The sequence below is a fragment of the Erythrolamprus reginae genome, chromosome 1 (genome assembly GCF_031021105.1).
Source record: "Erythrolamprus reginae isolate rEryReg1 chromosome 1, rEryReg1.hap1, whole genome shotgun sequence".
NCBI lineage: Eukaryota > Metazoa > Chordata > Lepidosauria > Squamata > Dipsadidae > Erythrolamprus > Erythrolamprus reginae.
Window position 1 is genome coordinate 157,288,283 of NC_091950.1, and position 60,948 is coordinate 157,349,230.

General features: G+C 39.4%; 2 protein-coding genes across 7 annotated transcripts; one reads left to right on the forward strand and one right to left on the reverse strand.

Annotated features, from left to right (window-relative positions):
• Positions 1 to 7,100: 7,100 nt before the first annotated feature.
• IQCB1 (IQ motif containing B1) lies at positions 7,101 to 36,016 on the reverse strand. 6 transcript variants are annotated; one of them, XM_070730203.1, is made up of 16 exons: positions 35,669 to 35,747; positions 35,011 to 35,224; positions 33,374 to 33,488; positions 31,013 to 31,175; positions 30,769 to 30,898; positions 29,216 to 29,309; positions 28,946 to 29,045; positions 27,606 to 27,778; positions 22,386 to 22,495; positions 21,559 to 21,668; positions 17,709 to 17,851; positions 15,797 to 15,945; positions 12,390 to 12,515; positions 11,406 to 11,562; positions 7,993 to 8,244; positions 7,101 to 7,306 (listed from the first exon to the last, which is right to left on the reverse strand). In XM_070730203.1, exons 3-15 carry the CDS (start codon positions 33,483 to 33,485, stop codon positions 8,018 to 8,020), a joined length of 1,794 nt encoding a protein of 597 aa, XP_070586304.1. In that variant the 5' UTR covers positions 33,486 to 33,488; positions 35,011 to 35,224; positions 35,669 to 35,747; the 3' UTR covers positions 7,101 to 7,306; positions 7,993 to 8,017. The 6 variants fall into 6 exon arrangements, with proteins under 6 accessions (XP_070586304.1, XP_070586297.1, XP_070586289.1 ...); XM_070730196.1 differs by lacking the exons at positions 35,011 to 35,224; positions 35,669 to 35,747 and adding an exon at positions 35,789 to 36,014; XM_070730188.1 differs by lacking the exon at positions 35,011 to 35,224 and having other exon boundaries at positions 35,669 to 35,746.
• Positions 36,017 to 36,109: 93 nt separating this feature from the next.
• Positions 36,110 to 60,653, forward strand: EAF2 (ELL associated factor 2). Its single transcript, XM_070730206.1, has 6 exons — positions 36,110 to 36,358; positions 40,912 to 41,006; positions 44,297 to 44,433; positions 46,736 to 46,884; positions 57,435 to 57,698; positions 59,940 to 60,653. Exons 1-6 carry the CDS (start codon positions 36,256 to 36,258, stop codon positions 59,984 to 59,986), a joined length of 795 nt encoding a protein of 264 aa, XP_070586307.1. The 5' UTR covers positions 36,110 to 36,255; the 3' UTR covers positions 59,987 to 60,653.
• Positions 60,654 to 60,948: the final 295 nt, after the last annotated feature.

A 60,948-nucleotide genomic window follows, 5' to 3' on the forward strand; every position in this document is an offset into this window, starting at 1 on the left:
TAAATAAATAAAAGTGAGAAAATACTGAAAATACCAGTCTAATTTTTTTTTTTTTGAGAATCACAGCTGTGTGTCATCAGTTAATTGATTATTCTGTTTGTCTTCTCACCTAGTAGTGTCCTGTGTGTGTTATATTGGCAGAAAGACAAAATGGCAATTGTAAAATATCCATCTTGCCACCTGGAATTTTCACATTTCAAATGTTCAGATATAGATTCTCACATCTTTGCACAGATATTTTAACAGTCCTGTACGATCAGCCGAGAGTGAATTCGTCCTGATTTGAACCGGTAGCAAACTGCTGGTGATGTCATGATGATGTCACAGAACCAGATCAGTTGGCGCCATCTCTTTTTTTGATTCCCCCCCTCTAATTTTCTTTTGGGGGGGGGCTTATGGGTTTTTTTTCCTCCTGTGCATGCACAAAAGCCAAGTTTCCAGCATTGTGCATGCATCACCATCTTGTTTTTGGCTTTTTTGGGGTGGGATCTTTTCAGATTTTTTTTTGCATTGTGCATGTGTACATGCACACCCACACAACAGAGGAGGAAGTGAATCGGCAGTGAGGTAAATTAGAACCTATCCCTAGATCAGCCATACCAAAAAAAGGTGGAAAATGATCTCATACAAAACATGGTTTCGTTAACACTCCCCTTTCCTCATCCTCACTTAAGAACTACCTGGCTGGAAGTTATTACTTAAGATAACAAAGAAGAATTGAGCATCTTCAAGCAGATCTGAAAGTTAGAAACCTGATATGTAATTATTTGATTAAACCATTGTGCAGAGATTTATTTATTTATTTATTTATTTATTTATTTATTTTGTCCAATACATAATACACATTGAAGAGAAAGATATGTAATAATATAAGTAAAGAAAAGAATAGAAGAAAAGATATAAAAGTACAGGTGAACATATTTGAAAGGAAGCAAAGATAAATGAGATAAGGAGAGACAATTGGACAGGGGACGGAAGGCACACTGGTGCACTTATGCACGCCCCTTAGCATTAAAAAACTATTATATATCCCTGCAAGTATTTTATCTGAGAAACCAAGATCTTCAATATGCTTACATACCACTATATGCTCACTGGTTCAGGTTTTCCAAGCAAAACTCCATGTACTGTGCTGGAGGCTACACTTAAAATTCTCCAAGTGTTAAGACTAAAAAGTCAAGGTGATTTGGGGCATTGTCATCTGAAGTTAATAGATTCTTCTGTTCCTCCCTCCATGCAAGGTCACTCTATAGTCATGAAATTTGGGGTCATCAGGTTATATCTGAAATTCTATCTTTGTCCTTTTTAATGAAAATTATACTTAAAAACAGATGGTGTTATCTTTCAAGCTAACATTGGCCAGCCTCAAACATTCTTCTGCTACTACTAAGAAGACATTTTTATTTAGATGTGTATCCCATCCTACTGCCAGCACACTATATATGATACATAAATCTTGAAACTAGAAAACTAGAATACTCCCCCCAGAATGCAGTATATATTAAAATGGAAGCAATGTGCAAAATAGCACATCAATTTTCACAATCCCTAATTTATTTCCATATCATTTCAAATTTATAAATACTACTGCCCCAAATGCCTTTTGTTGTTCTGTGTGGCACTCTAACCCCTTTGGTATATTTTGCTAGAATTCATTGCCTATTCATGCTAAAATGGTAGCAACCACTCATTTCACAACCACTTAAATCCTAAAAGCATCAGATATTCAGCTAGCCCTTAATGTAGCCTGTAAGGTCCCAATTCCCAAGGAATCTTCAATTAGATGTGATCATTAGGGTAATTAAATTGACTGGAATCATTTTTTATTTCCCCCCCCCAATATATTTTATTAATTTTCTTAAAATAGACAAAACTGACAAACATACATTTAACATAGAAATGGGGTTGTATCTTCCCCGCTTATTCTAGAAGTAAAATTTCAATACAGAAAAAAGAATACATAAAAAAAATACTTAAGATCAACTTATTACTTTAAACAAAAAGAAATTTGTTTTACCTTATGTAATAAATCTTCATACATAAACTAATTCTAACATAACTCTTAAATCATATCCCTGCTAATTCTAACATAACTCTTAAATCATATCTCTACTAATACAATTCTCTTATTTTTTTTACTTTTAATATTTCTTCTTGTTTATCCATATTTACACTTTGTTCCATATCTCATAAAATTCTGTTTCTTCTTGATCTTTTAACCGTCTTGTCATCATATCCATTTCAGCGTAGTCTAATATTTTCTTTGGAATCATTTTTTTAAACTTCAGCATTCTTTATTATCTTATTTTTCAATTCAGTGCCTCATCTTTTTCTGCGATCAAAGGATCATTTGGATTTATCATGAGCCATCCACTCTTTAGTTCTTGTCATAAAACAATAAACTTATTTCATTAAAAAATGAATTATATTAATAATTTCTTTCCATCCCTCGGGAAGAGATCAAATATACCTCCTCCTGTTTGTTTCCTGAGGAAAATATTTATTCTAAGCTTTATTCTTATTCATACAGTAGCCAAAGAAGGTCATGGAACACGTCAGCTTGATGAAGCTATTGAAATACTTTAATATAATTGTTTTCAGTGCCTAATTCGTCTTAGTCCTTTAGCCTCCTGAATAAGAGTCTAAACAATTTATTTTAGATATGGAACTGCATTGTAGAAACCAGTGATACAAAGGAACCTTTTCCTACTTATACTTAATGATGTTAATGTTCCAGAGGTGTTTTATGACTATTTTGTTGCTTGAACCACTGTGTGCAGAGGGCTCATTTGTATCCTTTGGGAGAGCTCATCACTTTCATTGCAACAAATATAACTCAGCAGTGTTTCCAATGTGAGGGTGTGCATAGATGACAAATTATATCAGTTGATAAAACAGTGAATACTTGCCATTTCACTAAAATGCCCCCACAAGCAATTTGGATAAAGCAAGTCTATCTTCTTTTGTTTCAAAAAATATTGTAGCACATCTTTTAGTATCCAATAGAAAAGATGAAGACAGTCTTGATCTTTGATCTTAGGAAAACTTGGCCTTGCTTTAGTGAGATTTTTGTGTGATTGGCTCAATAGCTCAAACTGAATATAAAGCATTTGCTTTGGTGGACCACCTGGTGTAAAAATAATACTACGTACATAGGATTTCAGCAGGCTGAATTGCATACTCTCTACCTATGAATTCCTTAAAAAGCACTTTTTTTTGGCAGTATTTTGAATGTATCTCTTCTAACTTTTGCCTCCTACATGATAATAATTGTAGAATCTGATGATTGACCAAAGTAATTGCAAAAGTAACAAAAGATTGAGCATCTCTTCCTAGTTTATATTCCAGAAAGTAGGGATGTGGGATATGAAGAGGTTGAGGAGGCTCAGATTCTTCAGTGGGTAGGTGTAAAAGTGTAAACAAGTGGACATACAACACCTATATGACATAGTAAAATAAAGTAGGACTGAATTGCACAGTCCTATTTGTCATCTTGATTTTTTTTTAACCCCTAAGGATGTCCAAGTTCCTTTTTGGCAGGTTGGTTGTTCCACACTTGCCTATATAGTCCTGATATTTCCTGTGGTCTTGCATTCAAATACTAACCAGGTCTTTATGAGCTTTGATGAACTAAGCTGAGCCAGGTTTGAAGGAGTCACAAGAAAACATGTATTTATTATTACATTATAATACTGTACATTAGTATTTATTTATTAAAATGTACATTATCTTGTATTTAGAGACCACATTCAATTTTTAAGACAATGCTATTTCCTACTGATGAAAATTTCAATGCTGTCCATGCTGATAGCTGCCATGTTTACTCACTTGTTATCTAAGCTCCAGAATGTCTTATAGAATGTACCATATAAGGTATTTAACGCACACAATAAGCGTCCTGATGAAAATATCAATATAGCTGTAGTTGCTCAGATAGCCATAAGTGAGGCTTCAGAGAATTTATGGAGGGGTATTACGCTTCTATCACCTCAATGTCTCTGTGTGTCTTCATCATTTCATTAACAGCAGCTCCAGATCAGAGTTGCTACAGTACTGTGGCATCTGCAGAGGAAATATTACAGTGCCTAAACAAACCATGGAAGAGTTTAATGCTTGACCCTATAGGGCAAGCTTTTTTATTTGTCCCTGAAGGCAGAGTTCTATGCATGTGATCAGAATTAAATTGAAATTCTCTTGAGAAGAAAAATAGTCTGAGAATCTGAAGCCATAGGATAGAATTTTAGTTGGATCTAATAAAGGGGAGACTAGGTGAATGTGATTCACAACACAAGAGATTTGAATGTATTAGCTTCTTAAACATTTTCGCCTCCATAACCTTCCAATACTAGAAGCTATCTGAGTTAAGGTACAGCCCTGTTCACCCATGCCTATTTTAATTCATATCTTGTATTTTAAATTCTATCCTTCCTTTATTACTTGCATTCTAAACATTAGAAACATCAATTTCTGCCTAATGTTCCAAGAAAAGTTAATGAACCTAAGAACCTCACTGAATTAAAGACAAACACATTGCTAAATATTATTGCATTATTTCTTTCTGATATCATGATTATACAGTTATGGCCCATTAAAAATCCAGGGCATTGTTTTTCTTTTCTTTTAGCCATTGCATCTCCTGAATTGTGGCTTTTTTTTGTCCCTGAAGTATCACAAGAAATGGAATACTATTTATTTTGAGGGTGCACTCAATATGTTTCCTTTAGGTTTTATCATACTCGAAACTCTAAGTAACTGATGTTAGTATTCGAAGATTTTTCTTATACCAAGTTTTCTATAGGCTGAATTTATTGAGCGCTTTATTCAAAGGAGAAGAAATTGTTTGGCTAGAATCTGAAGCTGCTAATGATTCAATAAATGCACAACACTGATTTATTTCCCTCTCCTATAACTGCTCTTCCTGGGCCATCAAATTATGCTCTGTAGGATTTGCATTCTGCAATTATGTTGCAGCAAAAAGACTTTGTATCACCTTCAATAGAATGAAACAAATACAAATCAGTTAATTTCATGATATTGTACTGATACATATTTAAAAACAACAACAAATGGAGAAAAAATCAGACGCCTGACTGTTTAGCAAACTGGTATAGAATAAAGAGCAAGGAGTTTGGTCTTGAAAAGTAGATTTTGGCTGAAACAAGACTGCCACGGGGATTGATGGGTTGATAGTTTTTAATAGAAATATGAAGCCTTGTAACCTTGTAATAGGATGATGGGTAATTTAGCAGGTTTGTTTTGCCAAATTACAGGTAAACCTGGATTTTATCATCAAGCTTGGAGATTATTTATAACCTCAATTCAAAATGTAAGGGAAATCTAATTTTTCAATAGCCCATCTTTATTACGAAGAACCATTACTTCAATTTACTTTGGGTTTGGCTGGAACAAACATAATGCAGTTATGGCTGTATGGATCATATGGTTGCTGAGAACAGAAAATGATTAATTACATAATGTGGTTCTTCACAGATTAAATGGCCTTTCTAACACTTCAGAATAGCAAATATGTTGATGAAAAATAGTTCTTATAAAGAGACCTCTACTGACACTATGGAACCTTTAATTAAGCACTGAAAGGAGGATTAAAAGGAATTTCCATTATCCTACTGTGCATTGTCAAAAGGGAATTCAAAATCTACTTTAGTGGTAATAATTGATAAAGGCCCATAGCATGACCATAGCTGGATTTTTGATCAGACAGTTCTATCATTTGCTTTTATTTAACACAGCAACATTTTACACAGAGGCTTTTTCTTTTGAAGAAAATGAGATGAGTAGCACAGCTTAGAAAAGTTATGAAAAAGGGATGCTATAATGAGGGCAATACATACCATTAAACCTCAAGTACGGTATATAAAAGTATATAAAGTATATAAAACAAAGGAGGTTATGGGTGGAGTATCAAAAGGAAAAAAGCACTGCACTATTTTATAGCACCAGGAAGTGAAGAGTCAATCTGAGATAAACTTGTTTTATTCAACTCTCAAAATGTTTTTACAAAATATAAGCAGTAATTAAAGTAAGTGTTGTTTTAATTAGTCATAGGAATTTACTCTGTTTCTGGAATACAAAATTGCGTGCTTTATTATTTATCTATTACCTATTAATTTATGTAACCACCCACCTTGACTCTGGCGGCAAACATTGGACTAAAATCAACAGAAAATAAATATTATATAAAAATTGGAGTAAACTGTCACGCTGGGGTTGACAGCCTCCAAAGACATTAAGAAAACATCCAGTAGTTAGATAGTTAACTCTGTCTATTAATGTAGCTCCTCCCTCTCTATGATGTAACAGTGCTTCGTCACTTCCTCCTCCTTGCAGGAAGAGAAAAAGAAGACATTTTATATTCTGTCTTTGTCTCTAGAGATGTAGACGTGATTTTCAGCCTCTGAAGGCTAACTTTATTTTTCTACTTTTTATAATAAAAGTTTGGTTCATTTTGATATGTATGCTTGTGCTTTAATATCCATCTGCCTCCGGAAGGTCTTACTTCAGTTCTAGCGAACTGAGTACTCTGCTTGGTAAGATTTTCTGATCCAACATAAACTTCATATAAATAAAATTTGGAGTGGCTGCTATCCTGGTTTTCTGTAGATAAAATCAACTCCCTCTTTTTTGATGTGGGAGTAGAAAATTAGAAAAATTATTTGTATTTAGCATGAGACTGCAATCTTTTGGTTTGGCCTGTTTGAGCATCTTTTATGGAGGAACCAAAGGCCAGAATCTATGTCTATATAGTCATTCAAAATCCAATTATTGTCAGAATCCCACCAAATTCCAATCCAGAAAACAAAATATTGAATTCAACCTATTCAATTAATCTGGTCTTTACATTGAAAACATTTAAGGGGCGTACATAAGTGCACTAGAGTGCCTTCCGTCCTGTCTTCCCCCTAAACTCAATTTTATGAAAATGACAGGGGCTTTTCTGCTTGTACTGCCTTTCCAATAATTAAGAGACAAGATGGAAAAAAGTTAAATAATTTCTATAATACACCGTCTAATACAAGTCAGTGTAACTATTGGCTCCAACCTTTCTCTCTCCTTTTAGGAGAGAAATCAATCACAACAAATTTTTTAAAAAATATGTTTATTTAAGTTACTCAAAAGATATATGAATTTGGACTACAAAAACACATTCAATACTTTGAACAAACACAATATGGTCCCAGGCGACTATAATTAGAGATATTGGGAAAGAGATGGTTTTGAAAATTTGTCTTCATCCTAGACATTAATAAGTAAATCTTGAATTCAGTCTGAAATTACTCAGAATGTTCTAAATGTAGGAAGGAAGAAAGAGAACAAGGCTTTTAAAATCATGTAATGACTAAATGTTATGACTAACTAGAGCAATTACTGATTTCTGTAACAAAGGGTTTAAAATAATCTGAATCCTGCTGGGGAGATTCAGTACACTCTATTTATTTTTCCAGTTTATATACGGAAATCTCTTGCTTCACAAGTCTGGAATTCTGTTTTTGTCTTTTAAAATAATAGAGCTTTTCTGTATGTATGAGAGGAGTTGTGGAATCACCAAGCACATGTGGTACAGCGCACACAGCCAAAAAGCTTATATTCAAATTCAGATGCTATCTTAACATTTAAACAGGCAGAAAGGCTCTATAAAGACAGGTTGATTATTCACAAGAAAAGCTATTCCCCAAACACATATGCATACATCTATGATAATTTGGGATCTCCCTCGTTTATTCTGTGTACCCATAGTTCTCAACCTACAGCATCTAGTTTTAAATGTCATTAAAAAAAATCAAAATCATATAATTTTTAGTGTATAAAACTGCATACAATACACTTCTACAGATAATCTGAAATTACCTGACCAGTCAGATTCAGACTTCCTACAGAGTGCAACCTCTGGAATGTGGGATTCTATTATGAATTCAGGAGATAATAGCTAATACATTTTGGGGGGAAATGATGGGAGAAAAAGTACACAATTACTTTGTTAGAATATGTTCCATAATAATCATGCTCTGCTTCCACCAATGAACAAAGTCTCCAATTCAGCAGTAGTAGAATCCACTGAATCACTATCTTCTTTAATGAAGTCTTCTTCAAGTTTCTTCCACCAGGGCCACTGCATGTATTTTAACATTGTATTATGGGTTTGTTTGGCTTTAGCTACCACAGGAACTGATCTGCTCATAAAGACATTCAGCTCTTTCATGGTACATTCTGAGAGACTTGGAGCACCTACGGCAAAAATACATGTCATTGTTTAACCTTATCTATATTTCCAGTTTTTATCATCTTGATTTCAAAGTAGCATCCTACAATGATGCAATAGGAAATACATATAGGAGCAATGCAGTTAAAGTACACAAATGTAAGTTCTAACAAGTAAAGTGCATACTATATACCACTTGTGAAAGGGAAAAAAAACAAATACAACAGAGGGAAATATGTAAGGATGAGAAATTAGTGATTGTCCAGATAAAAATAAAAATCATAATGGTTTCCTTCTTGGCAGTTTGAAGTAAGGTTGTATATAAATAAGGTTGAATGCATAATAGTTTATGTCTAACTTATGTAATTTGCTATCATAAGATTAATTTATGATCACAACTGGGATTGCTTTAAAAGACTAGAACAAACTACATTTCACCTGAAGCTAATTTTTCAGATTTTAGAGTCCAATTGAATTTTAACAGCAAATCCTTTAAAAGTATACATTTTACTACTGTATTTTCCCGAAAATAAGACTTTGTCTTATATTTTTTTGAACCCTAAAATAAGCACTTGGCCTTATTGGCATGCACTCAAAAGCCCGATTGGGGCTTATTATCAGGGGATGTCTTATTTTGGGGAAAACAGGATACAGTGGAACCCTGACATAAGAGCTGCTCTACTTAAGAGCAACTCGAGATAAGAGCTGGGAGGGGAGAGATATTTTTGTTCTACTTACAAGCCCAAATTCGAGATACAAGCGCCAAGGAGCTGTCTCCTGAAGCCAAACGCTAACTTCCGCGTTCGGCTTCAGGAGACAGCTGCGAAGCGGTGCGCGTGTTTTAAAAGGTTGCAGCCGGCCTGGGGGGCTCGGGGGGGTGCTTGCAGCTTTCTTTCTTGCTCTTTTTCTTTCTCTCTTTTACCTTCCCTTCCTCTATTTCTTCTTTTCTTTCTCCTTCCCACCTTCTTCCCTCCCTCCCTCCCTTCACTCATTCCTCTCTTACTCTCCCCTTTCATAAGTTTCCTTGCTTCCTTCCTCTGTTCCTGTCCCTTCCCCCTTTCTTTCTTTCTTTCTTGCTCTTTTTCTTTCTCTCTTTTACCTTCCCTTCCTCTATTTCTTCTTTTCTTTCTCCTTCCCACCTTCTTCCCTCCCTCCCTCCCTTCACTCATTCCTCTCTTACTCTCCCCTTTCATAAGTTTCCTTGCTTCCTTCCTCTGTTCCTGTCCCTTCCCTCTTTCCTTCCTTCCTTCCCACCCTCCGTCCATTCATTCACCCATTCCTCTCTTGATCGCTTAAAGCCGGTCCCTGGTGCAAAAAGGGTTGGGGACCTCTGTCCTACAGGATTGGGTGGCAGAGAAGTTGAACATATATAAATTTAAAAGTTTAAGAAAGTTTACAAGTTAAGTGAAAGAAACTTCATTATTCATTTATATGTACATGTACATTTCTTCATTAAAAACATGTCTTTCTGCATAATTTAGACTAACTTTGTGAGTTTTTTGAGGGCTGGAACCAATTAAAATTATTTACATTAATTCCTATGGGGAAAAGTCGTTCGAGATAAGAGCTGCTCGACTTAAGAGCCCAGGTCCGGAACGAATTAAACTCGTATCTCGAGGTACCACTGTACTTATTTTGTGGTAGAAAACAATAAAAAGGTACTCAAGCTCTCCACCTGCCCCAATTATTTATTATGTCTTATCTTAGATGAAAATATGCAAATACAGTGGTATCTCTACTTAAGAATTTAATTCGGTCCGTGACCAGGTTCTTAAGTAGAAAAGTTTTTAAATAGAAGCAATTTTTCCTATAGGAATCAATGTAAAAGCAAATAATGCGTGCAAACCCGTTAGGAAAGAAACAAAAGCTTGGAATTTGGGTGGGAGGAGGAGGAAGAAGAAGAGGAGGACAGTTGTTGCCCAGAGCGAAAGGAGCATTTCTTTTCTCTGGGCGCTGGCAGAGGTTTATTCCCTCTCCAAGCTTCCAGAGAAAGGAAAATGCTTCATTCGGGCTGATCTGCCAAAGCCTCCATAAGCGTCACTGAAAGGCTCCTCTGGCAGTCCAGAAAAGCCCGAGATGGACGGTATTAAAGGGGGAATGGCAGGAAACTGGCCGGACCTTTGTGCCGCTTTCAAATTTCCTGGGAAATTTTTCCAGGCTCGGGTTCTCAAGTAGAAAATGGTTCTTAAGAAGAGGCGGTTCTTATCTAGAAAAGTTCTTAAGTAGAGGTGTTCTTAGGTAGAGGTACCACTGTATATGGTTTGCAAGTAGAGATCAAACTTAGGGAAGTCTAAAAATAATAAAAAAGAAAACTATAATGAAAACTATAATGAAAAATTTAAAAGACATCTATTCACTCTTAAAGAACTAAACAACATTGGTTATGTTACAGGCTGAAATCTCTACATGGAAGCAATAGTGAAGATGGAACTAATAACAGAGAGCATGTGTTCACAGGTAATATAATAACAGAGTCGGCCAGAACTAACCATAAATTATTCTCATGGAGAAAGTATGTAACTTGAATTTTCTAACACAGATAGCCTCTAGTGTTGTTTCTGAAGAATATTGCAGAAAATATTAGACATACTGAACTAGCAGAAATTGCAAATATTATTTGTTTGATTAGAGAAAGACCAACAACTGCATTTATTAATAACTGGAAAATTACCGCAAACTTCTTGCTAAAAAAAGAAAAGAATTTGTAATTTATTGGTTTGAACTTAGAAAGCATATCTTTTTGCCTTGGGTGCTATCATGCTTGCATGAGTTCCCACACCCATAATTGAATGCCTGGGGAAGGTAAAACAGCTTCCCCCACCCCACAGAGATCATATGTGCTAAGATCATATGTGTGTATGAAAACATGAGAACAGATGAAACTGCAAACTGAAAGTACGTGTTATATTTGCCAAAATGTTCATAGTAATTCTTTCAACACCTACAAATACATGGGTAGGGTTAGGATAATGGTCAATGTGAAAAATAGAATTTTAGAACCCTAATACATAAGCATTAAGAGGCTGTGTTAATTCATAATTTACATAGCAGTGATGATCTCTGAAGAAAATTCAAGCTAGTAGTAATGTCTACTTGGATAATTCAGGTGTAGTATTAATTAGCATTCACCATATCAGAGCTAACCTGGAAGGCAATCTATGCAAGACCAAAATAAGATAGGACATACTTAACAATTGATCTACATCTGTGTGAACTTGGGCTAGCAAAGCCTCTTGATGTTGTTTTGCTTTCTGATCTTTTCTTTTTCTCAGCATGTAGTGGGCTAGTTTTTCCTGGGCTTGATGATGAAGTTCTTTGCTCATTTCTTCTGACATTGCAGAAGCCTGGAGAAAAATTACAGTCTCTGTCACCATTCACGGTTATCAGCTTCAAGTTCAAACCTTTGTAAGGGTCTGCAGCACATCATTTGCCTTCCTTGAGAACTGGTAAATCTAATCACCGTGCTTCATTCTATGTTTTCTCTCTGAAGCCATTGATCCATCACTGAATTAATTTAGTTTCTTAATTAACATTCAGGAAGAAGCAACTTCCTATTATTACATTAAAGAAAAGACCCAAACAACCCTAACAAATATTTATGTTTCCCATATCAAATAAAAGCAAAGCAGGTTATCCCTGGCATAGTTTCAATTTATATGGCTATAAAAATTTATGGACTATTGGCATGTTTTATGCGGAAAGGGAATAGAATTAAAGAAAATATGTACGTGGATTGTAACTTTTCAAAATTTGAAGACAATGCTGTAAAACTGCTACAGGTAGTCTTCAAATTATGACTGTAATGGAGCCTGCCTATCATGGTAGTAACTCTTGATAGTTGTAAAATGGGTCAATCACATGACCAATCTGATTTTACAAAGTTTTTTGTAAAGGTCATTAAACAAATTACAGTGATCATCAAATGAATCTGTGGCTCTTAAGTGAATCAATGGTCTACTATGGGCATGGAAACCAGAAGTAAATGCCAGTTTTCAGCAAAACCAATGTAAAATGTAGTCATATGACTGTGGGATGCTTCAAAGGCCCAAAGCTTCTTGGATGAGAAACAAAGCAATTTCTTCTTCCTCAAGGAAAAAAACAGTCCAGTTGCCTTTTGAAGAAAAAAGCACTTTTGGGGCCATCCAGGGGATGGGGTGTAATGATGACTTACTGGGTGCACTTTGATGTAGTTTTCCACTTTTTGCTGCAACAATATCCTCTGTTCATCTGAAAGAGATTCAGGCTGCTTCCAGAGAGAATGTGCCTTTATTCTTTTCCTCTCCAGGAATTTAAGCACCTTATTGAAACAAAATATTAATACAAAGTATCAACTTTTTACAGAATATTAATATTTACATAGGTCAGGTTCATAGAGTACCTATCATAGAGTAATCTGTCATTGCTACCCCCCTGGCTGAGTTGTTTAACCAATCCTTGTTAACAGGAGATGTTCCTGAGGATTGGAGAATGGCCAGTGTTGTGCCTATCCACAAGAAGGGCAATAGAGAAGAAGCTGGTAACTACAGGCCAGTTAGCTTGACATCAGTTGTAGTTAAAATGATGGAGACTCTACTCAAAAAGAGGATAAATCAGCACCTAAAAAACAATAACTTATTGGACCCAAATCAGCATGGCTTTACTGAAGGCAAATCATGTCAGACTAATCTCATTGATTTCTTTGACTATGTCACAAAGGTGTTGGATGAAGGTGGTGCCGTGGATATTGCCTACCTGGACTTCAGCAAAGCCTTTGATACGGTTCCACATAAAGAGCTGATAGATAAATTAGTGAAGATTGGACTTAATCCCTGGATAGTTCAATGGATTTGCAGCTGGCTGAAGCGTAGACATCAGAGAGTTATTGTTAACGGCGAGTATTCTGAGCAGAGTCAGGTTACAAGTGGTGTGCCACAAGGGTCTGTTCTGGGTCCTATTCTTTTTAATATGTTTGTGAGTGACATAGGGGAAGGTTTGGTAGGGAAGGTTTGCCTATTTGCCGATGATTCTAAAGTGTGCAATAGGGTTGATAATATGGTAAATGATTTAGCTTTACTAGATAAATGGTCAAAGCAATGGAAACTGCAGTTTAATGTTTCCAAATGTAAAATAATACACTTGGGGAAAAGGAATCCTCAATCTGAGTATTGTATTGGCAGTTCTGTATTAGCAAATACTTCAGAAGAAAAGGATTTAGGGGTAGTGATTTCTGACAGTCTCAAAATGGGTGAACAGTGCAGTCAGGCGGTAGGGAAAGCAAGTAGGATGCTTGGCTGCAAAGCTAGAGGTATAACAAGCAGGAAGAGGGAGATTATGATCCCGCTATATAGAATGCTGGTGAGACCACATTTGGAATACTGAGTTCAGTTCTGGAGACCTCACCTACAAAAAGATATTGACAAAATTGAACAGGTCCAAAGACGGGCTACAAGAATGGTGGAAGGTCTTAAGCATAAAACGTATCAGGAAAGACTTAATGAACTCAATCTGTATAGTCTGGAGGACAGAAGGAAAAGGGGGGACATGATCGAAACATTTAAATATATTAAAGGGTTAAATAAGGTCCAGGAGGGAAGTGTTTTTAATAGGAAAGTGAACACAAGAACAAGGGGACACAATCTGAAGTTAGTTGGGGGAAAGATCAAAAGCAACATGAGAAAATATTATTTTACTGAAAGAGTAGTAGATCCTTGGAACAAACTTCCAGCAGACGTGGTAGATAAATCCACAGTAACTGAATTTAAACATGCCTGGGATAAACATATATCCATCCTAAGATAAAATACAGCATGGAAATTTTAGAAGAAATAATACGGCAATGCTATTTTCAATGCAAGACCAATCCTCAATGGATCACATTTAAACGGCTACATATGGTATTTTAGAACATTTTAAAGTGTATCTTCCTAAAACAACTGCCATATCCTGGACCCAGCAGTTTTCTCCATACTCCCTTTACGCGTGGCAAAGGAGATGACTCCTGCAATGCTGGCCATGGAGCCCTAATTCTTCATGAATGACACATTCTTTAGAACTCCACCCAGGGTTGTTAGGTTATCATCTTGATTTGGTCATGAATAATTGAAAGACATGTATGGCTTATTAAGAGTTAATAAATGTATTTTTAAATTATTTTAATTGCTGTTTTTATTATAAGCTGCTCAGAGTCCAATGTGGAGTTGGGCGGCATATAAATTTTACTACTATTGCTACAAATAATAATGATGATGATGATAATAATAAAAATAAATAACTCACTCACTCTAGTAAGGCCTGAAATTGAAATGGTGGGAAAACATTACAGTTGTAAATGCAACTAAAATTTATTTATTTATTTATTTGTTTATTTGTTTGTTTGTTTGATTTTTATGCCGCCCTTCTCTTTAGACTCAGGGCGGCTTACAACATGTTAGCAATAGCACTTTTTTTTTTAAACAGAGCTAAGCTATTGCCCCCACAATCCGGGTTCTCATTTTACCCACCTCGGAAGGATGGAAGGCTGAGTCAACCTTGAGCCGGTGATGAGATTTGAACCACTGACCTTCAGATCTACAAGTCAGCTTCAGTGGCCTGCAGTACAGCACTCTACCTGCTGCGCCACCCCAGCTCAATATTGAACTTTCACATGTTTTAAAAAAGACATCAAGAAGGGACTTATTTGAACCATGAAACAATTACAGAGATTAGATTTAGAAACGCATTTTTGCTGCTAAAAGTTGTGACAAAATCACAGGAGGTTTTCTTTCTCTTGAACCTTTTTTTCAGGCAGATAATGCTAGAACAAGACTTACTTCAACACTGACAGGCTGGTCCAAGCAACTTAGTTTAGACCAGTGGTGGTTAATCTTTTTGGCACCAAGTGCTGAAAAGGTCATGCGGAAAACGACACACGTACACACTTATCAGGGCCGTGGTCCAGAAAAGCCGAAATTCCGGGTTCTAGCGTGCATGCATGCCCAACCATCAGCTGGCCAGGGCGCATTCACAGGCCGTTTTTTGGCACTGCTGGGTGCACAAAGGGATGATGCTCCGTAAAAGCTGAACATGCATAGCACATGTGTACCCAACAATCAGCTGGCTAGGGAGCATGTGCACACCAGTTTATGGCACTGCCCCATGCGTGAAGGACAGCTGATTGTCGCGTGCACATACATGCCAGAAACCTGAAAGATACACAGCCAAGGCCGCGCATGCCAGGTGACATGGCTTTGTCTGTCATTTTGGGCATGCATGCCATAGGTTCACCATCACAGGTTTAGTCATGCCATAGGTTCGCCATCACAGGTTTAGTCCATCACTAAAATAAGGAATGGTAGCAAGATTATAAAAACAAGAATAGTTTTATATGTGCTATTTAAATACTATTCCAATGTAAGCCTTGCAGACCAGACCTTCTGAAACATTGCTTTTAATGAAGTACTTAGGTTTTTGTAGACAGCATGAACATCTTAATTTACAAATTTATTAGAAGATGCATTGGAGGTCCTGAAGATGCATTGGAGGTCCTGAATTTGAATTTTTAAAAAAATACACTGATACAAAAGGTTTTGTATCATACCAACAGTTGGTTAGCATACTGACCGCTCTCTGAATGAGGACAGCTGCTTTATATTCCTTGAGATTTCTTTTTTGCTGATGAAAATTTCTCCTTGCTGTAAATGCTCTCCAGTATCTTTGGATAGTTAGGGCTGCCTTCTCTTTCATTTCATGCATATGCTTATCTATTTGACCTGGGAGATAAAGAGAGTATATTCATTATTAGAAAATCAGAATTCATACAAGCAGCTGTTGTGAGTGCTGCTTGTCCACCTCTGGTCATGTCAAATTCTAAGGAGGATGAGCCAGGCCCCTCTGAGTACCCTGGGCCAGGGGGGTTGCCAGAGGGAGCAGAGAGCGAGAGTGAGGCAGAAAGTGACTTGAGTGAACCTGAGGAACCACTAGAGGGGGCTGATGTGACATTGGGGGAGTGATCCCAGTCAGACAGTGATGAAGACATGAGAGTGGAAAGCCAGTGGATCAACCCTCGCTATAGAACAGTGGTTCTTGACCTGGGGGTTGGGACCCTTTTGGGGGTCGAATGACCGTTTCACAGGGGTTGCTTAAGACCATGGGAAAAGACAAATTTCCCATGGTGTTGGGAACTAAAGCTTCTATTCTGGCATCTTGGAATATATTTTTACAATCCGACCAATCAGGCATTTACTGTGGGGGTGTCCCTCTAACCTTCCTGCCAATCAGCTTAAAGCTCTATTGGGAGAATTGGCACTAGACTTATGGTTGGGGGTCACCACAACATGAGAAACATGTATTAAGCGGTCACGGCATTAGAAAGGTTGAGAACCACTGCTATAGAAGAATGCTTAGGAGGCAAGAAGAGTTACAGAGTAAAAGGTATTAATTTACAGCCTTAGCTCTCTGAGGTGTGATGTCACTTCCAGGCAATATAAAAGAATGGGATTGTGGGAAATGGGGCGTGAAGACGCTGTTCTTTGGAAGAGACATGAAACTAAGCGTGTGCTTGAATGTAGCTTTAAAACCATGATTTCTGCTTCAGAAATGCAATCCTTGTTGGGTGCTGTGCTAAGGAAGACTTTGGTGAGCAGACCTATGTTTAAGTAAATGAATTGGGATTTATCTCAGGAATGCAAATAAAGAATGGGTTTCTGGTGCTCTTCCCAGACATAGATTACAGATAGCTCTAGAGAGATAAATAACTGCTTCTGTGTTGTTTTGACCCTGCGTTTCATTCATGTATTCCTTTCGAATAAAGAGTGGAATTTTATCATAAAATAAGTGATTTCTGAGATTGGAATTCGCTCCGGAGGCTCATGCTCAGAACAGCAGCAAGATTTGAATTTCATTCCAGCTAGATAAAGGATGCAGAAGAGAAACCATACTGGTTTAGTAAAACATTTTTTAAAAAAATAGAAAGCCACTATGGTTACTTGCATGATCATTTTGTAGACCAGAAATATTTAGGGAAAGCAAGTTTATCTGCTATCTCATGGATATGCACAATATGATATTATAGAATTGATGTAGCCCCCCAATTTATACCCCACCCAAAGATATCAATTGAAGTCTAAATTTTAATATGACAGGAAGGGAAATATTGTAACATGATTATTACAGATGTAAAGTAATATCATTTATAATACTTAAATATTTGATAATACATTATTGTGCTAGCCGTCTATTTGTGTATTGTGTAGATAGGATCTTATATCAAATACAACATGCATATGTATGATTCATATACATTTTAATGTAGCTATCCTGAATTATGCCTTTGTTAGTCAACTTTTTACTACATACAAATTACAACACACTTTGCCCTATTCCTTGGATAATAGATCCACCATAAATTATAAAAGTCCTTTAGAACATCAATAATGTCACCTTTGGGAACAAAGCAAAGACAAAAAAAATCCAAATTAAAGAAAAAGAGATAACGGACCCATAATGGTTCTTCATGGTTCTGTAATAACTATACCTGCATGGACAATTTCCAATAGTGTCAGCTGCCGTTCATGAAACAGCCTCATGGCTCTTTGTCTCTGAAGCTGCAGTTGCTGACGAAGCTGCTCTTCTTCTTTTTGTCTTCTTAAACTTTGCAACTCCTGTTCCCTTTTAGCTCTATAAACAGTTTAAAAAAACACTGTAAATGTTGTTTTCAACATTTATACTATTTCCAGTTTTATCACTGTTTAGGGCCAAGTCACGAGAATTTCTGCCATTAGGTCTTCCACAAACCAAAGTTGCCTAGCTATTTGTAGATAGAAAGAGTTAAGGGACTTCAAACATCATGAAATCCAGCTTCCTGCCTATTACTGTAGTGTTCCTGAGAAATGTCTGTTCAGCTCTGTTTAAACACCTTTAAGCAGTTAAGGACGATTCAGACTCTTCAAAACCAGGCTGTTCAAATGCTGTTTGTTTCTTAGTGTATTACTGACATTCACTCTTAATTATCTGAAGGAAAAAAGGAAATAGATTTGCTCCACAAGACATAGCCAAAACAAGTCCCCCAAAGTGGACAAAGCCATATTTTTGAGAATCTTTTTTTATTAGGGGAAGTCTGGGCAATTTTTAAAGGAACAGCATCAAGAATAGATTAACTGTGTAATATCTAATTCTTGTGGGGGGTTTTCAGGCCTCAGTTTAGTACCTGTTCTAAATTCTGAATATCAGAAATAAACAGTGTCTGCCTAGACTCTCTTGTCCTTCCATTTTGAAGACATGGGCCTGATCTTCCTCTGGTCCCATATTATTTTATAGTACTAATGAGGTATGATAGTGTACAATATAGTAAACCTTAGTTTACTTAGTTGAATCAAAAAGCAAGATCTACTTCAGCTGTTTTCAGCAATGGGCAATTAAGCACTTCTGAGAAGAATCACAGAGTAAACAAAAGCATTATTTTACTTCATATACACATATACACTAATGTATATGGGAGTGTCATTTTGGTATAGTGGTTAAAGCACTAGGCAAGAAACTAGGACATCGTGAATTATAATTGTACCTAGGGCATAAGGTCAGGTGGTTGGTTTTGAGCCAGTCACTCTCTATCTCAGCCCTGAAAAATTGCAAGAGCAAATCACTCCTGAAAATATTACCAACAAAACTGCAGGGATTTGTTTAGGCAATCCCCTGGAGTCAAGAGTGACTAAAATGCACATACTATAGATACACAAATTATTTATATATGCATGCTCGGATCAGGCAATATAATTTATACCTTATATAGTTTAGTCTAGCAATGAAGCATGGAATTTTCATTTTGAAAATAATTTGCAGGGTTGAAAATTCATGGATGAAATCTGCCCTCTAGTGGATTCCTCAAACAAGTACCAATTAAGAACTTTTTGTATTTTTAAAAATAAATCAGGGTATGATTATTATAGCATAGTCCAACCACATTAAAAAACCATCAACAAATAAAAATAATAGGGATACAAAGCCATAAAACAATTTCAATTCCGCACCATATCTTTACTACCAGAATATCTGCAAGTACTAATTGTGAAGAAGGGAATTAATCATAGTAGTATTAATCATAGTATTAACTAGTATTAGCCTCTAGATGATTGGTACTATATAAACCTACTATTGGTTGGTAAATAAATAAATAAATAAATAAATAAACAAACAAACAAGCAGACAAATAAATGAATGAATAAATAAATAAATAAATAAATAAATAAATAAATCGTATAACTCTCAGACAATGCATGAATACAGAAGGGAGTGAAAAAATTTAATCTAATTTCTTCACTCTTATCTAATTACAGTGAACCCTCGATCATCGCGAGGGTTCCGTTCCAGGACCCCACGCGATGATCGATTTTTAGCGAAGTAGCGGTGCGGAAGTAAAAACACCATCTGCGCGTGCGCAGATGGTGTTTTTGCTTCCACTGCCGCCCGCCCTTCGCCCGCCCACCCCGTTGCTCGCGCCTGGGGTGCGCGCAGCGCTTGGGGACTCCCTAGCTCCGCTTCCCAGCTGGGGAGCGGAGCTGGGATGTCCCCAAGCGCGCTTTCCCCAGCAACGCGCGCGCGGTGGGGACTCCCTAGATCCGCTTCCCAGCTGGGGAGCGGAGCTGGGATGTCCCCAAGCGCGCGCGCTTTCCCCAGCAACGCGCGCGCGGTGGGGACTCCCTAGATCCGCTTCCCAGCTGGGGAGCGGAGCTGGGATGTCCCCAAGCGCGCGCGCTTTCCCCAGCAACGCGCGCGCGGTGGGGACTCCCTAGATCCGCTTCCCAGCTGGGGAGCGGAGCTGGGATGTCCCCAAGCGTGCGCGCTTTCCCCAGCAACGCGCGCGCGGTGGGGACTCCCTAGATCCGCTTCCCAGCTGGGGAGCGGAGCTGGGATGTCCCCAAGCGCGCGCGCGCTTTCCCCAGCAACGTGCGGGCGGTGGGGACTCCCTAGATCCGCTTCCCAGCTGGGGAGCGGAGCTGGGATGTCCCCAAGCGAGCGGGCACCCAGGGAAGCCTCTGGGGGAAGGGGGAAGACCCAGGGAAGCCTCTGCCCGGCGGGGAAACTCCACCATCTACGCATGCGTGGAAGGGCACGCATGCGCAGATGGTGGAGTTTACTTCCGGGTTGAAAACTCGCGAAATAGCCCTTTCGCGATACTTGAGGACGCGAAACTCGAGGGTTCACTGTATACAAAAGCAAATTACTTCTTAGAAGAGCAACACGAATCTTCTGCCGCACGAATTCCAGTGACCAGTTAGGTCCCACAGAGTCGGCCTTCTCCGGGTCCCGTCGACGAAACAATGTCATCTGGCGGGACCCAGGGGAAGAGCCTTCTCTGTGGCGGCCCCGACCCTCTGGAATCAGCTCCCCCCAGAGATTAGGATTGCCCCCACCCTCCTTGCCTTTCACAAACTTCTTAAAACCCACCTCTGCCATCAGGCATGGGGGAATTGAGACATCTCCCCCTGGCCTATATAATTTATGCATGGTATGTTTGTGTGTGTGTTCTGCTTTTTAAATAAGGGGTTTTTAGAGACTTTTTAATATTAGATTTGTGATACATTGTTTTTTATTATTGTTGTGAGCTGCCCTGAGTCTGCGGAGAGGGGCGGCATACAAATCTAATAAAAAAATAAAAAAATAAACACAGAGAAATTACATCTGCTGTGATTTCACGTATAAATTTATTCGCCCAAAGCAATATTTTCAGGTTAAAATGAAACACACACATGGAGATTTTATTCAGTAAATACGTACCTATGTTGACGTCCCTGGCCAGATGGGAAGTCTGGAAAATCCTTATACTGTATTTATTTATTTATTTATTTATTTATTATTTAGATATGTATGCCGCCCCTCTCCGCAGACTCGGGGCGGCTCACAACAAGTGAAAAAACAATCTACAACAAATCTAAATTACTGTTTAAAAATATTTAAAAGACCCCATATTCTAAACACACATACATACAAACATACCATTCATAAATTGTATCTGCCCGGGGGAGATGTTTCAGTTCCCCCATGCCTGACGACAGAGGTGGGTCTTAAGGAGTTTACGAAAGGCAAGGAGAGTAGGGGCAGTTCTAATCTCCGGGGGGAGTTGATTCCAGAGGGCCGGGGCCGCCACAGAGAAGGCTCTTCCCCTGGGGCCCGCCAACTGACATTGTTTAGTTGATGGGACCTGGAGAAGGCCCACTCTGTGGGACCTAATTGGTCGCTGGGATTCGTGCGGCAGCAGGCGGTCTCGGAGATATTCTGGTCCAGTGCCATGAAGGGCTTTAAAGGTCATAACCAACACTGTAGCTTTACTTTCCAAGCCATTTTAACAATACAACATTGTTTTTGATATAAAAAAATAATAGTTTTACCTAAATTTCCTTTGCAAGGTAGTTATAGCTTTTGGAAGCTGCCTTAATCTTTTTCGTGTCTGATATCCTCTCCAAGATGCCTGGATTAAGCATGCTGCTTGATTCATTCTCTGAAATCAACAAATTAGCTTATTTATTTTTCTACTGCATGTGGTAATTAAACGTTTGCAGATGTTAAGAATGTATATTTTCTATGAGCTTTATTTGATTTAACAATTTTATAGTCTACATTCAAACCAAGGCTGGTTTATCATCTAATTTGAAGAAGATCTGATCCGGGCTTGGAGATATAGCAAACTCCATATGAAGAATTAAGCTTACAATTTCAGAATATTTTTATAATGCAGTGGTACCTCTACCTAAGAACGCCTCTACTTATGAACTTTTTTAGAGAAGACCCGGGTGTTCAAGATTTTTTTACCTCTTATCAAGAACCATTTTCCACTTACAAACCTGACCCTCCGAAATGGTAACCGGAAAAGGCAGGGAGAAGCCTCTGTGGGGCCTCTCTAGGAATCTCCGGGGAGGAAACAGGGCCTCCACCCTCCCTGTGGTTTCCCCAATCGCACACATTATTTGCTTTTACATTGATTCTTATGTGAAAAATTGCTTCTTCTTGCAAACTTTTCTATTTAAGAACCTGGTCACGGAACGAATTAAATTTGTAAGTAGAGGTACCATTGTAGTTATCTTTCACATACCCACATTCCAATTATGTGACCAGATTAGAATTTATGAAACATGTTTGAATACACTAGTAAAATCTTAGCTACCTCCACTATACACATAATTCTTTCTACAAAACACACAGTATACCTGTGTTATACCTGCGGATCACAAGAACTGGAGTTTTCTGCATCCAGCAAGTCCAGCAATTGATTGAGATTCTTGTCAAATCCTTTGCCAGTCCATTGTTTGCTTAGAAGAGTATGTAGCCCTTAATAAATGAGATGTGGTAAGATAAATATGCTACTTGGTAAGAAAAAGTGCTTGTATATTAATCCTTCTGATGTCAATTATAAATTACGAGTGGCACAGATACTAAGATAAGAGTTATAACGTTCCACACGAAATATATACCAGTGGCAAGAAGTAGTGAAAGAGCCAAAGAAAAGCTTAAATAATTAATGGACTTATTGTACAAGATGTGGTAATAAAAGTTCCTGCATTGAATGCAGGTGAACAGCAGAATATACCGTATTTTCCGGCGTATAAGACGACTGGGCGTATAAGACGACCCCCTAACTTTTCCAGTTAAAATATAGAATTTGAGATATACTCGCCGTATAAGACTACCCCTCTTCTGACTGTCAAGAACTGAGTCTAGGTCTATGATGTACTTGCATTGAGAAAAAAATCATTTCTGAACATGATAACACAATATTTTAATTACTAATGATGAAGATCTTATTGTTAAAATTATGAATGAATTATTTAGAGAGAGAGAGCCAAGTGGGAGCACTCTTCTGTCTATCTCTCCATATGTCTCTGTCTATCTGTCTTGTCTGCCTCTCATATTTCTCCTCACCACAATTAAGTTTATTATTATAACTCATCATAATTTGTCAACACAAAAAGGTGAACCTGGCTATTTTTCTTTCTCCTACCATCTATTCTGCAGGTATCTTTCAGTCTAACATGCAGCATGCTGACACCTATGTGAGAATCTATTATGGAATGAGAATCTGTATGTGATATCATGATATGGCAATCCAAACAGCCCATCCATTTTTTCCTCTTTCCGCACTTTCTGTCTTTATCCTCTTGCAATGTCACTTAAACAGATTTTAACTTGTCGGGTTTAATTAGTGACCCTGCCAATTTTCAGTACTGTGCAGTGTGCTATGATACAGAGCAGGGTGAATAATATGACCTCAGCTTTTAAAGTTATTTTAAAATGTTGCCTAAGAAATATGGAAAGATGATTCTTTTTGGAGGAAAAGTACATTTTCAATGGTTAAACATAAGAACAAATACAAACAGGCAGAAATAAATGCATCCAGTTTAACAGTCAATTTTGCAACCACTAATAATGTTGGTCAAGTAGGTACAAAAATACCTGGGGAAATGATCAAAGTCTGGGAAATGGGTCCCTTGTCAGTTAAAAGGAGTGCTGATTTACCACCTGCTAGAGCAGTGATTTTCAACCTTTTTTGAGCCGCGGCACATTTTTTACATTTACAAAATCCTGGGGCACACCACCAACCAAAATTACACAAATCTAATAAATAAATAAATAAATACACACACACACACACACACACACACACACACACACACACACATAAATAACCCCCTCATATATACAATCCCATGTAACATCCCCTTATAAATACAGTCAATCATCAATCATCCCTCCTCAAATTTATACCACTGTCTCATTTCTGGGTTCTTCTCCTGTCTTTCCCCCTTTTCTCTCTCATGTTTCTCATTTCTCTCTCTTCCTCCCTTTTTCCCTCATTCCTTCTCCCTCTCACTTCTCCTCTTTTTCCATCCCTGTCTCTCTCCCCCCCTTACGTGTGTGTGTGTGTGTATACACACTCGAACCATTTCCAAAACCAGTTGAGGGCTGGGGTTTTTTTCTCTTTTATTCTTTTCAAACACAGGTGTGGGCTGGGGGGGGTGTTTCTTATTATTTGGGTGCTTTTTACCATATGCTTCAAGAATCACCTCTCTCCCTCTCTCTTGTTCTCTCTCTCTCTCTTGTTCTCTCTTATTTTCTTTCTGAGGCTCCTCCCACAACGGTGGCTACAGCGGCGCTGGCGATGCGGCCGCTAGCCGCTCCGAGCGCTGTGGGAACGCCCACCCCTCTCACAGTCCGGTCCCGGGCTGACAGTAAAGGGGCTGCTTCCCATCCTCCTTCTCAGAAGGTTTCCTTCTGAGCAAGCTGGCAGGAGGATGGGAAGCAGCCCCTTTACTATCAGCCCGGGACCGGACTGTGAGAGGGGTAGGCGTTCCCACACCGCTCGGAGCGGCTAGCAGCCGCATCGCCAGTGCCGTTGCAGCCACCGCTAATGTAAAGGGGCTGCTTCCCGGCGGCAGGAACTGCGGGGGGTAGCCGGCGTACGCTCCGGCTAATGAGCCCTTGCCGCAGCTATCCGCTGCTTCTTTCTTCTCCGCCTCGCCTCCGCTACTCCCGCCGCCGCCTTTGCTCTCCCCGCCGGGCAAGAGGCAAAGGCAAAGGCGGGAGTAGCGGAGGCAAGGCGGAGAAGAAAGAAGCGGAGGATAGCTGCGGCAAGGGCTCGTTACGCCGGCTACCCCCCGCAGTTCCTGCCGCCGGGAGTGGCGCTCCACCCCAGCAAAGCCGGCGGCGGGAGCGGCGGCGTCCAGCCCTCTAGCCGGCGCCTCGCCAGCTATCTGCCAGATTCGAGTGCCGCCGCCTCAGGCGGCAGCGACAGCACCAACAGCAGCGCTTCGATGAAGCCGGCGAGGGAGCTCCGGAATCGGTTGGCGCTCACCCGACGCCTTGTTTTTTTATTTCCCCCTTTGGTTTCTCTTCACAGGCGGGAGTTCGGGAGGCAAGGGAGCGCTCGAGGAGACAGCGTCTTGCGGCATCGCCTCCCGTCGGGTTTACGACGAAGGGACGCTCAGCAACTTCTTTTTCCTTTCGGCGCCATAGCCACCCGCAGTCCCCGGAGCCGGCGGGTTGAGGCAAAGGGCTGCGTTTCCCTTCCCTCCCTCCCTCCTGCCCCCGTCCTGAATGGAAGCCCCGCTCGGCCAAGCAGCCCGGGATCTCCGCCGCTTGCAAACCGGGCGGGTGGAGCGGACCCGCGCTCACTTTCGGCTCCAGGGACTGCGGATGGCTATGGCGCCGAAAGGAAAAAGAAGTTGCTGAGCGATGCCGCAAGACGCTGTCTCCTCGAGCGCTCCCTTGCCTCCCGAACTCCCACCTGTGAAGAGAAACCAAAGGGGGAAATAAAAAAACAAGGCGTCGGGCGAGCGCCAATCGATTCCGGAGCTCCTTCGCCGGCTTCATCAACGCGCTGCTGTTGCTGCTGTCGCTGCCGCCTGAGGCGGCGGCACTCGAATCTGGCGTGGTGGAAAATCTTTGCCTGCCTCCAGATTTTCCACCACGCCAGATTTGAGTGCCGCCGCCTCAGGCGGCAGCAACAGCAGCAACAGCAGCGCTTTTTCCTTTCGGCGCCATAGCCACCCGCAGTCCCCGGAGCCGAAAGTGAGCGCGGGTCCGCTCCCCCCCCCTCAATCCCGCTCCCGGCCTCCTCCCGCCCGCGGCTGTGGAATGGGCGCAGTATCCGGCCTATAAGACGACCCCCCACTTTGGAAAAGATTTTCAGGGGTTAAAAAGTCGTCTTATACGCCGGAAAATACGGTACATTCATACTAAATGACTGACTGACTAAATACAGTGATCCCTCGATTTTCGCGATCTCGTTCTTCGCGAAACGCTATATCGCGATTTTTCCCACCCGATGACGTCACTCTCTTCCTTCCTTTCTCATCTTTCTTTCTCTCTCTCTTTCTCTATCTTGCTTCTTCCTCTCTCACACTCTCTTCCTCCCTCTCTCATCTCTTTCTTTCCTTCTCTCTCTTTCTCTATCTCTCCCCCTCTTGCTGGCGGGCGGCGGGCGGGCGGGCGAGCGGGGGCATCAGCGAGGAAGACCCAGGGAAGGTTCCTTCGGCCGCCCAGCAGCTGATCTGCTTGGTAGCGCAGAAGCAGCGAGGAGCCGAATCGGGGTTTCCCCTTTGCGTGGACGGTGGGGAAACTCCGATCTTCGTCTGCTCGCTGCTGCTGCGGCCGCCCAGCAGCTGATCTGCTCGGTAGCGCAGCAGCAGCGAGGAGCCGAATCGGGGTTTCCCCTTTGCGTGGGCGGCGGGGAAACCCCGATCTTCGTCTGCTCGCTGCTGCTGCGCTACCGAGCAGATCAGCTGCTGGGCGGCCGCAGCAGCAGCGAGCAGACGAAGATCGGGGTTTCCCCGCCGCCCACGCAAAGGGGAAACCCCGATCTTCGTCTGCTCGCTGCTGCTGCGCTACCGAGCAGAGCAGCTGCTGGGCGGCCGAAGGAACCTTCCCTGGGTCTTCCCCGCCGCCCACGCAAACTCCACCATCTGCGCATGCGCGGCCATGAAAAAAAGGGCGCGCATGCGCAGATGGTGTTTTTACTTCCGCAACCCTACATCGCGAAAAATCGATTATCGCGAGGGGTCTTGGAACGGAACCCTCGTGATAATCGAGGGATCACTGTATATCCATTGCTTTTCCTAGTACAGTAGTACCTCTAGATACGAGCTGCTCCACATGCGAGTATTCCAAGTTACGAGCAGAGAGGCAAGCAAAATTTCTGTTCTACATACGAGCTTAAATTCGGGATACAAGCAGAGCGTCCACTAGGTGGCGCAAGAATTCCATTTTTTCCAGTTATCTCCGGGCGAAAAGCCAAATCTAACTGCATTGGTTCGAGATACGAATTGATCGACATACGAGGTCGGCTCTGGCACGAATTAAACTCGTATGTCGAGGTACCACTGTATGTGATTATGGCAATATAAGACATACTGGTATATATATATCTTATGCTCTTCAATTATACCGGTTTTACTATACATAATGCTGAATTCCTTTACAGGACTTCACTCAGAGGGGGGTTCCTCCCAGTTCGGACGGGTTCTATGGAACCGGTAGTAACATGGTGGCTCGGCTCTCTAGAATTGGCAGTGATCCAGGCCTGCCACACCCCTGCACCGCCATCTTTTGTTTTGCTTCTGCACACCCACAGAAGCTGTTTTTTGCTTCAGTGACGCACAGAAGCTGAGGTTTTAATACTGTACATATACACCTGTGTGGCGCACAATGTGCGCGCACGTGCACAGCACATCAGGAAGTGAGCCACCAGCGAGATATCACCTCTGACTTCACTCATAATATTCACTATTTCAAAACAGTGCCCAATTAATGCATTTTACAATCAATAATTTGGAGAACTGATACATGTAACAAACTGTTTGGGTTACACTTAATCCAAGGAATGTTCAATGTCAACATTTGTTATTCTAGAATATTTTTCAAAATCCTTGTTTTTTGGACAAACCTTTGTAACAAGCATTCACTGTGATAACAAGTTGGGCATCAGATTCTGTGATCAAAAGTAACAGCTTAACAACTGCATTTCCTCTGGCGGGGTTGGTGGTAGAGGAAATCTTGTAAATAAGTTCATCCAGAAGGAAGTGTAGGGCCTCTTCAGTTATTTGAACTAATACCTTACTGAGAAAACCAGAAAGAGAAGAAATCATAGTGAAATAAAAATTGTGGATGGGAAATGGGACATGACTAGACAAACTCCAACCATACTGTAATATAAAAATACCCGAAATCCTTTGAATGAGGCTCCACCAACTCAAAAGTCAGGGGGCTCTAATATCCATTTATTTGATGCCTGTCAGGCTTCCTACCCCATCTGCCTTTTACAATTTAAAAATTGTAATAATTGAGAAGGTGGCATGTTGCAAGTGAGTCCCATGAGCATCTGTGAACAGCAAAATGATAGGTAGCTGAATACACCTGCTTCAGTTGGCAATCTTCTACATTGGCTCCCAAAAACTACTGAGAAAAAAATAATAATAGTAATATCTGCAGGACACCATTGGCAGGCACCCTTTTTTCTTCAACTTGTGTTCTATATCCAGCTACATCCCTGCAATAATCATTTCATGAATAGGGAAACACCTCTCTCAGCATTCATTTTGTGAAAGCCTCCACCTGTATCCAATATGCCAAACATGTCCACCAGGTTTTTTTAAAAAAAGGGTTGGGTGGGATTCATTCAATTCAATTCATTAGATTTGTGTGCCGCCCCTCTCCGAAAACTCGGGGCGGCTCACAGAATAAGTATAAAACAAAGCACGTAGAACAAATCTAATATATTAAAAAAGTACAACTAAAAACCCTATATAACACTCAATCAGACAATCCAATCCAATCATACCATACATCACATTTATTGGTCAAAGGGGCAAGGTCTAATTGCCCCAAGCCTGGCAACATAGATGAGTCTTAAGACTCTTGCGGGAGGCGAGGAGGGTGGGGCCAGTACGAATCTCTGGGGAGATGGTTCCAGAGGGACGAGGCCCCTACAGAGAAGGCTCTTCCCCTGGGCCCCGCCAAACAACATTGTCTGGTTGACGGGACCTGGAGAAGGCCAACTCTATGGGACCTAACCGGCCGCAGGAATTTATGAGGCAGAGGGCGGTCCAGTAATGGGGGCGGGGAGGGGAGGAAAGCTTTAAACTATAGCTATAATCTTGTAACTCTTGTTTTAGAACAAAAATATGGAATTATGAAGATGAAAAGCTAATTAACATAGAGGAGTTATTCATATTTTAGGATGAATTTGTTTTTAAAGTTAAAAGATACACTTTGGTATATAATTACCTATTGGTCCTTAGAATATTCTGCAAGAGAGACAGAGTCTGGATGGTTGTTTCAGCATCATCAGTTGTCAGCAACTGCTGGAAGTGTTTATTTTGAAGCACTAGGGCAAAACAGGAAATCTATTTCAAACAGAAGTTCAATCTACGCTTAATTTTATTTTACTGGAGGAGAGTGGGAGCTAACAGCAATCCTCTAAAAGCCGATCACAGATGAATCAGAAACCATAAAAACAATCATAACCAATGAAGTGCCAGTTTTTTCTTCCCTTACCATTTTCTACTAGATGGCTGTGACCTCTACACAACCAACAGATGGCATCAGTTACTGTCCTGAAACAATGTAGAAATTCATTCCTTTTTTCATCCTTAAAGAAAACATAAAGAAAACAGGAAAACTGATGTTTGAAATTCTTGAAACACATAAATTAAACTGTGATTATACCTTCAAGCTATATTTACTGAAAATATAATATTCTTCTGAAACTAAGAAAGGGAGGAGGGAAGCAGGACCGGGGGCTACTTAAGTGACGGTACAGGCACAGTATGAAAATAACTTCTTTCCTTCTTATTCTGAAACTGCTCCAACCAAGTATAATCTATTTCTTTGCACATTTCTTTTAACAAAAAAATGCGCTGTGCATCAGAATGATCTTAAACACATAGAATGTTGTATACCTTTACTGAATTTGTGACCTTCAATATGCTTTGGACACCCAACTTTCACGAAGAGGAATGAGCTGATGAGAGTAGTAGTTCAAATTAGGTTGAAACCTTATATAAGATATTAAAATAACACATTTGTTTAAGTACTAAGGGAGGAAAAATGGTAATGCCAAATCAACTGGAATACTTTTATTGTATTTTGGTATTTGAAACTACATGTCTGTACAGCCATAAAATTAGATGCATTGTGAGGATTTTGTGAAATCTGTTAGAATATGTATTTTTCATGTATTAAAAATGCTGTTTTATTAGTTTCTGTTTTTTGTTTTATCAATAAATGGACAAATATAACTGTTAGAATTTACCGTATTTTGAATCAATTACTCTCCTAGCTTAAACATGTAAGTAGAGATACATTGCAAAAGAAAAAACAATGTATAAAGAGACAACAGCAGAATATCTGCCTTGGCAATGTCTACTGCAGCATCTAATAATTGCCTCAATTCCATGTTCTATTACTCTGAATATAAGATTGGTGAAGCTATCGATGGATGCATTTTCATAGTAACCTAAGTTCAACAATTTCCTAGCCACACTGTCAAGCAGAGTATTATCAAGCATTATCAAAAAGGGGCAATGCACTGCTTTGGTAACAGTCTAGCATAGAAATTATGTCTTGATAAGTGTCACTTAGGCCAGGTATTAGAATAGATGGAAACTCTCGCCTGTCCATATCAACATTTTTCTATGCAGGAAGTTCTTGATATACGACCACCATTGAGGCCAAAAATTTTTGTTGCTAAGGGAGACATTTGTTAAGTGATTTTTGTCCCATTTTACAAACTTACCGGTAATTGCCACAGTAATACAGTTGTTGTGAATCTGATTTTCCCATTGATTTTCCCATTTTCTCATCAGAAGTTTGCAAAAGGTGATCATATGACTCCAGGACAGAGCAAAAGTCAGGAATATGAACCAGTTGCCAAGCATCTGAATTTTGATCACAGGACCATTGGAATGTTGCAATAGTCATGTGAAAAAAACTGTCATGAGTCACTTTTTTCAGTGCCATAGTAACTTTGAAATGTCACTAAATGAACTGTTTTAAATCGAGGATTGCCTGTATTAGTATGTCAAGATAGTAAAAAATGGCTCAAATACCTTAATTGCTCGAATAAATTGTGCTTGCAAACGCCTTCCCAAAAAGAGGAGGCTGTCTATTGCAGAAGGCAGAAGTTTACTGTAAAACTCCTCACGTTCTGTTTTCACCTCAAGACCTACACAACACTGACTGAAAAGGAAAAGGAAAAAAAAATCCCTCTGTAATTTGCAAATAGTATAGCCACAGGCTAACACAGAGTTATCAGAGCAGGAATATAGTTGTGTAACTGTGCAGTATTTTTACCTTAATATATCTGCTATCTGGGCAGCAGTAGTCCATCCTCCAGGCACTTTTGTATAATCATGCTTAAGGACTAGTAGACAGTACTGGACTAGATCATAGTAGTATAAGTCCTGTTTAATTTTCTTTGATTCATTACTTCCTGGTGATGCACTTGTTAAAATTTCTAAGAAAAAAATTGAACTGCTTAGCTTTGGGTCCCTCTACCAGTAACAAATACAGAGGGCTGGAAGATAGGTCAAAAATGAGCATAGCAAAAACACAATATAAGGTAATAAATTGGAACATCTATCTATATACGAGTAAAACTCTGATTTCTATAACATATAACTGGGTGAAAAGATGCACCATAGGGAAAAACCAAATGGGATAACAGAATGCACCCAAAATCTGAGGCCCATAACACACATGGAATTGAAAATTGGCAAATGTTATAAAATATTTGATGACACGAACAATATCATATAGCAGGTTATGATATCACACAAAATGTCATAACATATTTCCAATGGTCAACTGCTGCTTGACTAGGTCATATAGGGTTCAAAGGGCTATTGTCAAGGAAGATACATCTCTGAGTATCTCTCTCAATAAGAAAAATAGATCAGAAACTTTGTAATTGTTGAAGATATTAAGAAATCTGGCAAGGAAATATTTCTGAAACAATGATCCAACAGGTCATGGATTGTCCAGTCCAGAGGCAAAGTTGGCTCTTCTATGACATGTGGACTTCAATTCCCAGAATTCCTGAACTAGCATGATTGGTTCAGGAATTCTGGAAATTGAAGTACACAAATCATAAAAGAGCCAACTTTGCTTACCCTGGTCTAGTCAGTTACTAAAGTATAGTCAACCAGTTGTTAGATAAAATATAAAAAGCAAGCTATGTAATTCACATCAGAAAGGGTTTTTTTATTTTAGAAAGAAAATATATAATTAAGTTATTTTAAAGAGAAAGAGAAAATGAAGGCAGACAAAAATCAAACTGGTGGTATAAATTGAATCAAGAGGCAGCGGAAATGTAAATAAATACTGTTTAGTAAATGAAAAAATGTTTTGAACATACAATATGTGCATACAAATCTAATAAATTATTATTATTATTATAGTGTCCATGATAAATTAATATGAGCCTAATTTATTCTGGTAATCAGAAAGTAAGACTTCCTTATTCTGAACAGCTGAAATGAACCAACTTTGGCTGTAACTTCCTTTACTGGAAAGCAGTCCTTTAGCAACTGATAGTTTCTCCAACTGAAATGATACTGTGGTTTATTCTCAGTCTCATTTTGTTCAGAGTATTTGCATAATATGCTCACCATGATTAAAATAACCATAATTTACCAAACCTTATTTTCTAGGCTTGTCTGATACTCTGAACTATAAATTCACCATACATAGCACAGCCACAGCTAAAATATGGGTGGACAGTTTATTATGACTCACTGTATTGAGCAAACCTGCATCTGATTTGCTAACAGATCAATACTAGCCCTTATAAGCCTGGTACACTTTTTCTGAGTAAAACATTTATCAAAATATATTAGCTTTCATGATCTGTAGCTTGCCATATCAGATGCATGGATCTGATCAAGCATGATTTTTTATAAAAACTATTAGTCAGAAAACGCTACCAAGTTCTTAACTTTTCACTAACTCCTGGCTTGTCATGTAATTTGTATTATGTGTCCTTCATAATTGGCTCTCTTTTTACATAAATCGTATCATACAATACCTTGTTAAATTTAAAGATATAGAAACACATTCTAATTTTCATCTCATGATTAATTAATGGTTAAGATGTCATATGAAGCATAAATGAGCCCCTTCTATCAATTTAGAAATATATGAAGTTTTGGTTTCTTCTTGGTTTCCAACCTTAGTGCCTTAAACATTATTTTCCCCCTTTTCCTTATTTGCCTTTCAACATCTCATATCCTGCATAGCTATTACATAAAACTCCCAAGATGGATCATGTAAATTAAACACACATATTAAAATAGAACAATGGGGTGGGAGAAAAGAAAACCGGAGGTTTATCTATCTATGTAAGTCTTTATATCAATCTAACCTATTTAAAAATATTTTACAAGTACGGTAAGACCTTGAACACATCCAATAGTACATTCACTCTTTACAACAATTGTATTAAGAATCACAAGAACCTCATAATTCCCATAATGATGAAGTCTTTCTTCTCTGTAATACTAGAATATATATTCTGTATGTACAAATGTGCTTTCCAATAACCCCAATGGAAATATCCCTACAGTAACAGAATAGCTTGTTCAATCATAGCATAGCATGCTCAGCACAAGAGTAGGCTTTTCACCTTATGGTGCCACAAGTCAGATCTCAATTTACCTTTTAACTTTAGCAGCAACACAGGAATATCCTGATCAGGACTTTCAGTAATCTGAGCAGTCAGAGACAATATTCTAGAATCCACAGGAAGTGGCTTCATTTCACGTAACATTAACTATAGAAAGGGGATAAAAAGTCACCCAAGATAATTATCTTCAGTAAGTTAAATTTTATGGCAAGCAATAGTTTAAGCAAGATGTAATAAATAGATTTCATCTAATAAAATCCACATCAGATTTCCATGGAAGATAATTTAATAGAAGCTAATTTTAATACCCAATTCCTGCACTTTACTGTTTCTACTAAAATACACTTTTCTTTGAATTTGGGAAATTTAAAAGTGACAATAGGATATTTTTTTACCGGCACATAATTTAATTATGAACACAGGAACAATAGATACAAACATCCATTTATATCCACGGTTTAAAGCTGTATTGGGCAAACTTGTAGAAGAGCTTATATAATGGGTACTAGTTTTGAAAGCAGTTCACTACCTCCTGAACAACAACAAACTTTAATTACTAACTGCAGGGAGAAAAAGGGGAAGAGGATTAATGCTTTTACAATTGATACTTGTGACATCTGATAAACATCGGTATGACAACATTGTACTTGACAAGCACTGGATGGAGCCAACAAAGCTTTTATGTTCTTAAAACTGGTATAATAAAACATATCACTTCCAATACAAACTGTATTTCCATCTTTTCTTGTTGAAAACAAACTTTTCAACATGGGGTACTTTATTATCTTAGACGTTTGCCTCAGTCTTCCCAAATTCAGTATATTCCTTGACTAACCTATAGCCCTACAATAGTACTGTGTTTTTCCCAAAATAAGACCCTTATATTTTTTTTGAACCCTGAAATAAGCGCTTGCACTCAAAAGTCTGATTGGGCTTATTATCAGGGGATGTCTTATCCTGGGGGAAACAGTACTAGTCCTGAACCATAACTTGCCAATTATATTTTAGTTTGCATATTGTATGAACTTAGCTTATATGGCTAGTTTAGCAACCAACAAATAAGCTTTTCATGCAGTCATACCCATATTGGGACAACTTCTATATCCTCTCCAAAGCCAGCAAGATTAAAATACCATACTGAGATACTGGACGAGACAGATCCAAGTTCAAATGCTCACTGATCATGAAGTTCACTAAGAGATCTCTCAATCACCTGGTTGTAATGAATTCAATAATCCCCATGTGAACCACTGGGTGGGGGTGGGGTGCTAAACCCCACTGCTGTAGAAGTAGACCATGACTTATTTATTTTATTTATTCGATTTTTATGCCGCACTTCTCCTTAAACTCAGGGCGGCTTACAACATGTTAGCAATAGCACTTTTTAACAGAGCCAGCATATTGCCCCCATAATTCGGGTCCTCATTTTACCCACCTCGGAAGGATGGAAGGCTGAGTCAACCTTGAGCCGGTGATGAGATTTGAACAGCTGACCTACTGATCTAAAGTCAGCTTCAGTGCCCTGCAGTACAGCACTCTACCTGCTGCACCACTCTGGCTCTTATGATCACAACTGAGCTCACAATTTCTGTTGCTAAGCAAGACAGTTAATTGATTGAAATGTATTTGAATATAAGTGAATTTTGTCCCATTTTAAGATGTGTCTTACCACCGTTGTTAAGTGAATCCCTGCAGTTGTCAAGTTAGTGCAATTTTTTTAAAGTGAATCTGGCTTCCCCATTGCCTTCGGTCCTCAGAAAATGCACAAGGCAATCCAGGACACTTCAACTATCATAAATACATGCCAGTTGCCAAGAACCCAGTGTTGATCACGGGATGAGGAAGGTTCAGGGATGAATATTGGTGTATACCACCAATACGTACTTGACATAACAAATAAATAAAATAAATGTTATTGGACACACAAAGAATTTGTCTTTGGTGCATATGCTCTCTGTGTACATAAAAGAAAAAAATACATTTGTCAAGAATCTTGAGGTAGAACGCTTAATGATCACCATAAGGTACAAATAAGCAATCAGGAAACAATCAATATTAATATAAATCTTAAGGATACAAGCAACAAGTTACAGTCATGAAGTCATAAGCGGGAGGAGATGGGTGATAGGAACGAAAAGCCACTTTATAAAAGTAAGCAAGACATAAATGAAGAAAATGAAGAAATTAGTAACCCCATGTCAGTTCACGTTATTTCCCTCCCTCAGCATCATTTCAGTAACTATCTGCGTCATAAAGTGCTCGTTGCGGGCACGACGTGGCCACTCAACCCCCCACCCCCACCCAAAAAAAAATCCAACTCATTGAACCTCGGCATCAACTGTCTGCCACACACCACCTTTCACGACCGGAAACGTTTATGGCGCTGTTATGCCAACGGTTGTGAGATCACACGCGCTTCCAGCCAATAGAATCGGTGCTCTCCATACCTCAGAGAGAGAGAGAGAGAGAGAGATTCGCTTTCACCATCTCCCATTGGCGGGGGTGTTCCTCGCAGTACTCATTAGCATAACACGTCTTTCCTCCTTAGAACCACGCGGGGGGTACGGGGACGGCTTTATCTGACGGCCACTGGCCGTCAGCGGGCGTGACCTCCGCAGACGGCCGCAGCCAATAGAAAGGGGAGGCTCTTTCTCTTCGCGTCGCCTCTCTCTCTCTCTCGACTGCTGAACCTTCTCCGCTTCTAGAGGAAAGGAAGGCGGGCGCTCGGAGCTCCTCATCCAGTGAGGAGCGAGCGGTAGCCTGAGACGGGGCGTGGCCTAGCTCGGCAGCTCCGCCCCCTTCCCCCCCCCCACCGGCAAGCGAGAGAGATGTAGTAGGGCAGTGGAGGCAGCTGTTGGACAAGTGGAGGCAAAGCGAGAGAGGAAGGAAGCAAAGCGGGAAGCGGGGTCTCGGGATGAACGGCGGGGCCCGGGCTCTCTTCGACAGCAAGGAGCGCGTCCTGTTGCTGGGCGAGAGTTTCGAGAAGCAGCCGCGCTGCGCCTTCCACACTTTGCGCTGTGAGTCCAAGCGGAAGCTTTAACTGGGATGGGTGGGTGGGTGGGGTGGGCTGAAGCAGGTGGGGAAAAGGGACGGCGGCACAAAAGTCGAGGCTTGCCGGAAGGCTCCGGCTTAGGAGCAGCGAGGACCCCTCGCCTGTCAACCCGTAACTTAAGGCAAGAAAACTTTTGTGTGTGGTGTTTATGTAAAATTCGGGGACTGAGACTCAAAAATCTGCCGGGGGAATCGCATTTTTCAGGACCCGTTGTTAAGTCTGGTGGGTTTTAGCCCGAAAGTCTAAATTGTACCCTTGCTGACGTTTTAGAAGCCGGGAGTCTTTCCAGGGAGAAGGGACGGTAGTAATGTATGCGTCTCTATGTATGTGTCTATGTATGTATGTATGTATGTATGTATGTATGTATGTATGTATGTATGTATGTATGTATAGCACATATACAACCATGCCCTCAACCAACACACACACATACATATATTGTAAGGGTAAGTAAGTAAGGGTGTGGCTACCTGATGAAGGCAAAAAAAACCCCCTGAACTAGATCTATAGTAGTCTCCCTTTTCATTATCAGCAAAATATGTTATATATACATACGTGTGTTTTTTCTGTCAAATTCAATTTTTAATTTAATTAGACTCTCTTAATTTTCAAATTCAGCAAAAACATGTGACGTGTGTGTGTAACATTTTTGCTTAATTGAAAATGAAGGGAGTCTAATATAGATCTATTTCGACTAAAAAACATATATATATATATACACTGCTCAAAAAAATAAAGGGAACACTCAAAGAACACATCCTAGATCTGAGTGAATGAAATATTCTCATTGAATACTTTGTCCTGTACAAAGTTTAATGTGCACAACAGCATGTGAAATTGATTGTCCATCAGTGTTGCTTATTATTATTATTATTATTATTATTATTTATTATTATTATTATTATTATTATTATTATTTATTATTATTATTATTATTATTTAGATTTGTATGCTTCCTAAGTGGACAGTTTGATTTCACAGAAGTTTGATTTACTTGGAGTTATATTCTGTTGTTTTGTGTTTGTTTTTTGAGCAATACACACACACACACACACACACGTTTTTCCATCAAATCAGCAAAAATATGTTACATATTTTATATATGTATGTGTATATATATGTGTGTGTGTATGTATATACACACACACACAGACACACACACACATCAGACCCAGGCTGCTCTTCCCGCAGGAGGATCAAGGAGAAAGGGCCAGGTTCAAGGGATGTAATTATAAAAACAGCCCAATTTCTCCTTGGTTTGGGTTTTGAGTAAAATTGTAGTGCGAAAGCTCGCCTGTCATAAGGGGATTAAAATTTACATATCGGTTTCGTTCTGTGACTTCTCCTCTTGGTTGGTTTAAGAGCCCTCTGCTTGTTTTTTTTTTTAGGGAAGAGCATTTCAAAAAATGGATAAGCGGAACCTGGTGTAGTTGGCTGGGAGGTGTGGTTTGGGGGTGAGGAAGCTTTGAGAAATAAGCTGGTTTTCCAAAAAGTTGCCCAACTGCCTCCCTGTCTCTTATAAAAGACAGGTGTTGAAGAATGGTTCCTGATTAGGTGAGCTTTTATAGGTGAGGCCATATTTAAGGTATAAATATCTGGGATGTATAACAGTATATTGAATTGGATTCTTAAAAATTGTTTTGTTTATAGAAGTGTTCTACTTACTTACTTCTATATGCATTTAAACATTTCAAATTCAGCTCAGAGAATATACAGTAAACCAGTTATCACTATCCAAATCATATTCTTCTATTCATAGTATAGATGGAAAAGATCCAAGTTTTAGAACACTTGTATGCATTTTGGGGTGTGACGGTGTATTTTGTACAATGTAAGTCAAGTGTATTTGGCAATAGATCCTGCTATATTTATCGCAATTGTCATTGTTACAGAATTGTAATCTAAAGATTTATATTTATTTTAGAATAGATCTACTAAGCATTAGTTTATTTGTAAGGCTAAGGACTTGCAATTTGAAAGCTGGGGATACATCTATTTAAAACCTAACACTCTGCAGTGTCAATAATTAACAGGACAAGTTAACAGGATCAAGGACATATTTGACATTTTTAGATTTTTAAAAAATGCAACAATATCCTGGAAGTACAAGTGAAACTCAAAAAATTAGAATATTGTGCAAAAGTTCATTTATTTCATTAATGCAACTTAAAATGTGAAATGTAATGTATCAGAGAGATTGATTGCATGCAAAGAAAGATAGTTCAAGTTCAGTGGACCGGAACCAGCAGATGACATGGCTCCCCAAATCAATATAGACTGTGGAAACTTCACACTGGACTTCAAGCATCTTGCAGTGCGTACCTCTTCATTCTTCCTCCATACTCTGGGACCTTGTTTTCCAAATGAGATGCAAAAGTTTCAAGTCAGTGTTGATTTGGTGCATCTGGTGCTTTCGGTCCACTATGCTTCATTAAGTCCAGGGTCAACACAGCCATCTACCAGACGATTTTGTAGCACTTAATGCTTCCTTCCACAGACGAGCTTTATGGGGTTGCTGACTTCAATTTTCCAGCAGGATCTGGCACCTGCCCACACTGCCAAAAGCACCAAAACCTGGTTCAATGGCTGTGGGATTACTGTGCTTGATTGGCAAGAAAACTCGCCTGACCTGAACCCCATGGAGAATCTATGGGGCATTGCCAAGAGAAAACTTAGGGACATGAGACTGAATAATGCAGAAGAGCTGAAGGCCACTATTGAAGCATACTGATCTTCCATAACACCTTAGCACAGTGCCATAGACTGATAGCTTCTATGCCACGCCGCATTGAGTAATTGCTGCAGAAGGGGCCCAGACCAAGTACTGAATACATATGCATGCTTACACTTTTCAGAAGTCCAATATTGTTCAATCCATATTTTATTGTACAATCTTTATTTTATTGATCGCATGTAATAATCTAATTTTCTGAGACGGAGGATTTGGGATTTTCATGAGCTGTATGCCATAATCAACACAATTATGACAAATCACAGCTTGAACTATCTTGCTTTGCATGTAATGAGTCTCTCTCATATATTTCACCTTTTAAGTTGCATTACTGAAATGAATGAACTTTTGCATGATATTCTAATTTTTTGAGTTTCACCTATAAACAAACTAGATTTGTAACTTTTTAATCTTATGCAATATGAAATAAAGTAAAATATTTCTTCTGCTCAGTAAAGTGCACACAGTATTATTTAGCAAAAGATAAAACTGACGTCTAATGTCTTGACATCAGCTTTCTATAATCTAAAGAGCCCTGTACCTCTACTTAAGAACTTAATTTGTTCGGTGACCAGGTTCTTAAGTAGAAAGGTTTGTAAGTAGAAGCAATTTTTCCAATAGGAATCAATGTAAAAGCAAATAATGCGTGCAAACCCATTCGGAAAGAAATAAAAGCTCTGAATTTGGGTGGGAGGAGGAGGACAGTCACTGCCAAAGGAAGAAGATGAGGGGAGGGGAATCAAAAAAATACAAAATTTTAAGGCTTAAAAGAAAAAAAGAGGGACTCGGAAGCAACGAGGAGAAGCACGTGCCTCCCATACACCTGGCGCGAGGCTGCCTCCCATACACTGCGCCAGAGAGAGAAACCCAGGGGGAATGGCAAGAAACTGGCCAGGCCTTCGTGCCACTTTCAAATTTCCTGGGAAATTTTTCTGGGCTCGGGTTCTTAAATAGAAAATGGTTCTTAAGAAGAGGCAAAAAAATCTTGAACACCTGGTTCTTATTTAGAAAAGTTCTTAAGTAGAGACGTTCTTAAGTAGAGGTACCACTGTATATGTGTTCGATGGTACCCCTAATCAGTATACCTTTGGAGAGCTATAGGTTGGATTACAGGAGTGATTAATTCCAATGGATAAGAATATGTATTACCAGAAATATAACTCCTATGGGTGTGAGAATATGCAGCTGAGGTATTATTTGGATTTGAAGCTTGAAATATATCTTTCTGAATCTTAATTCTTTATTGAATGTGATAATTAGTTAGAAACAGAGATCTGTTTAAAATTGATTGACATGTTTTTGTAAAAAAGTGCTGCTTAGAAATACAAGAAGAAGAATACCTTCTCTGTGGCAATGCCTGCCCTCTGGAGTGAACTTCTCCCTGACGTTTGAATGTACATACACACACACCTCAAGTTTCAAAGAGCCCTAAAGACCTGGCTCTTTGCCCAGGCCTTTGTTGAGCATGATTGAACCCCCCCTTTCTTCTTTTTCTTTGTTTCCATGAAGGTTTGTTATCTCTGCCATCTTTGACCTTGTTCTGTGCTGGTTTTTAAAACTTTTTTAAACAATTGGTAAACAGCAAAACAATACTAGGAGTTGAGTGGTATAGGGACTTAATTATTAATTTATAATAAGTGTATTACTCCTAGGATTACTGAATAAGACTAAACAAGACAGATAAGCTACCAGTTAGAAAATATTTCCATTGAACAATGTAACTTTTCCATTTATCTTGTAAGTTGATCAATATTTATAGCATCATAAATAATTATGATTTTATTCAGATGACTTCAAACCTGCATCAATTGATACATCTTGCGAAGGAGACCTTGAAGTTGGTAAAGGTGAACAGGTAACAGTAATGTTGCCAAATATTGAGGTAAGATTTTTGCATCTCTTTAAAAAAGCATAGCTATATCTTAAGTGTAATTACTTTTATGTAAATGCATGAAGAATATAATTATCAAGGTAGACTGTGCAGACGGGCTATTATATTAGGGGGTTGGTAACTTCCAAGATGCTATTGAACTGTAGAATAATGGAAGCTACAGTCTTAAAATTTGTATTTTATGTGTTTACTACAAGGATCTGTGTTCTGCAACAGTTACTGGCTACATGTGATTTTTGCATTCTGCCAGTTTAAAAGTATCTTTGTAATAGCTACACAAAAGTGATTAATGATGACAGGATAACAGATCTGAAGTAGATATATAAGAATGTAAATAATTCCTAATGCAAAATAAATACCTACGTCATTGTCCAGCTTGTTGTCCAATTAAATGAACATCTAATAAGTGACAGCCCTTCTGGTAATTTTGATTGCAATAGTTCTTTCTATTTTCACCAAATTTCTGTTTTTGAATCTGATCCTGAGATGCAGAATGTATACCGATGTCTTTAAAAACCAACTTTTTATTTTAATGTACAGTATATGGCTTTTCATTTCCTCCCATGTTGACTGTATGACTGTAACTTGTTGCTTATATCCTAAGATTTTTATTAATATTGCTTCTTCATTGCTTATTGACCCCTCTGACAATCATTAAGTGTCGCACCACATGATTCTTGACAAATGTATATTTTATTTTATGTACGCTGAGAGTATATGCACCAAGACAAATTCCTTGTGTGTCCAATCACACTTGGCCAATAAATTCTATTCTATTTCTGATTAGACAAGCTCCTCCATAGTTTGCAGCTTTTGCTAATGTCAAACATAGGCAACTTATCTTTTACTGAAAATTTTATTCTGTATTTTTGTAATTTTTTTTCCTTTTCATTGTTTTACTTCTCAGTTTCTAATGGATCTTTCCATTAATTCTTTAGCCAAAAAAATACATTTTCCTTTATTTCCTTTATTTTTTTTAGTCTGACTCCATTGCTCAGATGTGCAAAGCAACTTTTACTGGTTTTTTTAAACGATAAGCCAGAAACCTTCAACTTTTAGACAGTCTAACCTAAGGAAGGGTGCTGTGGCAAATTGTGCAATTACTCCCCGTTCTTGTTCCCTACCAGTCAGAACTTCTCAAAAAGCAGGCAAGCATGTGTTACCTAAGAACGACATTACTTATATTTCTCCTGTGTGGAGTTCCCTGGTTTGTTTGACCACACAGAACAGAATAGAATAGAATAGAATGGAATTCCTTATTGAGCAAGTGTGATTGGACACACAAGGGAATTGTTGTTGGCGCGTATGCTCTCAGTGTACATAAAAGAAAAGTTACATTTGTCAAGAATCATAAGGTACAACACTTAATGATTGTTATAGGGTACAAATAAGCAATTGTAAGGATACAAGCAACAAGTTACAATCATACAAACATAAGTGGGAGGAGATGGTTGATAGGAACAATGAGAAGACTAATCGTAATGCAGCCTTAATGAATAGTTTGCCAGAGGTGAGGGAATTATTTGTTTAGCAGAGTGATGGCGTTTGGGAAGAAACTGTTCCTGTGTCTAGTTGTCTTGGTGTGCAGTGTTGTTTTGAGGGTAGGAGTTGAAACAATTTATGTCCGGGATGCAAGGGGTCACTAAATATTTTCCCCGCCCTCTTTTTGACATGTGCAGTATACAGGTCCTCAATGGGAGGCAAGTTGAATTTATATATGGTATGCTTGTGTGTGAGTCTGTTAGTTTGTGGGGTTTTTTAAATCTTTAAAATTTTAAATTGTTGATTACTTATGATTTGTCTTTTTACATGTTGTGAGCCGCCCCGAGTCTTCGGAGAGGGGCGGCATACAAATCCAAGTAATAAAATAAATAAAATAAATAAAGTTGGCAGCAATAGTTTTTTCTGCAGTTCTGATTATCCGCTGAAGTCTGTGTCGGCCTTGTTGGGTGGCAGCACCAAACCGGACAGTTATAGAGGTGCAGATGACAGTGATTCCCCTGTAGAACTGTATCAGCAGCTCCTTGGCCAATTTGAGCTTCCTGAGTTTGTGCAGAAATAACATTTTTTGTGCACTTTTGATGATGTTTTTGATTATGGTGACCATTTTAGGTCGTGAGATATGGTAGAAGCTAGAAATTTGAAGGTCTCTACTATTGATACTATGTTGTCTAGTATTTTAAGAAGTGGAAGTATTGGAGGGCTCCACCTAAAGTCTACCACCATTTCTACAGTTTTGAGTGTATTCAGTTCCAGATTGTTCCGCTCACACCACGAGGCTAGTAGTTCAACCTCCCATCTGTATGTGGTTTCATTGTTCTCTCGAATGAGACCAATCACTGTTGCAACTTCAATAGTTTAACAGATGGATCATTTGAGATACAGTCATTGGTATATAGGGAGAACTGGTGAGAGCACACAGCTTTGGAGGGAGGGGGTCCTTGCGCAAATTGTACAAGTATCTGATGAGATTTTGATAGGATCAATCAAGTGGGAAAGACCAGATAGCAGGCACAACATTATATGATATTTGTAGCTCAGGGGGCTTGGTACTGATGATATTATCTATTTTGGATAATGAACCATCCGCAAGAAAACAAGCAAGCTCAGAGAGCACCAAGGACTCCTCACAACATGATATGATTTGTGTTATTTGTGACATATGAAGGAGGCTGAGATTGATTTACTGAGAACATATAATAACCCCTTTCAAACAGGAGATTCAATTCTCTTAAGATTATCAAGATATTTTCAGTAAACAGTAAGTTAGAAAAACCCCATAGTTCTGTGATAGAACAGACATGTAAAATTGCTGTATGTAATCTTGAAGCAAACTAGTATTTCCAACAGTTATTTGTGGCACTACAATTTTGATAGAAAATTCAACAGTTAAAAAAAGGGAGCAATTCATGGCAGTAATGGCTTACAGTTGCTGATGCAAACATAAACTTCTTTTTTCATAACTGGGGAGGGATGTTAATTAAGGAGATGGAATGAAATTCTTTGTGGTTATATGATAAACAAAGGTCGGGAATTAACTGAGCTGAGCTGAATTCAGTGTTTTGTGAAAAAACCTGAAAATTATAATGTCATTATGAAACATGAATCCTAAGATTGGCTTCTCTTTTTTATTTTTACTTTTATTTTTACAATGAAATGGAGACTCTTGATGCTATGTCTGAAATGTAAGCACTTTTTATTATAAAATAAAGAGCTCTGCCCTAAGAGAGAGAGAAAAAAACCTGTAGTGATACTAGTAATTCTTTTCTGATTTAAAATAGGGCTCTACTCCACCAGTAACAGTTTTCAAGGGTTCCAAGAAGCCATATCAAAAAGAATGCATCTTAATAATTAACCATGATACTGGCGAATGTAGACTAGAGAAGCTTAGTAGCAATATCACAGTGAAGAAAACCAGGTGGGTAGAAAACATAGCCAAGTTGTTCCTTCTTAAAATGTGATAGTTGCTTTGGGATAAGAGTTCTGATAAGCCTTGGCCTCACATGTGTTCTCTTCCGTTACCATTTCCCAGCATAAATAGGAATTGCAATGCATTTCTGCTTGGGTTTTAATGTTAATCACAGCTTGTGATTCAGATGTAAATTTAAACTATGATTAATTGTTTAAATTAAATTCTTTAATTTTTTATTAAAGAGATAAAGCAGGAGTGTCAAACTCGAGGCCTGCGGGCCGGAGTGCTTAGATCTTTTAATAAATTGATTAATTTATTAGTTTAATAAATTTAAACTATAATTAACTATTAATTGATGAAAGAGCCGGGGTGGCGCAGCAGGTAGAGTGCTGTACTGCAGGCCACTGAAGCTGACTGTAGATCTGTAGGTCAGCGGTTTAAATCTCATCACCGGCTCAAGGTTGACTCAGCCTTCCATCCTTCCGAGGTGGGTAAAATGAGGACCCGGATTGTGGGGGCAATATGCTGGCTCTGTTAAAAAGTGCTATTGCTAAAATGTTGTAAGCCGCCCTGAGTCTAAGGAGAAGGGTGGCATAAAAATCGAATGAATAAATGAATGAATAAGTATTTCCATCCTTCTGAGGTGGGTAAAATGAGGACCCGGCTGGCTCTGTTAAAAAATAGGCCGGCTCTGTTAAAAAATGCTATTGCTAACATGTTGTAAGCCGCTCTGAGTCTAAGGAGAAGGGCAGCATAAAAATTGAATAAATAAATAAATAAATAAATAAATATATAAATAATTGAAACTGAAAGCTGTTATGCCAAACAGAGGAGAGGCCATGGGGGAGCAAAGCTCTTCTGATTTTCTTTCGGTTGTACTTTACTGCATGTTCATACCACTTATTGAAATGTAAGGTGTTTATTTCATTGAGAAATGGGAATCTCTTTTTTTTTCCTATTCTGTATCGAGACAACTCCTATTTTCTTTCTCTAACTCAATTTCTGAGCATGCTCAGGGGTGTCAAACTCAATTTCATTGAGGGTTGCATTAGGGTTGTGTTTGGCCTCGGGGGCTTGGAGTGGGTGTGGCCAGCTCTACGTCACTTATTATTATTATTATTATTATTATTATTATTATTATTATTATTTATTGGATTTGTATGCCGCCCCTCTCTGCAGACTCGGGGCTGCTAACAACAGTGGTAAAACAACATGAACAATCCAATTAATAAAAACAACTAAAAAAACCCTTATTATAAAAAACCAAACATACACACAAACATACCATGCATAACTTGTAATAGCCTAGGGGGAAAGGATAACTTAACTCCCCCATGCCTGGCGACACAGGTGGGTCTTAAGTAATTTGCGAAAGAGAAGGAGGGTGGGGGCCGTTCTAATCTCTGGGGGGAGTTGGTTCCAGAGGGCCGGGGCCGCCACAGAGAAGGCTCTTCCCCTGGGGACCACCAAACGACATTGTTTGGTCGACGGGACCTGGAGAAGGCCAACTCTGTGGGACCTTATCGACCGCTGGGATTCATGCGGTAGAAGGCGGTTCCGGATGTATTCTGGCCCAATGCCGGGGGGTGCTCCATTCTCAGCTGTGATGAGGGCTGCATGTGGGTACCTTGGACTGGTCCTTTGCAGGGGTGGATTGCTGTTTCCGGCTGCTACCGGTGCACTGCGTCCACAGCTTGGGTAATCTGGTCCCCATGCATGCGCAGGAAGCAAAAACGTGCCAAAATCTTGCGAGAGGACGCACATGTGTGTGAGATTTCACCGATTTAAAATTGCTGAAATCGCTCATGTGCGAGCGCCCCCTCGGGAGATTTTGCTTCCGCTCATGCACACAAAGCAAAAATTGTGAAAAATTAAAGAAAAAAAGATGGCGTCGCCCAAGGGACTGGCACCAGAGCGGTCGCAAGCAAATTGCACAATCTGGCAGCCTCTACCGGTGCGCAGTTGCCTATTGCACCAGTAGCAACTCATCCCTGATCCTTTACTGTTTCCAGGGTAGCCCCGTGAGCCAGATCTAAGCACTTCGACCTGCAGGCCTTGAGTTTGACACTCCTGCTTTTTCTCTTTAACGTTGTATACTGGAACAAATTTAACTATTTTTCTTAGATAAGCAAGTTTAGACTTGTTTATTTTAATAAAAACTTCAACACATGTTCATGAAATAACTAGTGTGTAAAAACTGTATTATGGGCAGTAAACCATGTGTCAGAAATTCATCTATTTTGTATATTCTTAAAGTGTTGGAATTATTAACATGTTTTTCAATAATTTATTTCATGTTCTGATGCAGAGGTGAAGGAAGCAGCAAGGTGCAGTCTCGTATTGAGCATCACCAGCAGCAGCTAATGAAACACACTAATAAGATGCCAAATAACCACAAATCTTCTCCACCAAAGGAAAAGGTCTCTCCACCTTCTCCTATGGATGATATTGAAAGAGGTAAATTATAGCTATATTTGTTGAGGCACTGATTGTGCAGTGACTCTGTAATTTGAAGTCTGAAGTTCTTTGCTTAAATTGTCCTTGAAAAGGTAAGTTGGTCAGGATAGGGTAGGAGCTTCAGATTCAGCTGGGATTCATATGATTATGTATTCACAATGGATACCCTGCCTGTATGCAGAATAATATATAACGTGGGAAGGGTTTTAATCTATTTTTTTTATTTAATTTGCTGTTAGGTTTATTTGTGTGTAGAGGAAGGTGTTATAAAACTATTTCTTTCTATCTATCTATCTATCTATCTATCTATCTATCTATCTATCTATCACTATATATATCTATAACTATATGTATATAAAACTATATACAGTGATCCCCCGTTTATTGCGTCCCCAACCATTGCGAACAGGGTACTTCGCTATTTTTCAACCCGGAAGTCAAAAATACCATCTACGCATGCGTGCCGGGCACGCATGCGTAGATGGCAGCGGCTTCCCTGGGTCTTCCCCCTCTTGCTGGCGTCAGCGAGGAGTTTCCCCACCGCCCACACAAACTCCTCGCTGCCGCCCGCCCTTCGCCCGCCCACGCCGTTCATTCTCGCCGCTTTTGAGCTGAGTCCGGGAGCGAATTCGCTCCCGGACTCAGCTCAAAAGCGCCGATAGCAAGCGGCAAGGAACGGCTTGTCTCGGCGCTTTCGAGCTGAGTCCGGTCAGCTTGAAAGCGCCGAGACAAGCCGTTCCTTGCCGCTTGGTATCGGCGGTTTTGAGCTGAGTCCGGAAGCGAATTCGCTCCCGGACTCAGCTCGAAAGCGCCGAGAGCCAGCGCCCCCCGGACCCCCAACCCGGGTTTGGGGGGGCTGCTAGGAAGCCCTCCATGCCGGCGGCAAACAGCCGCCCCGCCCCCAATCTTCGGCTCCTCGCTAGCGCTGTGGGAGTAAAAACGCCATCTGCACATGCGCAGATGGTGTTTTTACTTCCGCAGCGCTACTTCGCGAAAACCCGCTCGTTGCGGGGGGTCCTGGAACGGAACCCTCGCAACGAGCGGGGGTCTACTGTATATCTATAACTATATAACTATATATCTATAACTATATATAACTATATATAACTATATATAACTATATATAACTATATATAACTATATATAACTATATATAACTATATATATATATATATATTTTAATTTTAAATTAATTTTAAAATTCCAGCTTAAAAAAAAAAAAAAACCACATTTAACACACACACACACACACACATATATATATATATATATATATATATATATATATATATATATATATATACACACACCGTATATACTCGAGTATAAGCCGAGTTTTTCAGCCAAAAAAATGGGCTGAAAAACACAACCTCGGCTTATACTCAGGTCATTGACAAAGTCACTACAAGAGGGCGCCATTGCTTGAGCCAGAGCGAGGAGGCACCAGCTTTTGTCCCCTCTCGCACGCCGTAGGAGCTGTGGGAGGGGTGGAGCTCTTGCCTTCTCCCTGGCTCAAGCAAAGGAGGCAGCCATTTGCTCCAACCGAGAGGGGGAAAAGCAATGGGAAACCGGTGAGGTTGTGTGTGTGTTTGTGTGTGTGTGTGTCTGTGTGTGTGTGTGTGTGCCCCCTCTCCCCCCCCACCGTGAAAAAAGCCAGCTACCTCTTGCTGAAACCCAGAGGCTTTTTAAAAAACTCCCTGTGTGTATTTGTCAACAGGTTTACAGTAACTATTCCTTGCTCTCTCTGCATTGCCCTTAGTTGGGTTAAAAAGGCCCCCTGCTGTCAGATTCTCCTCCCCCTCCTTTGAAAGGATTTAAACTGTTTAAAAATGGTATTTTGTGGTAGTTGCTGTCCTTGCTTGGATAGGATCTAATAATGTGAAGCATTTTACATATTTTAAAAATGAGTTTGATTCTAAATAGGATCTGCATATTTAGGATACAAGACCACAAGAGCTGTCTGTGTTTAGCAAGTTTTGCTTGTCTCGCTAGTCTGTCTGTCTGTCTGTCTGTCTGTCTATCTATCTGTATCTATTTCTATCTATCTATCTACCGTATTTTTCGCTCTATAAGACGCACCTGCTGATAAGACGCACCTAGATTTTAGAGGAGGAAAATAGAAAAAAAATATTTTGAGCCAAAAAGGGGAGAGGAAGAGAGGAAGGAGTGAAAGAAGGGAGTGAGGGAGGAAAGAAGGGAGGAAGGAAAAGGAAAGCAAGAAATGGAGGGAGGAAAGGAAGGAAGGAAGGAAGGAAAGAAAGAAAGAAAGAAAGAAAGGGGGAAGGAACAGGAACAGAGGAAGGAAGCAAGGAAACTTATGAAAGGGGAGAGTAAGAGAGGAAGGACTGAAGGGAGGGAGGGAGGGAAGAAGGTAGGAAGGAGAAAGAAAAGAAGAAATAGAGGAAAGGAAGGTAAAAGAGAGAAAGAAAAAGAGCAAGAAAGAAAGCAAGAAAGAGAGAAAGAAAATGAAAGAGAAATAAAAATAGAGAGGGGGAATGAAAGAAATGGAAGGAGGGAAGGAAGGAGAGAAAGCAAGAGAAAGAAAGAAAGCAAGAGAAAGAAAAAAGAATGAAAGAGCAAGAGAGCAAGAGAGAGAAAGAAAGAAAGAAAGAAAGAAAGGCAACTTCAAAGAAAGGCTCACTGAGCATCTCTCACTCTCTCTCTCTTTCTATCCCTCTTTCTTTCTCTTCCTTTCTCTCTCTCCTCTTCCTTTATCTCCTCTCTCTCCCTCCCTCTCTTTCTCTCCCCCCTCTCTCCCCCTTTCCCTCTCTCTTTCTCTCTCTCCCTCTCTTGCTATCTCTCCCCCCCTCTCCCTCTTTCTCTCCCCCCTTTCCCTCTCTCTTTCTCTCTCTCCCTCTCTTGCTAGCTCTCCCCCCTCTCCCACTCTCTTTCTCCCTCTCCCCCCTCTCTCCCCCTCTCTCTTTCTCTCTCCCCCCCTTTCTCTCCCTCTCTCTTTCTCACTATCTTGCTGTCTGTTGCTCTCACTCACTCTCGTTCTCCGTTCTTCTCAGCGGTGACGCGCGCACGCCCTGCCCGCCTCACCTTTGCCGAGAGCTCTCAGCAAGGGGGTTGTAGGAGAGGCGGGGCCGGCGGCAAAGGTGATATTCAATGTCGGGGGCGCACGGGCGGTTGCACGCGCTCCCTATCTCCCTGCTAGCCCACTCGGAATATTCAAAATAAGAAAAACCTTCGCCGGCAAAGGCTTTTCTTATTTTGAATATTCCGAGTGGGCTAGCAGGGAGATAGGGAGCGCGCCAACCGCCCGTGCGCCCCCGACATTGAATATCGCCTTCGCCGGCCTCCGCTGACAAAAGCCTTTGCCGGCATTTCCTCTCGGCGCAACGGCGGGCGGAGAGAAGGAAGGGGGGGCAGCGGCGTCCCTCCTGGCCTTGGCGGGCCGCCAGACCCTCCACACCTCCTGCAAACGCGGCGGGCGGCGTGGGGAGAGCGAGGAGCCGGTTCCGGCGGGCGCGGGGCTGGCGTGGGGAGCGCCGCTGGTGGTGAGGAGGGAGACCCTCCTCCGGGAGGGAGGGGGCCAGGCAGCAGCTAGCCAGCCAGCCAGCCGGCGGGATGGCGCTTCCGAGTTCGCAGCCTCCCCCCCCCCTGCCTGCATCTTCGCTCCATAAGACGAGGCTGATTTTTCTTCCTACTTTGGGAGGAAAAAAACTGCGTCTTATGGAGCGAAAAATACGGTATCTATTTTTCTATCTGTCTATCTTTCTATCTATCTATCTATTTTTCTATCTATCTATTTTTCTTTCTATCTATCTATCTTTCTATCTGTCTATCTTTCTATCTATCTATTTTTCTATCTATCTATTTTTCTTTCTATCTATCTATCTATCTATCTATCTATTTTTCTATCTATCTATCTGTCTATCTTTCTATCTATTTATCTATCTACCTATCTATCTATCTATCTATCTATCTATCTATCTATCTATCTATCTATCTATCTATCTGTATCTATTTCTATCTATCTATCTATTTTTCTATCTGTCTGTATGTCTGTCTGTCTATCTATCTCTATCTATCTCTATCTATCTATCTATCTATCTATCTATCTATCTATCTATCTATCTATCTATCTATCTGGTTTTCTATGCTGATAACCTCACAGCAGCTAATGCTGAAGCTCTTCTTTGGATACACTTATTTATTTGTTTGTTTGTTTGTTTATTTATTTAATTGGATTTGTACGCCATCCCTCTCCAAGGAGTCAGGGTGGCTCACAGCATATATAAAAACAGAACAATAATGTAAATCCAATTAATGATGAGAAGGAATCCAGTTTTGAAGGATTTTAACTCTTAGGTTTTAGCTTTGTTGCTGATCGAGCTACTTTTTTTACTTTTTAATTTATTGTTAATATTGTTAATTTGTTTACCCTCTTTTAAATTTACAGAGCTAGTTTACTGGTTTTCTTTAAAATAAATATTCTAAAACATGTCTCAATTAATGTAATTTTATTGTTTTCCATTTTTATAAGTTACCAGTAGCCACTGCATTTTCTAACCTCGGCTTATACTCGGGTCAATACGTTTTCCCAGTTTTTGTGGCAAAAATTGGTGCCTCGGCTTATACTCGGGTCGGCTTATACTCGAGTATATACGGTATATATATATGTCGGATCACCCTGGTATATTGAAGTAACGTCACAGCTCCTTTTTGCCTCTAGGCCCAACCCAGGACCATTTCAAGGTAATTTATTCATAGCCGACAACTATATTCTGTATGTATCAAATGTTTTCAGCTGAAAACATTTAATACATATATGTATGTGTGTATATATATATGTTTTTGTAGATTTTCACGGGTACAGGTATGACGGTCTTGGTATATTCGGGTTTCTTCCCGTGTAGGATTTGGAAATTTCTGGCGACGTTTCAACGAGGTCACACTCATCATCTTCAGCTGGTGTTTCTGTCCTTGTTCTAAGGCGAACACAGTGTATATATGACGGTCTTGGTATATTCGGGTTTCTTCCTGTGTAGAAGAAACCCGAATATACCAAGACTGTCATACCTGCACCCGTGAAAATCTACGAAAACAAATATATATATATAACTATATATATAACTGTTATATATATATTATTTCTCAGTCTGGTGAACAATCCCAAGATTTCCTATGGAGTATCTGGGAATTAATTAGGTCTAGTTTTTTCAGGATCTTGCCCAAGGCCTCTAGGTGCGGCACTATATAGAATATATTCTTGTAAATAAACCTCGGAATTGAGATTTGTTTCTGCTTTGTCAATCCCTTTTATGAGCAAAGATTTGGCAGGCACAACACTCATAGAATTCAGAGGAAACTCCCTGTAGTATCCATCAGCCACAATATTTGTAGAGCTCAGAGGATACTCCCTGTAGTATCCATCAGCCAGCTTGTTTTTTTTAAGTGCAGAGAAAAACATTTTGCAAATCTAGCACAGAGATATAGCGGATCAGAAATAGTGAAAGCCATGGAATTTACCATTGCCTATTTGATTTCCATGCTTACTGTGCATAAGAAATTTCACTGTTCAGCCTCTACCATAGAAAAACAATGAGCTAAATAGTTCTGGCCTTCCACTAGCTCTCCTTTTTCTGGCTATAAATACTCCAAACCATCATAAAATTTGACAGATGAGGAAAAAACAATAAATCCCTCTTCTGCAAGATTGCTTTGTTTTCATGTTGGTTGGAAGGAAAGCAGCTTTGGGAATGAAGTGTTGGCAGAACAAAGTATAGTTTTGAAACTTTGAAATAACTTATGAAAATCTGTGCAATTCTGTCGATTTAACTTCCGACCTGCATGCCACCTGAATCACCAGAATAGTTCTAGGTGTCTTTCTGTACTATACTAAGTATGACCAGGTGAGTAGCTAAATAAAAATGTGAAATATGTAATAAGATTGAGATTGAAATTACAGATGGATATTCATGCCTCCTGTTTGGATTAAAATTCAATAATATGTAATTATTGTCCATGGCTCCAAAGGTTATGAGAACTATAGTATAGGGCAGTGATGGCGAACCTTTTTTCCCTCAGGTGCCGAAACAGCATGGGCACACACTATCGCACATTCACGAGTGCCCACACCCATAATTCAATGCTTGGGGAAGGTGAAAACAGCTTCCCCTGCCCCCTAGAGGCCCTCAGGAGGCCAGAAATGGCCTGTTTCCCAACTTCTGGTAGGCCCAGGAGGCTCATGTTTTGCCCTCCCCAGGCTCCAAAAGCTTCCCTGGAGCCAAGGGAGGGTAAAAACACCCTCCCCCATCCCTCCAGAGGCTTTCAAGAAGCCAAAAAGGGCCTCTCAAAGTCTCTGTGTGAATCAAAAATCAGCTGGCCAGCACATATATACACGTTGGAGTTGAGCTAGGGCAACAGCTCGCATGCCAGCAGATATGGCTCCGCGTGTTACCTGTAGCACCCGTGCCATAGGCTCGCCATCACTGGTAATGCTGGCTGGGGAATTCTGGGAGTTGAAGTCCAGATATCTTCAAGTTGCCACGGTTGGGAAACACTGCTCTAGATCTTGGGTACAATTTTCTGTTGCTTTTCAACAAAATTTGGATCATACTGAATATGAATTTTTGCGCTTTGAATGGCTTAGAATTTGAGCCATCCCCCCCTCCTTCTGTTAGTAACAATGGGAATGTCATACTTACCTTACTTACTATGTAAAGTAAGAGATAATAAGCTTTCAGCTATAAGCTGTGGCAGATGACTTGGAAGAACTTGGTTGGGTGGTAAATTAATGTTAAAAAAAATAGTAGCTTTTTGTACTGATAGCCAGGGCATTCTTCTCAGGCAAAGTCCTTGAATACCCAGGGGAGGTGGAGAGGGGGGAAACATACTGGCAGGTGTTTCTTTTGTGACTCAACTCTGACTGGAAAATCTTGTCATTTAGTTTCCTGAATAGCTGCTTAAAAAAAAGTACCCACTTGCTGGAGGGGAGGGTGTTTAAGATTACATTAAAATTGAGAGTTTCTTTTCTAAGGTCGAATGCTTTGTTTAAGAATTTTTTCCCCCTGAGTCACACAGTTCCAAAGAGGTTGCCCAGCATTTTGCCAACCTGACAATTACATGGCAGGGAAGGATCTTCCAGGAGTAGGGTGTGTTGGATAGGAACGGCAAGAGATTTGTTTTGCGTTTCCAAGTGGATGGCTAGTACGGGTCATTTAATAAAATCATACACACAGAAAAGTACCCTTTAATTAATTAAAAATGAAACTTGACAGAAGGCAACTTGACAGGAATTGTCTTTAACTGAGTAAAAGTCTGTGTACACATGCAAAATTCAAGATCTCTTGCTGCTAATGCTGAATTGTTCACGAAGCTTTGATGAGATTGAGATAGATAGGTAGGTAGGAAGGTAGGTAGATTTATTTATTTGTTTATTTATTTATTTATTTGTTTGTTTGTTTATTTATTTATTTATTGGATTTGTATGCCGCCCCTCTCCGTAGACTCGGGGCGGCTAACAACAACAATAAAAAACAACATGTAAATCCAATACTAAAACAACTAAAAAACCCTTATTGTAAAACTAATCATACATACAAGCAAACATACCATGCATAAATTGTTAAGGCCTAGGGGGAAAGACTATCTCAGTTCCCCCATGCCTGACGGCAGAGGTGGGTTTTAAGAAGCTTACGAAAGGCGAGGAGGGTGGGGGCAATTCTAATCTCCAGGGGGAGTTGGTTCCAGAGGGCCGGGGCTGCCACAGAAAAGGCTCTTCCCCTGGCCCCCGCCAAATGACATTGTTTAGTTGATGGCACCCGGAGAAGACCCACTCTGTGGGACCTAACTGGTCGCTGGGATTCGTGCAGCAGAAGGCGGTCCCTGAGATAATCTGGTCTGGTGCCATGAAAGGCTTTATAGGCCATAACCAACACTTTGAATTGTAACCGGAAACTGATCGGCAACCAATGCAGACTGCGGAGTGTTGGTGTTATATGGGCATTTTTGGGAAAGCCCATGATTGCTCTCGCAGCTGCATTCTGCACGATCTGAAGTTTCCGAACACTTTTCAAAGGTAGCCCCATGTAGAGAGCATTACAGTAGTAATGATGATAGAGGGATGGATGGATGGATAGATATTGTCATAGAGAAAAGAGTGAATGTGTCTGATCCTTCTCCAACCATTTATACTCTTTAGTATTAAAGGAACAATTGTGAGGCTGTAGTTTGCTTGAAGTCCTGAAGTCGGGATGAGTATTTAAACCAGCCATTGTTGTGAAGGGAGGTTTAACACAGTCTGCCCGGAATCTGAGTGAGGTTGGCAGTGCTCCTGTCTTGAAGCTCATCAGCAAATCCCATCAAGTATAATATTTCTGTTGCTTTGGGTTCATTAGAAGTAGCACAGTTTAGTTTGGCTTTGTCTTAAGATTGAAAATGCTGCATGGCAAATAGTATTTCAAACATTAGCTACAGCCAGATTAAGGGTTATAGAGAACTGCTGGGCTGTATGGATCCAGCTTCCTGGATTTTATACTGAAGTAGTACTTTTTGAATTCCAAAATGCAAATATAATTATTAAAATAATTGGCGCAGTTTTGATTGGAATAAAAAAGCAAGTTGTTCTCCATCTGTCAAGATATTTTGGCTGGCGATGTCTGGAAGAACCTTTTCTCCAGTGGCCCCTGATCTTGCCACCAGATGTGAGATCTGCCACCATCAACTTGGTCTTCTGGAAGGGCCTTAAAACTTGGCTCTGTGGGTTGTAGTGGGGCTTTGATAGGTTGGCTCATGCTGGAAGTGGTTGGTGGAGTAACAGAAGATTCTACCTCTGTACTGTTCGTGGGTCTGATTTTTAGTCTTTATCTAATTCTGGTTCATTTTAATGTTTTTATAATTTTGATTGTAAACTATAATTTCTATTGTAAACTGTTCACAGTGACTTTTATAGTGAGCAATATATATATACAGTGTGTGTGTGTGTATATATATATATATATTGCACATCCACATACATATTGCTCAAATAAATAAAAGAGAACACTCAAATAACACATCCTAGATCTGAATGAATGAAATATTCTCATTGAATGCTTTGTTCTGTACAAAGTTGAATGTGCTGACAACAAAATGAAATTGTCAATCAGTGTTGCTACCTAAGTGGACAGTTTGATTTCACAGAAGTTTGATTTACTTGAAGTTATATTCTGTTGTTTAACTGCCCCCTTTATTATTTTTTTAATAAATAAATTTAAAAAAATGGAAAAGGAGCATTTAAAGAAAATAAAGTAACCAAATTTCTTTCAAGTCTACGTATTAGTTTCAGTGACATATGGAGGACAGGGGTCATTTAAATGTTGACATACCTGATTTTAAGATGCTGCTGTTCTATGCTTTTATTTTGTTTTATATGATGCTATTTTATTTATTAAATATTATGGCATATTATGATTCTGTTGTCGGATATTCCAAAGTGAAAGCCAAATTTAATATGCTGTATTAACAAATTATGGCATAAGTGCATTCTCATAACCTTTGGAACCTGTGACTTAGTCTATCCTTACTTTGCTTCATCTTTAGTAAAGACTGAATCAATTTGATTTATGAAGCTGCTCAGAATATTACTAAGCTAGAACAGGGTTTTGTTGGCTACTGCGCCATCCTGTCAATAGTCACTCTACAATGAACACATAATCAGGATAATTCATTTGTCCCAGGTCAATTTGGCCCTTCCCAGTACAGGTACATCTATTAAGACTAGCAGCTGTAATTGTTGCAGTCATTTGATTCGACTCTAATAATTGTTGCCTAATGGGCTAAAGAGGGATGGGGCATTTCGCCATGTTGTTTCTGCTGCTGTAACTTAAAGTCAATAATGAAGCAGGTTTATTCATACATATTTTGTATTTGCTCTTCAGGGCTCTACATTGGGGTAAAATGCTCCCGGTTCACTCATGCCTGCCGGTCATTGGAGAGCCAGTTGCGAAGGCAGTGCGAGACTCCACCCACCTGCTGGATGCCGCCATTTGGATTCTTTTACTTGCTGTGCATATGTAAAGCATTCTTTGCATGCACAGAGGGTAAACGGACCCAAATGGCGGCATCCAGGCAGGCGGGTGGAGCCTTGCGCTGCCTTCGCGACCTGTTCTCCAATGGCTGACAGGCATGAGCGAACTGGGAGTATTTCACTCCTGCTCTACATCAATATTTAAGATTGCTCAAATAAAGAGCGGTTTGGTGACCCTTTGCCAGGTTTTCCCCCCAGAGAATTTGTGAAAAATCAGTATCAGTTTTGTACAGAAGCCAGGACTGAAATCAATTATTGAAGAGTCTTCTTAAGGAAAAACATAAAACATATTGAGCTCTGCTTCAAAAAGCCTCCTTATATATTTGGAGTTTTTCTTCCTTTTTCAGAACTTTCTCTTTTTATCTATTTTTCTTTGAGTAGAGATTTCAGCTTTGGGAGCATCGGATCCAATTCTAACCTCTGTACCACATAATTAATGATCTCCCATCAGGTCTGTGAACTGAGCGTTGTGATTATGTCTGCTTTTGTCTTACATTCTCCTTCCCCCCCCCCCTTTTTACATTGTATTTTTCAGAGCTAAAAGCCGAAGCTAAAGTCATAGAGCAAATGAGCAGCTCCGATAGTTCATCGGAATCGAAGAGTTCGTCCGCTTCATCAAGTAGTGAAAACAGCTCTAGTGATTCAGAGGAAGAAGGATCAAAGCGATCGCTTCCCTTGTCAATGCCACACCTGCAGCCACCCCATCCCATGATGACAGTGTCCCAACAGGCGTTCCCAGATGTGGATATTGGATATCGCAGAAGTCAAGAGAGCAGTGGCCGTTTGATGAATACACTGAGTAAGTAATGAAACAAAGCATGCTATCATAGACTTGGGCATGAGGAAACCACACGCTGTTAGTAACAACTTTCCAGGCACAGATTTAAGTTACACAGCAGCAGTTTGGATTAAAGGGTAGGATAAAAGTTACATTGACCTCTCATTATGCCAAATTAAAGATTATGGTTAAAAACAGTTCAGCACAGACGATATCCCCTACGACTGGTTTCAATTCTTGGGATTTTAAAACAATTCTGTCTAGAAGCATTCATAAATTTCAGAAATGATCTCTGCAGTGTAGTTCACATTTCACTGCAGTAAAATGTTTATTTTATCTCCAGGGCTGCTTTGCTAAGAACTGATTTATATATAAGACATGACATTTTTTTTCCTTTTACCTTATACCAAACCAGCCTTTAACACAACCTAAAGCAAAGCAATTAGATAGATAGGAAGTATAAATGATTATGGAATTTATAGGGCAACTGTTTTTTTATATATAGTTCCCAAAATGGTACATTTTAGTTAAAATACAAGCAAGTTGGCACATCACAGATAAATAGTAGACTACTACTGAATTTTCCTGATCTAAAAATAGAGCAAAGGATTTTTTTCTGTTTGATTCTGGTATCTCATATATGGGAACATAAATTGTAGCTTAGTTGTCAAAGCCAACCAAAAATGATGCAACCAATCATTTGTTTAGCTTGTGTTAATTTGAATGTATCTAAGTATTGTATCTTTATTCAGTTACATATTGTCGGACTTCATTATTAACTCCAGGGTTCTCTATAAATATGCCTTTGATTATATAACAATTGATACTAATAAAGAGTTATTTATTTTCCTGACAATTGATTTAAATTTACTCTGTCCTTTAATTTTACTATGTCCTTGAGACTTTTTCAGTCATAAGAAATGTTTGATGTTTTTAACATTGCCAAAATTAAATTTTTGGGGGAAAATGGCTTTCTTAAAATATTTCACTATATCAACAAGGTCAGTTCAGTTCACTGGAATATATTTTCTTGAACTACTTGTGAAGTAAATTGGGCTGAGAGAGGATGATTGGCCTAAGGCAGAGATCCCCAAACTTTTTACACAGGGGGCCAGTTCACTGTCCCTCAGATGGTTGGAGGGCCGGACTATAAAAAAAAACTATGAACAAATCCCTATGCACACTGCACATACCTTATTTTAACATTAAAAAACAAAATGGGAATGTACTATTTAGAGGGCGGGGAAGAAGTCTGAAATTCATATATGTTTATGTTTTGTTTTTAATTTTTTTTGGTTAACATCTGATTGTAGGTTTTCTTGGCTTATATAAAAATGTATAAAGAAAGAAGGAAGAACTTTGGCATAATGGTTAATAAGTTAGAAATATAATTGGTATACTTTTTGAAGGAACATTAAGGAGGGAATTTAATTAAAAGAAAATGAATGTAACTGGATGACAAAATTAGAAAAAAAACATTTGCAACTTTTTTGATGATTACTAACAAAATACCGCATTTTATTCATAGAAAATTAGATGGAACACTGTGTTGTATCACTCATCTGCGGGACAGATAAATGACCTTAGCGGGCCGCATGCGGCCCGCTGGCCATAGTTTGGGGACCGCTGGCCTAAAGTCACCCAATTGGCTTTCATAATTAAGGCAGAGCTAGAACGCATGGTTTCCCACTTTCTAGGCTGGTGACCAAATGGGCCCTCAACATGAACTTGATAAGGCAAAAAAAACCAATAAACAAAAGTTAATGGAGCCCATATATGGTCATTTCTTGTGCCACCTGAAAAAAAGCTTTTAAAAAAGCAAACAAACTCTAAATTGCTTCTCCCAATTAGCATTTTACTAATATTGCCACCCACCAAACACTACTACGACAAGGACAATTATTAATCAGTTGTCCATTCTATTGCCTGTGAAGCTGTAGTTCCATTCCTCATACTTTTTGTGAAGACTAAATTGCAATTAGTTGTAACTAGGTACTTTCCCTCTGAAAAACCTAGCCTTTATTCTAATTGACAAGTTCAACAAGGCTGAGTAATGTTGAAAGCTATGGAAAGCCTGGTGGATCCTGTTTGTTAGGATTAAAAGATACAATCAGAGATCAGTGATTGGAAGCCCTGTGCCTTTATTTGTAAAAAGAAAAGCAACATATCAAATGAAAAGCAGGGACTTCAGATTCAGATTATGCTGTTGGATTGATTGCTAATGCTTCTTTAGTATGGTGTAACTTGTTGTTTTGATTTTAGGAAATGATCTCCAGTTAAGTGATTCTGGAAGTGACAGCGATGATTGAAAATGTTTTGAAGATGCATTATTTTCCTTGCTGAAGATGAAAAGACATTTATTTTGCACTAAGTAATAAAATTAGAACCATGTTATGAACTTGAATAATGAAGTTGACTTAATTTTTATGACATGAAGTTCAGCATTCCTTCTGCCATAACTTTATATGGCTTTCTAAATGTCTGGATATTGGGTGTTTTAGCCAAGCCGGAGTATCTTCCTTTATTTAAAAGTTAAAACAACTAACTATTCTGTGTGACTTAAATGTGGAGGAAATATTTGTTTATAATATACATATTTTGAATAAAACTTCTATTTGAGCGAACATGTTTATAAGTAAGAGAAAACAAATAGTTGATATCTGTTATGTTTTTGTTCTTGGGAGCTAATGCTATTAAAATACTTTTTAATCAACACACTGTTGATCTAATTATATGTAGCAATTGAACTGTAATGAACACAACCTGAAATTCCATTTTTTTTCTAGCCAGCAGTTTTTTCCTCATATGGGTATTGCTAAATTTCTAGTCTTTGATAATAATGAATTAATAGCTTTAGTATCTTGGCAACTAAAGATATATCATTATATAACATAAATGTGTTCTTCACATTCTGTTAAGGTCAATGGATTGCTTTTGGTTGACTGAGAAATAATAAAATATTTATCATTTCCTTAATAACCTCTGTGTATATTATTATATTTGTGATACCTTTGCCCTTTAAAACTGATGTAAAATAGGGAAATAATCTCTCACCTCATAATTACAAAGAGGTTACAAAGCATACAGGCAAACATAATTCTATAATAAGTGTATGCAGACCACTCTAATATTTTACTACACTGAAGGGAAATATTTTGTTACATCTGTATGCCAACAATTTCTTCTTATATATATTTTGCCATGAAAAATTCTAAGATAGGGGCCAGTAATTTACTACAAATATTATTAGTGTGAATTCTAATACTTTGTG

Bases quoted from the DNA above. Each gene is read 5' to 3' on its own strand.
- EAF2 (XM_070730206.1), top strand. From the start codon at position 36,256: ATGAACGGCGGGGCCCGGGCTCTCTTCGACAGCAAGGAGCGCGTCCTG. The intron at 36,359-40,911 runs GTGAGTCCAAGC...GATTTTATTCAG, and splicing joins CGCCTTCCACACTTTGCGCT to ATGACTTCAAACCTGCATCA. The intron at 44,434-46,735 runs GTGGGTAGAAAA...GTTCTGATGCAG, and splicing joins ATCACAGTGAAGAAAACCAG to AGGTGAAGGAAGCAGCAAGG.
- IQCB1 (XM_070730196.1), bottom strand. From the start codon at position 33,485: ATGTTACGTGAAATGAAGCCACTTCCTGTGGATTCTAGAATATTGTCT. The intron at 15,946-17,708 runs GTATAGTTATTA...TTTATCTCCCAG, and splicing joins ATTGGAAATTGTCCATGCAG to GTCAAATAGATAAGCATATG. The intron at 12,516-15,796 runs GTCAGTATGCTA...TGTTTCAATAAG, and splicing joins CTGTCCTCATTCAGAGAGCG to GTGCTTAAATTCCTGGAGAG.